The sequence below is a fragment of the Cenococcum geophilum genome (assembly GCF_001692895.1).
Source record: "Cenococcum geophilum 1.58 unplaced genomic scaffold K441scaffold_71, whole genome shotgun sequence".
In the NCBI taxonomy this organism is placed as follows: Eukaryota; Fungi; Ascomycota; class Dothideomycetes; order Gloniales; family Gloniaceae; genus Cenococcum; species Cenococcum geophilum.
Window position 1 is genome coordinate 539637 of NW_027137629.1, and position 66280 is coordinate 605916.

Consider the following 66280-nt stretch of genomic DNA (forward strand, 5'->3'; position numbering starts at 1 on the left):
CACAGTAGTAGGTAAAGCAGCTGTAGGACCCTTAAATACTTTAGACGAAGAAACAATTAACGTTTTAACCCCCTAGGCGGAGCTTATAGCTACTAATACTAAAATTAAATGATTACGAGAGCTGCTTAAAGTTAGAGATACCCCTATATCTAATAATAAGTTATTATTAGACAACTAAAGACTTACTATAGTCCTTTAGGCCCTATCCTAGCGCCTTAGTGGATCTACTAAGGCCTATATAGTACTAAAGCGGTCAGTAAAGGTCGCGAACCCCCTACTACTTATAGACGGAACCGACCCTATATTTAATAATTAGAAGCTCTAATTACGGGATAAGCTTAAAGTTAATATAGACTACTTCCCTAACGCCTAAGCCAGAATGGCNTANGTCTTNNGCCGTACTGGTNGAGANNCTTAGACGCATTTACGCCNGNNATANACTAAAGACTTAGCANACCCCTTTATCTNTAAAGAAGAAATAATTAAATACTTATCTTTTATTTATAAGGACCCTTTTAAAGTATAAAACGCCCGCCTTAGTTATAAAAGCCTAAATATAAAAATAATAGAGACCTTTTCGGCCTTCTAAACCCACTTTCTATACCTAGCCGGATAGGCCTAGATCCCCTAGGAAGACCTACTACCAGACCTCTTTAACAAGCTTACCCTAGACCTATAGCGGGCCGTATTACTAGCTTATACTACAGTATAGACGTTAAAGAAACTTATGGACTATTACCTAGCTATTAACTAAGGCCTTTATTAAATTAAGGCACGCGCCAACTAGCTAAAAACTAGAAACCTTATAAACTAGGCTATAAGTACTATAAGTATAGCCTATAGTGCCCTAGTACAATCGGCAACTCCTATAGCTAACCTGGCAGCTAGCTGTATAGCTACCCCTACTACGGGCCCGGTATATACCTAGCCTATATATAGCGACCCCTATATATAGGCCCTTAGCGATTAAGGAGCTTACTTCTTATATAGTTAAATAGGCCACCCTATAAGGAACTACTTAATAAAGGTAAGGATAAATAAGGTCTTGTTAATTTAGGAGGATAGTACGGAGCTAGAAAAAGAGGAACCCTAGAGGAAGACTCCTCTTTAGGGTTAAAAGGGATTAATATGTTATATATCAATCTAGGTTAGCTAGTTAGTAGAAAAAGCTGTACTATCCCTTATACTTTATTTCGTAATAGATATTAAGTTTTAACCTCTACTTTAGCTAACTTAGGAGTAAATGCCTTTACCTTAATTAATATAAAGTGCGCTGCAAAACTGGCTAACTTTTTAAATATACCCCTTAAAGAACTACCTAAACTAATCCCTATTTGTGGTTATAATGGACAGATAGGGCTACCTATTATAACTATTTTGTGGATTTACCTCCGCGTTAATGGACGAAGGCAGTATAATATCCCCTTTCTTATTACGGACTTAGAAAGCCACAATATAATCTTAAAAAGAAAATGGCTAGCCTATTTAGGCTTACAGCTTAAAGTACGGAGTAGACGGCTTATCTAGCCTAAAACTCTACCCCTAACCCCTTCCTTTATAAAAGAAATTAGTATTATAATAGAAAACCTTATACGGCCCTAGATTAATACTATTTACTAGGCTAATGCTATACGCAGAGACCAGGCCTTTAAGAAGGATGTATAGCTTAACCCGCAACGGATCCGTATACTACGCCGCCCCTAGACTACCTATATTACGCCACCTACACTAAAGACCTAAGAAGTCGGTAGTAACCTAGCTAAGTTCCCTATAGAGAACCCTATAAAGCTATAAAGGAAAGCTAGGGATATTGGACGCTATACTAAACTAATAGATAGGAAGGATAATTTATGGAAAATGGAACGTAAGCTAAGGAAGACTATAAACCCTATACCGTAAACCACAGCTTAATGGACGCTAAAGAAACCTACGGACCTCCTACTAGTTAATATCTACTGTATTAGCGCTATAGGATTTTACTAGAACCTAGTTTAGCCTAATACCGTTGCCTTTACGACTAGCCTATATAAAATTAACCGAATAATTAAGGAAAAGAAAAGTAAGTTTAGTGGATAGGAAAGCGGGCTTATGGATAAAGAACTAGTGGAGTAAAAACTACCCAATTAACACCGGAAATTTAAGGACGTATTCTCTAAGGCAGCGTCTAATATGCTTCTATTTTACTAACTGTATAACTATAAGATTAAGATTAAGCAAGATAAGGGAAGCACCCTTAGCTTTAGCCCTCTCTACCTATAGTCTATTGCCAAATTATAGGCTATAAAGTAGTACCTTATTGATAACCTAAATAAGGGCTTTATTAAGCCTAGCTAAGCCCCTTTTAACTTACCTATTCTCTTTATTAAAAAGCTAAATAGAGGACTACGCTTCTATATTAACTACCGTAAGCTAAATAATATAACCTATAAGGACTGCTACCCGCTACCCTTACTTGATAAGACTCTTACCTAAATAAGTAGAGCTAAGGTTTTTATAAAGCTTAATATCCGCTAGGCCTTTTACTGAATTAGGATAGACCCTAGGTTTAAAAATCTTACTATATTCTGGACCCGTTATAGGACGTATAAATATAAAGTACTTCCTTTTAGACTAACTAACGGACTAGCTATATACTAGCGGTATATAAATAATATACTCTTTAACTACCTTAATGACTTCTATACGGCCTATCTAGATAATATTATAATCTATTTAGAGAACGAACTGGAATATAAGGAGCACGTCTATAAAGTCCTATAACGACTCCACGAAGCTGGCCTCTAGGCCGATATTAAGAAGTTAGAATTTAGTGTTAAGCGTATAAAGTACCTAGGTTTTATTATTAGCACGGACGGAATTAAGGCCAACCTAGAGAAAACGACCGTAATTAACTAGTAGACGCCCCCTTGGACCATAAAGGGGGTATAATTATTTTTAGGTTTCTATAACTTCTACCAATGCTTTATTAAGAACTATAGTAGAATTACCTAGCCTCTTAACCGCCTTACTAGGAAAGACCAGCCCTTTTACTTTAACGCTATATATATGTAGGCCTTTAATAAGCTTAAAAAACGGCTAGTATCGGCCCCCCTACTTACCTACTTTAACCCAAAACGGCCCTTAATGCTAGAAACTAATGCCTTAAATAGCGCAATAGCTGGTGTTTTTTCCTAAAAGTAACCGGACGGAGAATAGTACCCTATTATATACTATTTAAAGACTATAATAGATACTAAACTAAACTACTATATCTATAATAAAGAAATGCTGGCTATTATCTCTAGCTTTTAGCACTAGCGTATATAGCTAGAGGGGACCCCTAAACCTATTAAAGTAGTATTAGATTATAAGGCCCTAGAATACTTTATAATAATTAAGGCCCTTATAGCCCGGTAGGTACGCTAGGCGGACGTCCTATTTTAGTTTAACTTCTTAATTATATATAGACTAGGCGCTGCAAACTATGCGGATGCTTTTACTAGGCGTAAATAAGACCTAGGTAACTATACGGCTGTAAAGATCTTATTACGGACTTAGACGCTACTATAACTAAAGCACCTTAACCCCTAAATATAGGCAGAACTAAGTATAAACCCCTTAGGCGCTAAGATATATCCTATTAACCCTTTAGGACTTAACTTAATTAACGAATTGCTATAGATAAACCGTACGGCCCCTTCTCTACAGGAGTACCGTAAAAAGGCAAAGAACATTACTAGCCTATAGTCCCTCGAAAATGGATTACTTAAGCATTAGAAACGGCTAGTAGTGGTAAAGAAATAGAACTTATGGACTTAGCTTATTACTAAAGCATATACCTAGGTCTTTATAGTCCACCCTAGAAAGAATAAGACCCATAGGATTATTGGCGATTGCTACTACTAGCCCGGAATAGTTATAGATATTAACCGCTATATACGGAACTGTAACAACTACCGTAGGTCTATAATCCTATAAGATAAGACCCTAGGACTATTAAAACCCCTCCTAATACCTAACCGCCCCTAGTAATATATCTTTATAGACTTTTATAAGCTACTTCTAGACCATAACGGATATAATATGGTTATAATCCTGGTTAACCGCTTCGGTAAGCGCCCGTTCTTAATTCCCTGTTATAAAAATATTAATGCTAAAGAGGCAGCCTAACTATATATCCACTACGTCTACTAAATTTATAGACTACTAGACACTATTATATCTAACTATAGGCCGTAGTTTATATTAGCCTTTTAGAATAAGTTTACCTAAATCCTAGGCATTAAGCTAAAGCTTTTTACGGCATATTACCCCCAGATAGACGGTTAAATAGAGATTATAAATTAATACTTAGACTAGAGACTCTAGCCTTTTGTTAACTACTTTTAGAATAACTAGGCCGAACTGTTACCCTTAATAAACTACGCCTAAGCGACCCTACCCTACGACTCTACCGGATTTGCCCCTATTTAACTAAAAATGGGTTACCTACCCTGCATAAGCTTTAACTGGGAAAGACTAAAAGGGCCCTAGATTATATGCGAAAAACTATCTTATAAGGAAGCCTAGCAGTACGCTAAGCGCTTAGAAGAAGCCTAAAAAGTAGCCTATACAAACCTAGAAAAGGCCTAGAAATTAATAAAATAGTAGGTAAATAAGTATAGGCGCGAGCCTAACTTTACTATAGGCGATATAGTTTAGGTTATAATAAAGAACTAAAAGATAGAACGGCCTAGCCGTAAGCTAAACTATAAAATGGCAGGACCGTATAAGATTCTTAATAAAGTAGGCAACTTATATAAGGTTAAGCTCCCAGACTTAATTAAAGTCCACCCTATCTTCTTACCGGATAAGCTACGGAAAGCTATAAATAACCTACTACCCAAATAAAAGAATAAACCTCCCCTACTAATTTAAGTTAACGATAATAATAAATGGGAAATTAAAGAAATACTAGCCTATAAACTTGTAAAGGGAACGTTAAAGTATTATATTAGTTGGAAAGGATATAACTTAAACCCTACTTAGTACCCTATATAGAACTTTATAGGTAGCCCCTATAAGCTTTAGGAGTTTTATAACTGTTACCCTAATAAACCTAGACCGCTAAAATACCTAGATAAGTAGATAGAGTGCTAGTATAATAAAAATAATAAGCTACTAGAAGAACATAAGAATAAAAACGCCTTAGAAATTTCTTAGTTATATAAGGTGTTAAGATATTTAGGAACTTTAACCGGCGGTTAAAGTTATCTAATTAGTTAGATTCTCTTGCTAAGACTTTTAGTAGTAAAGCCTAAGGGCAGGCTTTTTTAGAGGGGGGGGTAATGTTATAGCACTGGCAGAACTTGGCAGAACTACGCACTAGTAAGTTGCCACAAATTGCCGCATATTGCGGTTATGTGACGCGAAGATTGTATATAGCTTCGAGCGGCGCTCCCCTTCTTCTCCTTTCCTTTCTTTAGCTTTAGATTCTCGTTTATAGACAATCCAATCGTATAGGCTTGCGCGACTATTTTGCCGTACTTATGTCTCGATTGACTGAGTCGCTAATAATGTACTAACTTATAGATTTGATATAGCAGCTGCAATTAAATTAACGGTCTAGAAGATTCTATAACTGGAGTAGTTACCCCTAGTTTTATGCACTGATTTAAAGTCCCTTTACAACTGCCTAGTTAAACTAGGTATGACATAAGAGAAAAGGCTTATAGTCGACCTAATATGCTTACGTTAGGCCTATAAACAACATAAGATTACGGAGGTTAAATGGATTAGCAGCGGAGATAACCTAGCGGACGCCATAATTAAGGCAAAGCCGTGTTAAGCCCTTAAAACCCTAATTAATACGAATAAGCTTAACCTAAAAGTCATAGAATGGGTAGAACGGGACTAACGGAGCACCTATAGTACGTCTACGGCCCGTTAAAAGGCCGTACGGCTCGTTATACGGTATAGGTAGAAAACAGTGGAAAGCTACGGTGGAACTTGGTAGACTCACGTGACCTGCCAAATTTTGCAGAGTGGTTGAATTAACCAATTACGATTTTCCATCCCTGGGATGGAAAATCGCCATTGGCTCGCTTAGCACTAGCGCCTTGGCGGCCCTCAAAATCTAACTTACGGCTCGTCTACTGCCCGTTGAAAGGCCGTACGGTTTATTTTACGGACCGTAAGCAGGACTTACGGCCAGCTTAGGGCACCGTTTGGAAGGCAGCCCAGAAGGCACCTCGGGAGGAGTTTCCTATGTATTTTCTTATGTGTTTTATAGTTCTATTAAGGCAATTACGGAGGCTGTACACAAGTGGTTTTATTTTCCAAGTACCGCTAGTGTATAATTACAGCACCTAGTATACGAACGCGTATTTACGCGTTCGTGCACCAACTACCTACGTGCTGACTAATTAGGGGGGAGGCGCGTCAGTATATAGACCGCGTAGTCTACCTTAATAGAATCGACAGTCACCATCTAAACAAGCATACGATACTACATGTATTTCGTGCCCGTGGATACGACTCACTTGTGCTATTAAGTTAGTACGAACAAAAGCATTTATCCTTCATTACATAAAGCTTGTTCCACCTTAACCTATCTTTTACTTACCTATAACTTTTATCCTATACTGTTAATTAGATAATTATATATTTCGGTTAAACTGGCCTCTTATAACTATCTAGGTAGGGACTATAGTCCTTTAAATACACAACGCAATACACAATGCTACGCCTAAGAAATGTACTAAGTACGTTAGTGTATTAGTACATTAGTATATCCTACATTCCTACGTTCCCATATTTCTATATTCTAAACTTATAACGTAACTAGTCACGTAATTCGGCTACTCCTTATTTTATAGCTCGATTGGTTTTAGCGCCTCCTATATACTATTTTAACTAACCCATTTATATCTCTTCTTAGTAGTTATACTACTACTAATATAAGGTCTGTAATAAATTAATTAGAAATTAATAAGTAAGATATAGAACTTAATAAACTAATAGAGTATAAATATAAGAATAACCCCTAAATAGTAGATATAATAAAAGCGATTTAAATAAAAAAACGGCAATATAAGGATATTATACTTACTAAATATAAAATCTGTAGTAATCTAGTAAAATAGGCTGTTTTAAAAATGCGCTTATACGGGGACTTTTAACGAGGGACTATAGCTACCCCTTATCCTATAGTTTAACTAGTTTTAGCGCCTCTTGCCCTTCTACTACTAGTTTGTTTATACCCTTGTTAGGAAATTTTTTACCTGCATTTAGCCTGCATTTTACTATATCTCGCTGCATTTTACCGCATTAAAAAAGACTATAGGCCTTAAGCAGTATATAGGCAGCTATATTTATATATTTTAAAAGAAAAAATTATTTTTAGATAGTAAATTAGATATAGTATATTACATAATAATTTCTTTTATAAATTACTTATAAATTACACAAGTTATTCTACTTCTAAAAAAAGTTTTTCTTTTTTTCTTTTTTTTTAACTCTTTTTTAGAAGTAGAATAACTTATATAATGTATAAGTAATTTATAAAAGAAATTATTATATAATATACTATATCCAATTTACTATCTAAAAAAAATAATTTATAATATATAAATATAGCTGCCTATATGCTGCTTTAGGCCTATAGTCTTTTTTAATGCTATAAAATATAGTAAGATGCAGCGAAATGCAGGCTAAATGCTGGTAAATTTTTTCCTAACGCTCTCTAAGTAGTTATACTACTACTAATATAAGGTCTATAATAAGAAATGCCTCTTAGTATAATATAATTAGTTTAGAACTTTATAGGACTTAACAGGACTAGGGTATAGTAATTTAATTAGCTCAGGAGTTTGCAGGAGTCCATAAACGTGGCACTGGATCCTTGGCGTCACGCCGTGGCGGGATTTCTCCCCGGGACTAATTTATGAAATAAAAGTCAAACGAGCTTTATCGATAAGGAAGCCCCAAAAATTATTGTGACAGGGCTGGACATGACTCTTCCATAACTTTGTCCCAGTCACTCCATGTTTAACTTCGCTATTTTCTCCATTAATGTTTGAAAGTCTAATGTTTCCTAGGTGGCATACATACATAATGGCTGCCGCGCTCTCTCCAGGAGAGCAGCACCAATTTTTCATCAAATGGGCAAATAAGCAAGGAATTGAAATGAATGGCGTGGCTCCTGCAAAATTTGTTGGCAGAGGTATAGGAATAATTGCTGCTCGAGATCTTGAAGTCAGTCAGGTTTTAGAGACCTTTAACTAATAAAGCTAAATCCACAAGAAAGGAGAAAAAATCGTTTTCGTGCCCGCATCAGCCTTGATATCAATTGATTCTAAACCGATCAGGAGCCGTAACTTCCCGAAGAGCTTTTCAATCCATGGGCGACTTGCGGCGCATTTGGCTCTTACACACAGTGATGTAGAGTCTAGCCATAAGCCCTGGCAGGATATTTGGCCAAGTGAAGAGGACTTTAAAACCATTCTCCCTTTGAATTGGCCAGATAATCTTCAGAGTCTTCTGCCCGCGGCTGCACAGGGTAAGTAAACCCATTCCATTTCTCGCCTTTCAAAGTATTGAGACAGGTGTTATGATGCACAGCATAAGTAAGCTAACACTGAAATAATAGACTTGCTAGCTGCTCAACAGAAAAAACTGGAGAAGGATTGGAAAGATCTTCAACCTTTCCTGCCTCCAGATTCTAAAGATCTCTTCTCCTATACGTGGACGATCGTCAACACTCGATGCTTCTATTGGGATTATCCGGACTTACCACCCTCAAGACTTCCAAAGAAGAGACAGAGTCTCACTGCAGATGACTGTTATGCAATGTGCCCTTTCCTTGATTACTTCAACCATGCAGATGAAGGGGTACGTCGAGACTCCTTTCCAGTCACTCTTCTAAATGTAAAGCTAAGAATCGAAGTGTGAACCATTGTACGATATCCTGGGTTACACCGTAACATGTAATCGAGACTATAGTATTTTTGCATTCTCATGGCATCTATCTTCTGAAAAAATATCTCGCATCGTGGAACAGCAACTAATTTGTTCTGTACAGAGGCTGGAGAGGAAGTCTACGTCTCATATGGTTCCCATAACAATGATTTTCTCCTAGTGGAATGTAAGAATGTGCCCACCATCTCGAAATGCCCTACTCCGACTGATATCTCATGCAATATCCCGTAACAAAACTGAAAAATCCAGATGGTTTCATCCTCGAGCAGAATAATTGCGATACCACGCAGGTCGATCATCTTATCCTTCCTAAGCTTACCCAAGCAGAGATTGAGACTCTAAAAGAAGATAGTTTTTATGGGTACGTTTCTATGCCCTGTCCATAACAGTCTAGTTTCCTTGCGTACTATTTCCAACCGACTGCCTCCATCTTGACGTTGCCAGTGTTATTTCACTCCTGCTTGCCGATCCGTCAATAGCTCACGCAATATTTCATTATACATTTGCTATTGCACAGCCATCCGATTCACTGCTTATCGGCATATTCTCAAGTACTCCCTCCTCGCCATGATCTTCTCATCTCTTGTTTGTGCTGCATTCTCTTTTCCATCTTACTTAATTTCCATCCAATACCAACAGCCACTAGCAACTACACTGTCACAAACCATTCAGTCTGTCATCGCACGCAGGCTGCTCTGCGTCTGCAAACCCTTCCCGCGCGTCGCTACTGCGTCTTTGTGTCAGGCGCCGACGACGGGTCGTCGGATCAAAAGCGCATTGACATAAAATGCAGACAACTCCTCGATGAGTATGCGCGGGAAATTATTCATACAGAGGATGCCATTGACGGTCTAGACGTAAAGGATGGGTTTGAGATCGGGGTGGATAAGGCGGGGTCGGCGAAGGAGACGATGGAGGAGGGTAGTGTGAAGGCGGAGCGGAAGGATATTCTAGCGAAACGCTGGACGCAAGTGAGGAATATTGTGAATGAGTGTTCGAGGCAGCTGAGTAACGGCGGAAAGACAGACTGAGACTCGATTCTAGATAGAGTCTGTTTTAGTGAGCGACTAGAACGTGGTTACCCATGGTGAACCTACTGGAAAATGCGCTCTTCGTACCAGTCTCTGGAACGAACAGTTAGAATCCAGAACGTGTCAACAGTATAACAAATATCCGAGAAAATAATCAAAGCGACTAGCCCACAGAGTTCTCAGAAACGGACCGTTATGGGAACGTTCACGCTACTAACAGCCTCGCCTACCGAGTGTACTGTTGGGGTGGAGATAGGGGGCATGGGGCTTGCATGATGAAGATCTGCCCCGAATTGCGTGCTCGCCTTCAGCAAGGAACTGAGAGATTAGCGTTCATGCAAATCATCGCACGACTCCTGCAACATGCAAGGCATCTGTGACTCGCAGGGTTGAATCGCATAGACAATTGCTTTTCCGGGCCCGTAGCCCGGAAGGAATATGCACGATCTAGCGTAAGCTCTAACTGAACTTCATTGAACTCCGTCTATCCAATTCCCGTCTGCCATTCTACTCATCTTTTCGAACCAAACCTAGGAAATACTGTGTACAACCAAAAAGAAGTCTTGTGCTTCCCATCGCCTCCTGTCCGCTCTAAATAACCGCCTATAGTTGATCAAGCAGACCGCTAGCCTCTAGCATTAGTACGATCTGATGCACGATCGTTCGGACGTTGCTTGTGCTCAAATCAACCGTCAAATCCGCCTTGGTCGGTGTTTCATAAGGGTCATCCACGCCGGTGAATCCCTTGATTTCTCCATTGCGTGCTTTCTTATAGATACCTCGCTTGTCTGTCGCTTCACAGTACTCAAGTGGCGTAGCAACATGAACGAGGAAAAAACTGCCGTACTTCTCTACAATTTCGCGGGCCTGGTGGCGAGGTCCCTCGAATGGCGCGATTGGCGCTGCAATGACGGCGGTGCCAGCTTTCGTTAGTTCGGATGCAACAAAAGCGATACGGGCGATATTCTTGTCGCGGTCAGAGCGCGAGAAGCCGAGTTCAGAGGATAGCTCAGAGCGAACGGTGTCACCAAGAAGGAGTGTGACGCTGCGGCCACCTTGTTGATTTAACGTAACGTTAAGAGCGCGCGCAATAGCGTCCTTGCCACAGTTTTGATAACCGGTAAGCAAGACAGTAAAGCCTTGCTTTGAGCGAGGAGGATGCGACTCGCGAAGAACACGGACAACTTCAGGGTAAGAGAACCATTCGGGGATATCAGCGCCTGTGCGTAGGCGCTTGCGAAGTTCTGAGAAGACGCAGGGCGGTTAGTAAGTAAACCGGACACAAGAAGAAAAATTCGTACCAGTTCCGCTGATATCCAGTGTCCTCACGCCTGGGGGTACCTCATCCTTCGGCTTGTACTCATCGGTATCGGGGAGATATGTCATCTGCTGGAACGGCACGACCTCAATTCCCAGTTCATTCCTGTACTTCTCCACAATGTGCTGCGCATCATAGGGCCCGTAAAAATCAACTCCTCTGGAGTTTTTGCCTGGTCCGGCATGGTCACGGCCAACAATAAAATGAGTAGCACCGTGGTTCTTGCGGATAATCGCATGCCATAGAGCTTCACGAGGACCACCCATGCGCATGGCAAGAGGAAGGAGGCCAAGAACAGCCATGCCATTGGGGTAGCGAGGGAGGAGTGCTTGGTAAACGCGGACGCGGGTAAAGTGGTCGATATCACCCGGCTTGGTGAGGCCAACGACTGGGTGGATGAGGACATTCGCCTGGCGGGCGCGAGCAGCGCGGACAGTTAGCTCCCGGTGGGCGCGGTGCATAGGATTTCTATGAGTTATAGATTAGCGGCTGTCATATTTTTATTGCTGTAGCCATAAATGATATCTCACCTCGTCTGGAAAGCAACGACCCTAGACCAACCAAGCTTGTCAAAATGCAGGCGGAGTTCAGCCGGGGAATCTTCGCAATCCGTTAGCACAATTTGAAGTCCCTACAGCTGGGAAAAACCATACATCGAAGACCGACATAATCGTAATGCATCAGCCTGTCAATGGCCTCGATCTTGCCTCCAACGTAGAAGTCCTGAGCAGTGTAATACAGATACTTGATAGCGGGGTGCTCCTCATCACCTCCAAAGACCTCCTTAGCCTCCCTCTGTCTGGTAGAGAGTTAGCACTGCAATCGGATGCGTCCTGCCAGCAGTATCTTACTTGTCTGGCCTGTAAACATCCTCAACTGTAATTATAGCCAAATTACGGTCATCTCGGAAGTCGCGTAGGGCAATGCGTGCTCCAGGCATCACGCCAGCCTCTCCTATCGTTTCCTTCGAAAGATCGAGGCAAATGGGTATACTGAAGAGGTTCCCGTCCACAAGACGGCAGTCCGAGACAACGCTGTGAAGTCCGTTAGTTCAGCTCCCCAGGAAGTCGGCGGTTCCGTAACACATACCCATTGTAGTCTTTCTCAGTCATAAAACCTGAAGTGTGACCCTGTTAGCCATTATGTGCGCCGATAATGCAGCAAAATACGTATTTCGTGTCTAAACGCGAACTCGAGAGGTATAGTGTCAAAGCGTCGTGCAAACGCGGCAAAACAGCGGGGTGATAGGGGAAGCCGCATACCTTCCAATGGCGAAAAGCCTCCATTCATAATCAGCTCCAAGTCGCAAAGTTGCCTCTCGGTGAGGACAATGGCTGGGAGCTGCTCAGCCTCATCGTAGAGCTCCTTGCGACGAGGCGCATCGCGTGCGATGAGGTCCTTCAGGATACCGCCTAGATTCCCTTTGTCAGCCGGACTTTGTTGTGCTCGGCTCGCCAAGTCCGTCGCAAAGCGGTCTTACCATGAGGTGGGTTCGCCATTTCTTGTGGATGATGGTGAGAGGGGGTGCAGAGAGGGAAGCAGATGATGTCTTAAGAGTGTCGGGCGTGGAAATGAGGGTCAATGGCTCGAGTAACAAATATGGTGCGTTGCGTTGTGAACTCTTGTACAGCGTCAACAGTGGTTCAAGCTTTCGGCATAAACGTCGTACGCCAGGGGCAGAGAACAGATTGCAGCTACTAAAGAGAGAAGAGCGGAGGGGAGGAGTTGTCTTTTGTATGTTTAGTAGGGGAAGCAAAAGAAATGGTGGGCATCTTTACCAAATATTTTATTTTACATCGGCGGCTTAACGGATGCCCACAGCAAACAAGGCCTGGGTAAGCCGCAAAGGTTCGCCGCGGGGTTTTAGTGAGGTAGACATGGGAGTTCCAACACGGCATGTAACGATGATCGGCATTTCTTGGACTTATTGCGTGATTTAGCATGTTCTCCGAGCCTACATCCAGCACAAAGCACGAAGTCCGGGTGTTAGCGAAACCTCCGACAGTGTCTTGGCCTGGCGAAGAGCACCTCATAACAAAATTAAAGGCGACAATAGTCCGAGGCGTATGCTCACAAGCACGCGTCCCTTGCGCCGAGAGCACGGAGATGCTAATAAAAGTATACAAACGGAGCTGACAGGAATACTCTCTGCCGGCCCCTTCAATCCTCCTGACAATTTCTTAGTATTTCCTTCTATTTACTACCCTTTTCTACCATTTCTCACCAATCTCCACTATCTTCGTATCTCAATTCAGAGAGCACCGGCCTCCAGAAGGTCAATTGAAGCCACCAGCTTATTCAAAACGCCACAATATGAATACCAACGCCGATGCTAAGATGCTTCAAAACAAAAAAATCAAGAGCAGATATCCCCCCATAGCTCTCGCTGTTCCGATTCCACTTTTACATTCTGAAGGGCCTGGCTAAGCTCCTCCTCCTGCCTCTTCAACTCTTGCTGCCTTAGGAATTGGGCGTACTTCGACTTAGGGTTATGTATTCCGCACTCCGTCTTCGCACGACCTTTCCATCGCCCAGATCGCTCGTCCTCTCCTTCTACGATTGGCTGTGTCGAGTGCCAGTCGCCTACGCTCTTGTATCCGTTGTTGAGCAGTTCATTGTAGGGCACATTTTTTGTCTTGATGTAGTCCTGCACCTGCCTGAAAGACCAATTGGCAAGAGGGTTGACCTTGGTCAGGCCTGCTTCGTCGACCTCAATGATATCGAGATCACCGCGCTTTCCGCCTTGGCTTCTCCTCCGGCCCGTAAGAACAGCCTTTACCTGCAACTCTGAATAGGCGCGTTGAGCCGGTTCAACTTTGGCAACGTAGTCGTACAGCTCCTCGTTCTTCTCCCATAACCGCTCGCCGTGCTTCGTGGAGAAATCCTCGGCGGTTCCACAGTCTGCAGGCTTGTAGACGTGGATGTTCACGCCGGAATACCGTCTTCGAACGCGCTCAACCAGGGCTAGTGTCTCGTCGAAGTGGTGAAGCGTGTCAAGAAAGATGAGATCGACGTTGAGCTTGATTGGACCCGAGAGCTTGGATAGCATGTCAAGCGCGGCAAGACCTGTCAGGCCGAATGCGGTTGTCTGATATAACCCAGGCAATGACGTGATGCACCATTGGAGAATATCTGGTAATTTAGTCGGTATATGGAGAGATATTGGGCAGAAGTGGATTTCTTAGGACCGACCTTGGGGTTCTAGTTTTTGTAACTGTGAGTTAAGGAACTTAAGGTGTGGCTTGCTGAAATAAACATCAGGAAGGCCAGGCTCGCTGGAAGCACCACTGGCGTAACCAGACTCGACGTCTCTGGTGGCCAGAGGCCCGTCGTATACTGGTGACGACATGTTCTAGACGGAAAATTTACCTTTCGAGGGGTCCTCGGGTGTGCACGTGCGGCAAATGAAGTGGATACGAGGGTTTATATTCGCTTTGCTTTTTCTACAAGCACGAAAAGCAAAAGGGCAAAACAGATAGTTGGGTATTTGGAGCAGGACTTGAGGGCTGGATGGAGAGAAGGAAAGGTTCATGCAAGCCAGCGTATATATTCACGCCGACAACGGCTCGGTCTTTGAAATCATTGTGGAAGGCATCATAGCTTTTCTCAAGCACGCAATTTTAGCGCACTCTCCAGGTTGCTTAACAAAGATCTCACATGGCCCACACCCCATGAAATGACGCAGAAAGAGGATCGAGCAGTTAAACTTCTCCCGGCCTGAGCCTCCGCCCGGCAGCGTGCCACTGTGCCTGAGCATCAGTTTGACGTGCTGCTGACTAAAGCCCAGGGCCCTACGAGTGACGTGCTTCTAGAAAGGAAAGACGACGAGACGATAATCGCACTCTGATCTTGCCGAGCTGGCCTTCGCGCCTCCGAGGAGCTGCCCTACGCTTATCTGTCCGTTGAAGATTATAATGCTAGACCTCTCGTTGGTCGGTTATGGCGTGCTTTTTCTTTATCCCTTGCGCGAAGTCGGACTGTCCAGCGTTTCATGCAACCGCATGTTACAAATTCTAGCTCGCTGAGATTGATTTGGTCATATTGGGACGTAAATACAACGGTATTTGTCTCACTGTCGCTGTGTCGTTGTCCGAGGTTGAAGGTGAGGGGTGCGACCATGTCAGCCCTATATTAACATGCCCGAGGGAAGAACAAGCCACGCGGGGCCAAAATATTGACTTTTTTCTACCACAATGCAGCGCCCAACTACGCCTGAAAATAGCTCAAATTATACTCCTAATACCGAACACTCTGCCCCTGCTCGTACAAAAGTTAACGCTGTTGTTGCATTCAATGACGCGCATAAGATTCCTTACTACAAGGAAGATGTCTTTTGATATTTTTGGCGACGAACGCACCTCCGCATATGCGGATATTGATCAAATTCTTAAGCCTCATGTTAAGCCTCTTCTCGACGCCAGTGAATGATTCGTTTTGGAGGAAGACAGCGACTCGGGCCATGGCTCTGCAGACAATAATAACATGGTACGACGCTGGAAGGAGAAGTATGGCTTGGAGTACTTCTTCAACGTTACAAAGTCTCCAGGTATAGCTTGCATAGAGAACTGTTGGCAGCTTCTCAAGCCAAATCTATTAGAGGGGCCTTATTCGACAGGTGACGATATTATGGCGCTTGCAAACTATATTCGGGACACGAAGGTATTGCAATCGTTTATTGACGGGATGGTAGAGAAGCATATAGATCACCAAAATACCTCAAAAGTCTAGACAAGCCTTGATATTGCTCAAATCTTAAGCTACAGTAGTAGTATATGAGTATCCTCATAGTAAAATATAGGGCGTGACTCACGCTGAAAGTTGAGTTTAATATCACGCAGCCCTTTCGCTACTACACCCGATGCGACTTCCTGGCCCGTCCTATCACAACCCTACGGCCCCTATTACCCTGCCGTCGCCAGGAGTTTCATCTCCTCCTGGTCCTCCGCCGTCAACTTTCCCGCCTTTACCGCGTCCTTCCAGCCCTCCACGTGTTCGTATCCCTTCGAGCCTAACCTTCCTTTCAGCAGCTTCATCAGTTTGGGCGCCAATTTGCCCGTGGCATATACAATGCCATCTTGTTGATTGGCCAATAGAACCATTATCAATGTTAAGAACAGGCGAGCTCCATCTGTATCTTTCTGCATGCCTCGAACCAATTCCTTGACCTGCGCAGATTTCCATTCAGCCAAGTTGGTGGCATCTGACCGTTCTATGCTCTGCTGCTTCGTGAATTTCTCCAGCGCGGCGTTAACGTGCCGAAGGTATGGGCCCGCGTTCCCCCCACTGGCCGATGTATTCAACGCTGTGCTGAGCTTTTGAGTATGGCGTCTGGTCTTTCTACTTCGAAGTAATCCTTTGGATTGGGCACGAGCTATTGTCTCTGGAATGAGCTCTTTGACAGTGTAGGATACTAAGAGTTCGAGAAGCTGAGTCTGAAGCTTAACATCTTCTATCGCTTCGGCGCCGGACTTGTAGACCTGGAATCGTGAAGCCACACGTTCAATCCATAGAGCTGAGAAATCCGCCTCGTTTTCTGCTTCGAGTCTAGAAATCTCCTCCGTAAATGCAGCTTCCGTATCGAATTCGATTTCTTGAAATATGGCTTTGAAAACCGGTAGATGGAGCAGGTTATCTGGATCCTTCCGTAGAAAATCGTCGTACATCTCGGATTCCTTGAGAATGCAATCCTGCTGTCCGACCTGGCCAAGCTTTTCCCATTGGATCTCGGCTTGATTCCGAGACACCTGCTTAATGAAAGCAGAAATATCATCTCTATAGTTGGTTTGTATTACATACTCGTTGACGGTATGTACGGCTACTGAGCTTGAGGAATCTCTTTGTGAATCAAGAAATTGATTTTTTTGTAAACTAACGACCTCTGAGAGGACTTCGTCTGGGAAGAACTCTATGAGAGTAGCCTTTCTTAATTAGCTTAGGGATCCAACAGGGCTTTTATCTGCTAATAAAACGAACAAAACATACAGACAAATTTGTATATCCAACCTTGGCTAGTTCGCGTCGCTTTATGATGAGGTCGTTGTCCAGCCATGTTCTAGAAATGGCGTATCCTGAATAGAAAACTATGTTATTTGAGCTACAGCTTTGTATATATGTTTCGGCATCCTTCAAGCTGGGGTAAATATTGGGGAGCTCTTCTGTGAACCAGCTTAGATCAACATATGAAACATTGCCAGCCAGCAAGTTGCTAAGAATCTCATCTCTTAAGCGAAGGAAGAGCGATTGTGGTTTGAACAGTAACTGGCTTTCACCACAGGTTTCAATTTTTCCGCTGAGCTCATTTGCGGTATCGCCCAGAGCATCTTTTACCACCTTTAAAATGTAGCAGAGTGGCGGTATCCCGGAGAATGACTGTGCCGTCAGAAATGAGGGCTTAGCTTCGCTATATGCAGTTTCCAACACGTCCCTAATGCTGTGGTCTAAGGCACTTCGGTAGCTCAAACTATAAAGAAATGGTCCTTTCGATCCGTCGGTAGGGTGATCCAGTTCGAACAAAGTGTTATCCTCCGCGTTAGTATCGTTATAAGATTTCGTACATTTGGACAATACGTAAACACTTTCTAAAGATATGTTGTTGTCATGGGAGAAATCTGATATGGAGAGGAAATTTTGAGAACATGTGTACCGCAGTTTGTCCCACAGCAGATCTCTTTCACTCCTGTAACCATCATCTCAGTAAGAACCAAATACGCCCTGGATATTAATTTTTAGGAAATTAATGCATGTCATACTTGGTAAGAATCTCTTTTTTGTCTCCGCTAAGAATTGTGTCGTAACGAGACTGGTTCACAAGGCCAAGCACTACGTCTGCACCGATATCGAGTTGATGAGAGAGCAAGGGTATAGGAACTCGTTCGTTTTCTGCCAAAGCAACTTGAGTCAATAGGTCCCGAAGTCTCGTGAATGGAAGTTTCTCACCTCTGCTAACTATTTCGCGGAACTTCTTAAGCAGGTGGCTTGAAATAAGAAAACCGTCTCCAGAATAGCTCGGTAGCAAAAATGGCGACGCAAAAGTGCGAGAAGCTTTCAACCCTGGGTCATTCTGGAAGATCTCTAGGGGAAATAAGCCGATGAGATCATGCACGTCGTCTGAAGAAAATGTGAGAGTCATAGCTGTGGAGTGGACCGTATATTGAAAAGCGGATGGGAGAATCTAACTCCCATAAATGGCCAGATGTAGATGCTTCACAGGTTTGAGAAAGCTTGGTCAAAAGATTACTCTAATACCGATCTTAATTTGAGGGTCTAATGAATGGCTGGATGATGGAGATCAATGAAAGGAGCTTTTGTAATGCAGTCACCTATCCCTCATGTGCCGAGTGGCAAAATAGATATCGTGCTCTCCAGAGTTATTTCCATGAACGATTAACTACCTCATACGCGATAGCTCGATGCGAACTGATATGGGAGTTCTCCAGTTTCCGACCGAAACCGTGCCTGCTTCCTAAGATAACGCAAACCGCCCCCTAACAATTCAAATCTTATATCGGAGACATGCAACGGAAAGGGAAGTTGACCCTCACGACGCACCTTGAAATCTCCCATAGCTTTCACAATGTCGCAATTCCGAGCGAAGAAGCTAGACATTGGCTGTTTTGTCAATGCGCGCAACATCCGAGATCACACGAAGCGCAAAGTCTTCGCACAATATGAGCCTGAGAGGTAATACATACTCTTCCATCGACAGGAACAACTCCCAATTGAAGGCATACATATATATGGACTCTTGAAACAAAATTTCTTTAGCTAACAGTCAATTGAAATATAGGCAAGCGCTTCGATACCTAATTCGCAATACTGGCCTGCCGCAACGCGTTCGCGCTCAAGCCCAGCTTCAACTCTCGCAGATGCACTGCTATACAAGATTCACTCAGATCAAGAATCGATGTATCATGGGTGGGAAAGGAAGGGGTATATTTAGTGATTTTAGGTTATCAAGGGTAAGTGACAATGTCTGTGTGCTGCTTATTTGCACTAAAAGCGCAATAAATGAACGATGATCGTTTGCTCAACCATGCACATGCAATGGATCCTCTGCTAATAACGTGGTTCTTGTAGTTTCAATTTCGAATGAATGCCTTGTCTGGGAATTTACCTGGCGTGAAGAAAGCGAGTTGGTAGGTGTTGGAATGGCAGCGTATGAATCTCGACCGCTGGGCTCTTTTCTGGCGTGGGACATGTATATCAGGAACCGGGAGGCTCAGCATTAGACGGCGTTGGCGATCGGAAATGCAAAGTATTGGAGTATGAGGCTACCATAATCCAGGGAATGTTGCAGCTCCTCGCGCTGCGCACAATATTCGAACACTCGGCTAAGGTACGAAATGTATCGTAGGAAAGTTTCATCTGCTGGTGAATATGGCCGTTAGACTACATTCGAGTGCGCCGGGTAACGTCTAGTCACTTTTTGCATTCGTGGACCTGCAATCCTGTACGTGGGATTCCGTATATTGGGGTTCACAAACGCAGCTTCCCTCACTCATCAAGTAGTTATTACTACCCGCTCATCATCCAACATCAACCTTCTCTCACTCCATTCCACAGATCTAACCCTAGACATATCCATCTGATACTAGGACACCGCAGATCCTGTCGATTTTTCAACAACACTCTCGAGCCCGAAACAATAGGAAAAAATCCAACACCACAGTGAGATCGGCATCCACCTGCACGGCGAGCCTGATGAGCCTCATTGATAAATCTGCTTCGCCTCTTTACTACAAACCTTGAAAAGCACAATGTTCCGACGCAAGGTAGAGTCCCTCCCAAAGGACCCTGAATTCTCAACCAATCTCGATGATCTTGGGTACGTGTCAGGCTTGAACGGATCACGAAAGGTATAGTCCTCGCCAGTTAGCTTACTTCTTCATTTAGGTACTTCATCAACGATACCGGGCATATTCGAAAGATTGAAAATCCCGACGAAAGCTTCCAGTTCTTTATCACTAACAATGAGCGGTTCAACGAGGTGCACAGGGAGGCTATGCACAGTAGGCGACCGAATCTTCCAATAATATTAAAGGCCAACAAGAACTGACAAGCTTTTCGCGCAGAATGCATTCGGAGGGAAGTAATCAGCCGCATGGCCGCTCTAGGCATCCCGCTTTTTTACCTCCCCAGGCTCACGGCAGTTAAACCGGAGAGCTCCCCTCACATTCCCATACTCGCGACTCCTGCCGACATTCTTAAGACTCGCAAACGTGTCATTGTTTTGATCAATGACAATACACAAGATTTGGGTATACTAGCATATAGGGTGCTCTCTAAAGAGCTGGGAATAGACGGTGGATCAGTAGTTAATTTCACCAAGGAAATAATCCGGCGCTCGATCAAACCTACCAACGTACTACGGCCAGATAGCTCGGGAAGTTCATCCAGCGATGACCAAAGTAGCATCACCAGCCCGGAGCTGCATATTGAGGCAAAGAAGAATCTTGCCCGGCATGAGTTTGAAGAGGAGTACAAGAAACGACATTATTCTAAGTCTACCCACGACGGCGAAGAGCTCACCGAAGAGACCAGGAAGTCCATCAAGATCGCTAAAGAGTTAGCTGAAATCGAGGACAAGAATGCTCCCGGTCTAATCATATTGAACCCCGGGCAGACATACTACTCACATCGGTTCAACGAAGCAATGACGATCGTGGCGTGGCAGGCTCAACCGCGTAAATCACTGCTTCACGATCCGATCAAGATTGACAAGGACGAAAACACGGTCGAGAGAAATAGGAATTCTGCGGAGCACGTCAAGTTTGTCTTCGAGAATGTCATTAACAACCCCAAGTTTGTCGCCCCGGATGCGGAGATCTATGTTATTGCAATCGAGAGTGGAGTAGCAGATGTTGTGAAGCTTCTCAATGAAAAGTGTAAGTTTTTCCTATTCAGAGTCCGGGTTGCTCAATGATTGAGCAGCATGCAAGGCGTATCCAAACCAAACCCTCTACCCCAGCTAGGTTTCAAGGGTACTAGAGCAACAGTGTTCTTTCCAACTGACAAAGCTATTTACAGGGCACCGCTATAATCGTGCCATCACTGCCATGGCATTAATCCAGCCATTCACCACTGCCGACGAGATTACGAATCCTGGCCTTGCATCTTTCCTCCAGCACAGAGGCCGCTCCTGGGTCGTTTCTCCCGGTGAAACACCGAATATCCCAATCGCAACGCCTTTTTCATTCAGGCCAGTTAGATCTGGTGGGACAGAAATTGATGAATCCCCTGTGGAGAAGAATGATGAACCCTCACTATCGCCAAAAGAAAAGGACAACAGGGTAGACTGGCTAGAGGACATGAGGGAGGAGAACAAGCATCTGGATCGCCCTAGTCTTCTGAGCGAGAGGGCCCAATGGCAGGTGGGAATGATCAAGGCAAAGGTCAAAGCCGTCCAAGGCAAAGACGTGGAAGTAGTTGTGGACAACATTGAGCACACAATGACGGTTATTGAGAAAGTGCCAGCAAGCTCCTGCGCTGTGTCTTCGGGCTCAGAAGAGGATTTCGACAGGGCACAACGGTCTGCATCGCCCTCGCCAGAAATCCACCAGGCTACCAGCAGCACTTCCAAAGGTAAAGACAAAGCTAAGGTCATCGTCTCCGAATCCAAATCTCCGGAGAGTCTTGAACGTACCCCTACGAAATCCGAAGGTGGAGCTGGAATTGCGAACTCAAACCCAACGCCAGGAGAACCTGACCAATCACAGCCGGTACTGGACAGGCCATCATTCGCGGGTGCTGCGGAATCTGCCGGACTTCATGCCCTCAACTCTAGAGAACAATTGCTGTGCCCAACTTTCTCAGGTGGCAGAGCCCCTTTCCCTGAGTGTATCTTCCCTAATATCTACGAATTGGTGCTGGATTTCTTCGAAGAAGTCGCAAGAGACCCTTTTAACTACTCAAATCCGGAATTTGTAGTTCTAGATGCTGCAAGGGGAGATGCGGCGCCCACATTCCCGGACGACCTAGAACCATTGGGGGAAGAAATAATTGGTGACGAGGACCCAGAGTCTGCGGGTGCAGCAGAAGGAAAGGGGAAGTGGAAGCGAATAGGCACAGGACCGAAGATCAAGTTTGCAGGTTCTATGGTTGATGCAGAATTGGTTAAGGGCGCAGGACTAGGGAAGACGACAGATGAGGAGCTGAAAAAATTGGAAGATTTCTTGGAAGGCTCTGACGGTGAAGAGGAGAGGTGCGGCAGAAAAAAAAAAGAGCGAGGCTGGTGATGAGAACTCCGAAATGGAGGGCGGGGGGGCTGGGGAGGCAGTCAAGGACTTGGCTGGAGAGGATTTGAGGAAGGGCTCAATTCTCAAACCGAGAAAGTAAGACGTAAACAAGTAGTAACAAGGCAGGTGTGCGGATACAACTAAATGAGCTAGAAACCCCATATTGGTCAATTGGGCACTTAACGGCATGTCTGGTATCGCTTATACCTTAAGGAGATGTACTCCCCCGCTCAACTGATGAAAGGTATACTTAGGTGGACTCCGGAAAGCTTCGTCGTGGGTAACTGGACAGAACGATGCGGCAGGACACAGACTACTTGGGCTTTTTTAGATGTGGTTATTGATGGCAGCCAGAGTTATCCAACAGCTGTAACGTACCACTATAGAATAGAAAATCATAGATGCTAGATTCAGGCTATTTTGAAAATCTACTAGTGATTGATTCGATCCAAGCAATAATCAGAGTCCCCAGTAGCTAGTTTTTGGGTTCTGTACCTGGTATGCCTTGAGAAATGTGAACATTTTAAAAAAAAGCCGTAGCTTTAGTACCACCCAAACGCCTCCCAATGCGCAAACCTCCTTCGAGTCCCCTCTCAAAGTATAGACTCAGTACACAATTACATCCACCTATCCATGGGCCCGGTTCCTTAAGCTGTGTGTTTCTGTCACCCTCTCCTAAACCTCACACAAGAGCCAGATTCCTAGACATCGTTAAGTAGGTCGTCCAAATCGTCATCATCATCCCACCCGCCTCCTTTCCTTCTCGTCACGACAATGCGCTCCTCCTCCTTCTGCTGCTGCTCGGACACGGCGCCTAGCAGCTCCTTGAGCTGTTCTTCGGTGACTTTCTGGCGCAGCTGGCCGGATCGTGCGAGCGTTATCAGGCGGTTCTCGACGTCGGTGGCGCGTGACTCTTTGACGAGGCGGATTCGACCGAGACGATCCGCAGCTGGGGGCGTGAGGATTTGGGCGAGCAGAGAATTACGTGCTTCAGCTGTGCGGAGAGGCTGTTAGCATAGAGGGCCCGAAATGGTGAGATGGTGCGCGCGTGTCAGCTGTGGGACTAGGACAGGGGAAAGTGGGATGGCAGTCGGCGGGCGTCAGAATCGGTGGCCGAGAGTTGGGGGCCTTGGGGGTTTGGAGTAGGATTTTTGTTCTTGAAGGAATAGGTGCGTACCTTCGCGTTGTCTGTGAGAGAGGATGTTAGCTAACACGCTCGCAATGGTTTGGCAGACTAATGCACCTCTGCTGGTCTTCCTGTCCGCCTTCGCCGCCGCTGGGGCTCCCTTGCTGCTGGCGGAGCTGCTGTAGGCGCGCGCGCCGGATCTTGAGGCTATGTTAGCGATACGGTGAAGGAGAGGTTAAAGGAGAGGTATTGAGGCATACTTCTTCGAGATCTGTCTCAGACATGGTGATGTCCGGAGAGGTAGTAGTATGGAGGGGTATTCTGGGGGAAATATCACGATGCCGGTTTGGCGGGGTGTCTTGCAGAAAACAGTCTCCGTAGAGCCTTGGGTTCTACGGTGACCGGAGACTGCTGAGACCGAGGCACGGCGCTTTCCCATGCTGTTGTGCGCTCGTGAAAGGGTCATGCGTCCAGCAGAGCGTGCGAGGTGTTGCGGTAGAACATGCAAAGGCGTCCTCAAAAGGACTATCCAGATACCTAAGCCACTGAGTATTTTGGCATTGGAACTGCCTCGAATGCTCGTCCTAGACATGTTCTTTTGTTGTGGCACAAACTAAACAAAACGGCATACCCAACCAACAGGGCACGGCGCAGCTCAAGCTTTGGGGGCGAAAGCTGGTGGCGAATCGGGGCCTGTCAAAACCGATTTGTCTCCGTGTATACCTGCTTAGTACAAGCCGAGTGCTCGCACAGCAGTACATAGTGCGGCACGCATTCCATTGTAGTCAATATATCGGCATCCCTTGGTATCTATTGGTATCTATCGGTATTTATTGATCACCGTGGAATCAGAAGCACAAGACCCGAGACTTGGTCGGAGTGGCTGATGTCGATCGACTGAGGATTTATTGATAACTGGTCGGGTTCCTTGGATGGGGCGTGGAATGGGGCATGAAATGGGGCGTGCATTGACAGCGAGCGTGAACGGGCCTCACAGGGAAACGAAGCCCTGGAGGTACCTAGTAGTTATCTCTGTTCCTTTCTCTCAAGCTCCAAAACTGACCAGGCCTTGCACGCGCGCTTGCAGGGCTTCTTCCAAAGACATCATCAGCATCCTTCCCGTCCGTCATCTCCACCTTCCTCTGCCTTCCCTTCCCATCAATCTCGCGTCCCGGAAGAGTTTCTACTCTTTGATCGTCCTTCGCAATGTTTCTATTCTGTTATTGATCATTTATTTTCCCTGACCTACGAGTCCCTCCTTTGTGTCCCCTTCCCCAACCCTGTACCTAGCCGTCCAAGCCTCGCAATCCGTCAAGCTGGCTGAGTACGTTCTTTTTTAATTAACCATCGTCCCACAACACAGCCCGTCCCCATACTTAGAATTGACTCCGAATCGTCGCACTAACTTCTGCATCTTGTTATATAGATACCTGTACACCGGCCCGTGGATTCACGCAGGTGGCCTGACCACGCCTTCACGTTCACAATCCCAAATACGCTCCTTAACTCCAACCCCAAAGGTCGCAGGGCTCAAGCAAGTCACCAAGTCGACGTCCACACCACAGCTGGGCAAGATGGCCGCCGTCATGGCTCCTCCAAACCCGTCATCCCTCTTCCGGACCGACTCGGAAGTCATGAACACCATCCCAGATCCACGTGCTCCGAGCCCTGCTTCTGCCCCGTCGAGGTCTGGTTCCACCGATTCCGGTCATCACCCAGACCTAAACAACGAGGTTGCAACCCTGAGTACCAAGCTCATCAATGCCATCAACTATCAGACCAGTCTGGACGATTCCTTACAAGCTACGCGCCATGAATTGGAGGCTGCACGAGAGCGATTAGTGCAGTTGGAAACGGCTGCAAAGGAGCATGCAGAGATGATTGGGAAGGGCTTGTTGGTGAAAAGGGACGATTATGATAACATGGAGAGCGAGTTGAGGAAGGAGCTTGCCGAGGAAAGGAGACAAAAAGGCGTTGTAGAAAGAGAAAAGAGAAGAATAGAGTCGGAGTTGGAGAATTTAACAACTGCCCTTTTTGAAGAGGCTAATACGGTATGCATCCCAATCCATAGTTCCGCTTCCATTGAGACAGCCGCTGATCCTCCATAGATGGTAGCGGCGGCAAGGAAGGAGAGAGAGGCTTCTGAGAAGAGGAATGAGCAGTTAAAAAATCAGCTCAACGATACAGAGCTGCTTCTAGCCTCTCACCAAGAGCAATTACAAGACCTTAAGGCTGTAATGCAACAGATGAGCTCGGACCGAGATGAGAACGAAAACAATACACATATTTCCACTGCACCCTCTACACCTGGGGTTGTGCCGCAAGATAAGTTGAGCAGGATATTTGAGGCGGCGAACCTTACTCCAAATACACCCGGATCAGATGACATACCGCCGGATCAGCCGCTACGATTCTCTCATCTGATACACCCTGTGCTGCGATCAGATCTTCAGTCTTACAAGGAATTCCAGGAAATGCTGAAGGTCTCTCGGGCCTCAGCACCTACAAGCCGAGCGGCAAGCGGCAACTACGGTGGCATTAATGTTATGGGTCTTGGTGCTCTTAGCTCCATGAGCCAAGCCAATGGCTCCTCAACCTCCCTTCCATCCGCCCACAACTCTCCTAATCGGCAGAACGGAAACGGTTCTCCACGTGACTCCGCTTCCTCTCTCCCTCCACTTAAAGAAAACAAGTTCTACAAGCGTGCCTTGGCTGAAGACATCGAGCCAACGCTTCGTCTTGACATTGCACCCGGTCTTTCATGGCTCGCCCGCCGCACAGTCCTCAACAGTATGACAGCTGGTGGCCTTGTTGTCGAGCCGCACCCGCTTATCCCTAAATTTCATGGCCCGGTCTTCGCATGCTCGCTCTGCGGTGAAAATCGCAAAGGGGAACTCTACACTCGGAAGCACCGCTTTCGAACAAGTGAAAGTGACGATGCGCAGCGGTACCCACTTTGCGATTACTGCGTTGGGAGAGTTCGAGCAACTTGCGATTATATCGGGTTTTTGAGGATGGTAAGGGATGGGCACTGGCGCGCAGAGACAGAGGATGAGAGGAAAAGCGCGTGGGAAGAGAGCGTGAGGTTACGTGAGCGCATGTTTTGGGCTAGGTTGGGTGGAGGTGTCGTGCCTGCATTTGTGCCCCTTCGGGAGAGCCCGCGAAGCCCGACGTTCGCGACTAGGGGCGGCGTGAAGGTGGAGAGGAAGAGCGAGGAGTCGAGCATCAATGGTGCTATTGACTCTGCGGTTGACATGCGTGATCCCAAGAAACTGGAGCCGCAGGAGTACGACCCGTTCCGTTCTGATGGCAAAGAAAAGAGGGTGAGCATTGGGAAGACGGTCATTTCCCCCCGAGTTGCGACCCCCGAGAAGCTTAATTCGGATGAAGAGAAGAGGGTTGAGAAGGCTGCGGAGGAGCAGCTGCAGAACGAAGTCAAGAAGTCGATGCACTCTCTCTCTCTCGATGACTCAACAGTAAAACTCGACGGTGCAGAGACGCCTTTACAGAAAGGAAAAGATAAGGAGCAAAGGCTATCGATTACCATTCCTGGGGCTTTCGAATGAACGGGCTAGCCTTCTCGCCTCATCCAAACATTTTAGGTCATTTCATCCTATCTACTTCTCTTCTCAATCCTGCGGCACTGGATATGCACATTTACCTACCGCTGCCTGCAGTAAAGCGATCCCTGTTTCTATCAATGTCACACTACCAGTGTCTTTGGAAAGGGGTCAAATGGGCGGCTTCGCATTCTTATACGTGTGCTCATTTCGCCCTTTCCGGTTAATTGGTGAGAGCTTTAGGGCCTAGTAATTAATGTATTGCACTAAAAAGGGGCTTAGCGCTATTCCGTTAATCCGTTAGGATCTTGAGGCTTCCAGGACAGAGGCCTGGAAGGAGGAAGACAGATTTTTGTACGATAGATGAAAGTATGGGCTATGAACCTGCAATGGGGCGCATACTTGTTTTAGGTGTGCTGTAGAAGATTGGAGGCGTCTCCGACGGGCGCAGTCGGTGAATGTGGATGGGATTGATCATCAATTACATCTACATGGGGTGACATTACACAAATATAGACATCCTTTGCCCGTGAACTCTTCACGTAGGGTTTTGCATAGGTTACTAATTCATCTACACAACCTCTTCATCTCATCTTTTACCTTTTCAACTCTTACAGTCCCTGTCGGTCCCACTCGAATCCAAACCAACAAGCGGCACGTCCTCTCCCAACTCCCACTGCACCATCCCCTGCTTCCCCTTCACCAGCTCCTTGATCATGAAATTCACGACACACCGTACCCCCATCTCCTCGCCCCTCCGCACCACCCACCCGTTCATATACTCGACCTCAGTCCGCCGCCCAGCCCTAACATCCGCCAACATGCTGCTGACATTCTCGCGCGTCTTACTCGCCACACCCACGACGAGCGTCTCCAGCCGGCCCGGATCGAAGCGGTGCACGACGCCGGGGATGTGCTGCAGCTCGGGCAGCGCGCGCAGCACGAGGCTGGTCTCGGCCAGCAGCAGGCGCATGACCCGCGTCAGCGCGTAGTTGTACAGCACGGCGCCGTTGCGCGCGTCTAGTAGTACCGTCAGCGGGTTGATGATCGAGTTCACGGCCAGCTTCTCCAGCCGCAGCATCAGCAGGTCCGGCGGCGAGAAGCTGGTTGCGCATAGCACGGGCGTGCGCAGGAGTGTGCGGAGGAGGTAGCGCGATAGCGCGGTCCAGGGGAACTCGGGCGAGCCGGGCGCCGGATCCGAGGATGTGGCTGGGGCCGGGTGTTTGGGTGGTGAGGGCGGGGCGCCGGGCGGGTTGCTGGGTAGGGTGGGGCGGAATTTGGAGCGTGGTGCGTAGGGGGCCTGGGGTTGGTAGTGGGTGTGTGGGAGCAGGCCGAGGGAGAGGGTGCCCTGGCCGGCGTGGGTTGCGGCGAATAGGTCGTTGGGCTGGCTGTTTACGCCGTGCGAGTTTATGCCGAGCATGTAGAAGGGTCGTTTGGAGGGGTCAGGGAAGATGTGTTCGTTAACTTCGTCGATGGTGCCCATGCCGTTTTGGAGGAAGAGGACCACGGAGTGAGGCGTGATGCGGTGGCGGACGCTTGAGAGAGCGGAGAGCGCCTGCGTGGTCTTCACGCATAGGATCAGCGCATGGATTGGTTCTGTGGATTCACCCTGCGGAACTTGCTGTTTTGGTGATTGTGAGGATTCATCTGAGGCCGTTTTGGAGGGGTGTAGTGTATCCTCATCCTCAAATGTTACTTCTTGGCCGTGAAAGCGTGGGCGTAGCATAGCGAGCTCGGCCTCGAAACCCGACCTAGCTTCTACGGCATCATGTGTCTTTATGCGAATCTCTTGCAGCCCCTCATTCCATTGTTTAAGTGTCTGAGGCTTGTGGAATATCAGTGTTACGGGTGGAGGGTTAGGTATTCCACGCAGTGCATGTGCCATGAACCGTCCGACGTTCCCCATGCCCATGACATGGATGCGTCTATCAAAGACTGGCATTGTACGGTAGAATTCGGCAACGTTCCGAAACTGATGACGGGTAGGTTGTTCGTCAATCGCTCCAGGGCTGTGAAGCTGTCAGCTTTTGTTGTACATGGTTGGATATGCCCAATCTACCTTTCGCTGTGCTTGGGTCCACTGACTTTCACGCCATCAATGGCAGCTTCACTCCACCATGATTTCCCGGGCGATCTAGATTGGAATAAGGCCACTCGGCCCAGGCGATTGCTACCTGGGCTGCATCGGATGAAACTGTGAGCTATTCGAGGCCGCAGCCTGGGAAGAGGGTAGGAGAGAATTGGGGAAGACAGGTTGAAGTAGGGGAACTATTGAGGGCTAATTCAAGTGATAAACCCGGCAATATAAATTCGCAGGCGTAGGGGAGTGAAATACAGTATAAATGGTCATGGAGGAGCATCGAAGCGTCTATCTTGTCTTAATGTCGGCGTTGAATGGAGATGATTGGCTTCAGAAGCACAGACCAGAAGGCTTGAAAGAAAGTGGAAGGCATTCCCATCACCGCAGTATTATCGACATCTCTTTTATACTTCTGTCTCCTCCTGCACTTCTAAAATCTACAGAACACTTCAGTACTGGCTGCTCGTACTCAGTGCTAATTATGGATACCGTGGATCTACATCCACTGCTTGAGCATCTAGAGGGAAACATTGATGACCTCGAAGAAGCTCTTGCGCCCCTCTTGAACGCTCCACTGTCCGACGTTGCTAGCAAGCTACCTCTTCTCGACAAAGCGAAGCTCCATGTCATGATCACCTATGCAATTGAATCTATTCTATTCTGTACGTTTCACCGTCACTCAAGGCAGATACAGTATTCTAACGATGCCCCAAGCATACCTTCTATTAAATGGCGAGAACGCAAAAGAACATGCCGTCTTCACCGAGCTCACCCGCCTCAGGCAGTACTTCGAAAAGATTAAGAAAGCAGAAGCAGGCCCACTCAAGAGAGATCTCAGCCTAGATAAGCAAGCCGCCGGAAGGTTCATCAAGCATGCCTTGGTACGGTTGAAAGATTGGAATATTTGTACGTACAATACTTACGCACATACAGTCTGGAAATGGGAGGTATGACCTCGAGCGTTCCGAGCGACAGGCCAGGGAGGAGGCCAACGCACACATCAAATTCGACGAGCACTCCGAGCGTATCAAGCAAGAAGAGATATCGAAAAAGCGAAAGGCTAGTGCGGTAGAAGGCTTGTCTGGGGATGAGGAGGGCGAGAGTAGCTCTGAGGACTCACGAGACTCCGAATCCCCGTCTGCACTGGACAAAGGCGTTGAGGCAAATGCCCTCCGGGGGAAGGGTAAAGGCGGCAGGCGCACAAAGAAGGAGAGGAGGGAGAAAAAGAAGGAGAAAAGAAATAAAAAGAGCAATAAGCAACGTAAGCTCGAGGTCGAACCTCGCAATCTAGTCCAAGATCAACGAGCAGGACCCCTTCCTCCTCGGAGGCCCAAGTCGAACCTCCCACCTAGAGGACACAGTGCAGCATTCCAAGCATTACTCAAGGGCCCTCTACCCAAGAAAGAATCCGATAGCCGGATAACGGCAAACCGGGATACAAATACGAATGGCTGAGCTCTTGGGCGAGGTCTCATTTCTGATACTGCACATATCCTAATGCTCTCCTAGGAGAGGTGTATGACCACAGGCATCCTGGGTTGCCGATATTTGATAGGTATCCACCCGCACCGAGGGTTTCGGTGCGTCGGTTTGTTCGCCGGCGACTTCGTGCTGGATGATGCAAGTCAAAGTGAAATCCGTGTTGCGGCATACAGATGTGATACACGATCGCGGATTGAGAGTTTGTCGAGAGGAACAGTTTATTAGCGTTTGCTTTGAAGGTATATACACTCAGCAAAGCCTTTTATGCATGTATATAATTCCACGCGAGAATCTCTAATGTACTCAAAGCGGCCTACCGTAGCAAATATGAATCAAAATTATAGCCGTAGCAAAGGCATTTCCCAATGAATATAGTGCATGGGTCTCAAATCCAATAGTTCCGGCCCGTGCACAGTTCTTCCTCGGTCCCTGCGCCGAAGCGAAGATCCGATCCTTCTCGAATGCTTGAAACTCTTCGCCATCCGCATCTGAACCGCCGCCTCCAACAACACCAATTCCTTCCATCAACACAATCCTTAGACCTCCGTCCAAACCTCGTCGAAAATGCCTCGTCAATCCCGCAGTTCCAGCGCCCCACGCCGTCCTACGGCTACCCCAGCTCGCCAGCCGGTTACTCCTCCTGGCCCTGCCCCAGCCCGTCCCGCTACAACTGCTGCTCACCCACCGGCTACTTCTCAGCAGCAACATCCTCCAGCACAGGCTGCTCCCCAGCAGAGTGCTGGACCAGGTTTATTCGGCCAAATGGCGAGCACTGCTGCGTAAGTACCAGTATTCTGTACTGCACCGCACAAACGCCTCCACGCCATATAACCATCTATTACTGCTCTGTACTGCTTCTTTCCAAACATCGGCATTAATCCTCGTATATTCCAAAAGATCTACGCTAACTAATACCTTTCAACAGCGGTGTAGCAGTTGGCTCATCTATCGGCCATGCCATTGGCGGCTTCTTCGGCGGTGGCTCCTCCGCACCCGCTGAATCCCAATCCGCACAAACCGCACCCGCAGAGCAGCAGTACGCCAATAGCTCCTCAAGCACCTATCAGTCTGGTGTGTGCCAAACTGACGTCAACAACTTCCGCAAGTGCATGGACGAGAATCAGGGCTCCTTAACAATTTGTGGGTGGTATTTGGATCAGCTGGTTTGTGGTGCACACTCAAACAATCGGTAGCGAATTTTCATGCTAACATATATGCTCGTTCAACAGAAAGCCTGTCAGCAGGCCGCAAGCCAGTATTAGTTTCTCTACTCGGTTGATCAAAATCGTCGGTTGGTCATCAGTCGAACAGTCTACGGCAACTATTTCATGACCAAGTGATTGGGCCCGGTTCAACATGCAAGCCCTGGAATATCATAAGAACGCATGTAGCATTGTCTGGGAGTTTTCGGTAGCGCTATATTGTAAATTAAGAGAATAACATCCAGCAAGCATCACCATTACATTCTCCCTAGCGCCTCATGTTGATAGCACCAAATACAGTAAATCGAAGTTTAGCATTAAACCCTTTTACCAGACGATCCTGACCAAATTTTGACTTTCCTACTAGCTGTAAAGCAAAGGTACGCTAGATTTTAAGCTTAGTATTAGAACTCTTGAACTCCAATAACCGACTTCATTGTGAGTTACCGCCTCGTCCGACTTGCGAGTCCTATGTATTTCCCATATATCAATCTTTCTATCCCAGCTTCAAATTAGAACTTGGACTTAAAGCTTTTCTTCAAGTTTAAATTCTATTAAGTCTCGCACTTCCACTAATTTAGACAGTTTTCCAAACCCTCTCAAGCTGCACGCCCCGGACTTTGGGTTTTCCTAATAATTGTACACCTTCAGCTACGTCACATCTTCAGGAGACGGCCAGTATAGCAAACATCGAAATCCTACCACAAAGCACTGCCAAGTTTTATAGATAACATGGCGCGCCACGGCAAATCCATATTCGTACCCTTTATAGTCAGCATATCTCCTCTCCTATTTCCACACTAGCCCGCGCCAGTACCGCCACGGTAAACTTCTCCTCTATATCTGCAGAACTCTTTTAAACAGAGATGGACGGCCAACCCAAACGTTGGGCCCCTTATAAGGCTGACACAGTGGGTGTCCTTAGAGGGGATCGCGGGACCTGGAATTTGGACATGACGCCCTATGCGAGTCCGCATAGTGGCTGGAAAAGGATGCAGCAGGGAGAGATTGTTGGTGATGAGACTGTTGTCAGAGGGGATTCTGACGGTGCGTAATAAGGAGTCTACATCTACGAAAGACATCCGGATGGCAAGAAATATTTCGAGGGAGGACAATAGAGAAGAAGAGATAAACTATAACATGAAGGATCTGAATCACGAAGTTCCTTCCGCAGTCCAAACAGTCTTTTAAACAACCCCCAAGATACCAAATCCACCACCGATCATTTCTCCCTATGATCCTTTTCATCCACACACCGGGTACCTAGGCCACTGTTCCCCGCGGGAGCTTTGAAGAGACAAAAAACTACAGGAACGCCAATTCAGGACTTCCTTACAATGCCACTTATCGAAGAGCAATACGTAGCGCACGGATTGCCAGTGCTACAAATATTTGCAGGGGAAGTGCAGCGGAAAGAGAACGCGAAGGCTGATGTGCTTCGGAGGGTTTGTTGATGTTCGGGGGTTGTGTTCAAGGAAAGGAGTGAAAATGCAAACGGTTACAGATGGGGAGCTTTGATGAGCTATCAATAGTGATTATTGCTATGCATGATAATCGTTCTTTATGCGGGTATCATCTGTTTCGCCTATCGTACAGTGTATCATAAACTATTTTTCATTCTCATCCTCATTGGGCTCGAAGTTAAGCTGTTGCAGTGTTAGTGGAGCTAAATTGGTCGAATTGGGATTGATGAAGGCATACCTGATTTCCATTGTAGAATTGCCGAGAATTTGGATCACGCTCGAGGTCCCGCTGCTCTTTAACTCTCTGATCCGCTAATGTTCGTACCCTGATACTTGATCCGGCCGAAGACCCTGGTTCCGACCCCACTGACCTACCTTCTCCCGGGTCTGCACTTCCTTCCTGATCAGGCTGCGCACCGTATCCTGTTACGGACTTAAGTGCACCCCCCAGTAACCCTACACTGCTAGAGACAAGGCCTACTGCTCCAGAAACCACGCCAATGACCCCGCCATACAAGGTGCCTAAGATGCCACCGCCCGCGTTGCTGTATGCTTCAGTGAAACCTTGGACGGGGACAAGGACTAGAGTTGCACCAGGAGCTAAGTCGATGTATTCAAGGGATGCAGCTTCGTCGGATACGGAGAGGGTACGGCTGGGAAGTGGGGCGAGGATGTGTTTAAAGGTATAGGGGGGTGGAGAATTGGAAGGTAGTTCCGTACGAGAAGCGAGTTCCTCATCAACCCATAACCGTACATCATCCTGCAGCGTTGAAGTGCGTGGAAAGTATGCACGAATTGTACTACCATCAAATAGCCGAATATTGAGATGCACGTTCTTCGAGCCCACCGCAACATTCTTCGCCTTTGTGGCCTGCGCCTCTACCTCCACTAGCGCAGCTTGCTCCAGGCATCGTCGTTCTGCGTCCTCAGCCGCTGCTGCTCTCTGTGCATCCTCTCGCGCCTTCCGTTCCCGCTTGTCGGCCTCGATACGTGCTTGTATACGCTTGAGTTCCTCCCGATCCTCTTGCTTCTTCTTCCGAGCTTGTGCTGCAGCGCTAAGCTGCCGTGACTTTGTGGAAGATCCGCTGGCAGCTTCAAGCTCCTCCTCGACGGCCTTCTGCTTCCCTTTAGCTTTGGCAGACCGCGCTGACTTTTCGGCCTCTTCCTTAAGTTGTTTGTCAGCTTCGAGACGGCGCGCACGATCGGCTAACAAGGCTTGAACTCTTGTTGGTGGTGTCGCTGACGGTTCGGTTGCTGACGGGATTGGCGTGTTACTATCGGAGTGGGGCGCTGAAGGACCTTCCGTATCTTCTGGGATTCCGGCAGGCACTGGGTCCAATGTCTCAGGTGAGGTAGAGGCTAATGTTTGCGTTGTGTTCTTGGTTGCATCTCCTCCTAGAACAAGGTGTAGGCGACTCGTAAATTCCTCCTGGCTGATACCGCTAACAAGATGCTCACGGAGCTGACCATTACTAGAAAGGTATAAGTGGAAGCAATCAAAAGGCTAGGGTTTATTAGCACTCACCGTATAACCACTAATGCTGGGACTTTTGAAATAGGGCAGAAGGCTGACAGGAAACCAGCCTCTAGGGAGCGGGCCTGGATACGTAGCAGAACTACGGTTTGAACTAGGAGACTGGAAAGCTGCAGTTTTCAGCACCCTGTAAGAGATATGTACGTTTAGAGGAACAAACCTGATCGGTTTGAAGCCATTCATTTTCCCATGTTAAACTTTCGGGGCCATCGTCTTCCTTGGTGCACCATGGTTAGCATTCATTAAGACTCCAGATGTATTGGCAGTTTACTCACCCCGAACAAAGCAAGCAACCAGTTTTGCTTGTTGGATCGCAAGGGCGATGCCGCTTTGAAGGTCTCCTTGGTGGAACATGGCTGGGTGATTGGGTGTTGGTGTGGTCGCGAGGTGAGGTTGAGCCTCGACAGCTCCGAGATGCAAATCCCTGTCACTGCGAGCGTTGGCAGGGTACAACCGGCACCGCTTTTCTCTAGTCGGGGTTTAATATACAGCCAAAAATTCTTCCGTGTTAAATAATTTGAGGAGAGTCTCCAGCTTGGGCCACTTGAATTTGATCAACGGACATCATTTTGGTAACATCTCGTTTTATAAACCAGAAGGTCTATTATAAAGCTGAAGCGCAAAGTAATTATCCAGAGAAAGCAATGATCCCGCCCGACAGAAAACATAGAAATAGACCCGGGATGATTGCTCCACACTATCTACATTCAATTGAGAGAAGAAATGCTGGCCAGCGCTAAGCACATGGATAAGTGAAAAAGGTACTAGGCAGCGTAAAAACCGAGTCCAAAGGACAATGCTCCACACCATGGTTGCCCGTTGCCCTGAATTGAAGATTCGTCGCTGAACTAATCATTCCGGCAATTCTCAGGCTTTCCTGGCCGGTCGGCTGCGATGCATCTCCAATCCCGTACGAAAACGCCATTCTAACTTGTCCACAACACCAAGGTATTTAAGCAACATCGGATGTATTTTGTTGCACCAAACTGCGTCGCACTCTTGTCGCGTCACTTGTATCGTGCATCCGCTTCATAGGATGACACACTTTCCGCTCTTTTTCGTTTTTGGTGGAGGCCGGGGGCTCAGTACAGCTCTACCAAAGGGTTAGAAGAATCCCGTACACTTCCCACGTCTACTAGATAGAACCGACCTGATAGCCTCATCAAACACGCTTTTGAGATTTCGCTGTGTCAATGCGGAGCATTCCAGATATTTCTGCGCCTTAATCTCCTTCGCAACCATAACTGCCTGCTCGTATTGTATGGGGGCCATTTTCATCTGCCGAAGTCTCTCCCTAGTCGCCTCATCGTCCCTCAAATCTAGCTTCGTGCCTACAAGTATGATTGGGACGCCAGGTGCATGGTGGTCGATTTCAGGGTACCACTGAAGTTGTCAGACGGTGAACAACGGGGTAGGGAGTTATAATACCTTGGCCTTGACGTTGTCGAAGGACGGGGGGCTAACAATCGAAAAGCAGATCAGGAACACGTCTGTTTGTGGGTATGACAGCGGCCGAAGGCGGTCGTAATCTTCCTGTCCGGCGGTATCCCATAATCCGAGACTTATCGGCTTCCCGTCAACCATGACATTTGCAGAATAGTTATCGAAGCTTAAAATCTATGAGCTTTTATATGTAAAACAATTGAAGGACGGGGCCTACACTGTAGGAATGTATTCTCCGGGGAAGGCATTCGTCGTATATGAAATGAGTAAGCATGTCTAGCAAACGTCGTCAGTCAAATCCGGTTTTGAAATATAAGATGATCTAATTCGCGTTGACCTACCTTTCCAACAGCACCATCTCCAGTAACCACACACTAAAGTAGCTAGCAATTAGTCTATCTATTAGCTTATCAAACTTCTATAGGAGCTCTAACCTTCAAGGACTGGGTAGCAGGAGCAGCAGCCATTATTAAGCGCTGCTTACTCTGAGCTTTAGGCTAGATATCTTGACCCAGACAGGCAGGGAACGAGGTGATAAGATGGAATGGTGAGCTTGTGTCAGTAGTCTGCATGAGGGCAAGCATTAGAATCCAGACGGCTTCACAAGGTGGCACAGAAGATATCTTACCGATAATATCACTTTTTATGGAAGATTGCGTTATGTGCGGCAAGGAAGGGAGGCGTTTATCACATTAATAGGGACAATGTGAGGCTGTATAACCGAAGCCTAGGTGCCTCGCTCGCTCAAGGGCGAAGACAGTCGACAGTCTCAACAACGAGCTCTTCGCAGCAGAGTGATGTAAAACCCTTCGAAGGCGCCCAGCGCGGATTGTTCGAACGATCGTTGGGGGGTCGCTGGCACAGCAGAGGACGGATGCGTATGCCGTCTATGAAACGGTGTTGAGGCAGGTAGGGGTGGGTTGAACATGGCTACAGCTTGGTAGCCAAGCCACAGCGGGCCACTCACCAACGCCATCACAGTCAGCAACGAAACACCAACAACTGCTCTACAGCTCTGATATATGATAGGTAGCGCTATAGTAAAACTGCCATCCTTCACCCTCACTGCCCTATTGTGCGAGCTACTCCGCCACAGCTGTTGTTGTTGCTGCTGAGTTGTGAAAAGCATTTAACAGATGACATCAGACGCATTCCGCATTCCGCCTCGAGTCCCTCTGCTATCTCCTGGCTTCCTTAGGTTCAATCTACTGTCGCTCCCTCAAAACTCACTCGGGCCGAGGAGCAGTCGAGCAATCTTACCGTCTAGAATGCCATTTGAAATATCTCCGCTTTATGCCCGATGCCCTACTCTATTAAACCCTGCTTCTGTATTCATCTACTTGTCTAGCTGCGATCCTTTCCATCCGTTCGCGCCTCTCAAGCAGCTCCCCCAAGTCTTGTTAAGGTATTCCCCATCCTTTCCCCATGCGCTAAAAACGCCGGCGACACTCCTTGGCTCGCAATTAGTGGGGATACGTATGTCTGTAGCACCATTGCATCGAAAAAGTGAATCCGAATTTGTAACAGAGTATTCAAGCAAACATGCGGATCGTTGGTACCCCCCCAACGAAAATTTTGACCCGAGTTGATAAGTAATAAGCCAATAAATTAACCCAAAGCTTTAATTTAGAGCTTTATTATATAGACTTTAATTAATATATATAGAGATGAGGTTTTCCAAGGGGAGACCCCCTTGGACCCCCTTATATAGAGCTTTTGCTTAATTTAGAAGTAGTAGTAAGATTAAGGTGCTTTAGTTACCGCTAGATAAAGATCTACTATAGTAACTAAGGCGCTTTACTTAAGCTAGGCTTAAAGATTATATTAGTTACGGATCTAGTATATATTTAGACTATAGAGCTTTAATATAGTATATTTTAATTCTAATTTAAAGCTTTATATACTAAATATTTTTAATACCTAATAACTACATTGCTATATAGCTAGTGTTACAGACCTTATAGCGGCAGTAGTAGCACAACTAAAAAGAGATATAAATAGGTTAGTTAAGATAGTATAGGAGGCACTAGAACTTATTAAGCTATATAATAAGGGGTAGCTAAGTTATATAGCTAGTTACGTTATAGATTTAGAATATAGAAATATAGGAACGTAGAAATATAAGGGACGTACTAGTATACTATAAGGGGACTTTATAAATAGGGGGCTATAAGGCACAATTATAGGAATAGGATAGATTGGTAAGAGAGACAAATCCTTAAGGAGGTAAGGCCTTTAGGATTGTAGAGACTATATACTATGGGCATGTACCTCTAGTACGTAACTGGCGACTATTTAAGGGGCATCCGGGGGTTGTCCTAAGGGCAACCCAAGGTATCCGCAATAATATCCCTTATATTACCCCCCTCCCCTTTCTTATAGTCGGCCCCTAATCGCTATTACCTTATAGTAGAAGGAGATTATAAGGGCTTATCCCAGAAGGGGTTTAGAGAGATATTAGTATACTACTATATATTATCTATCTATCTAACTCCTACTTCAAACCTCTAAAAAACCTTAATAAGGAAAAAATATAACTAGAGAAAAGATATAAGGATTGCTAGGAAACCTATTAAAAGCCTATTAGAAGTATATTAGTAACTACTTAGGCTAATATAGGGATTTTTATATAACTCTACTTTTAAGCCTTTATACTAGTCTGTGATTAATTATAAGTATTATAGGTAATTTAGTGTTCTAGAATAGTTCTATAAAACCTTTTAGTATAGGATTTAATGTATAAAGCCTTGGCTTACCATTGTCTTTAACTATTAAAATATAGTCTACAATTCTTTCTTATAATCCTTTTTTATAATTCTCTACGTTACTAATATATCATTCCTATATTTGCCTTTAGGCTATTAAATATAGTTAAGGTATTAATTAGTTAATTAAAGAGACTTATCTTTTAAGATTTAGTGTATATACTTTTAAATATAGTAGTTCTATACTATATATTTAGCGTATCTCTACTATCTAGTAAATAGGGACACTTTATAATAGTAACTGTAGCTATTATATAATTATTAAGAACGTCTATAACGTTAATCATTAATACTATAATATTATTTAGGTATAATTTAACCTATATACGTCTTTAATTTAACGTCTTAATTACCTTCCCCTGGCCGCGTTATTAGTTTTTATAAGTAATAGCTAAATAGCTTATACGCGTATTTCCTTTCATTTAAATAGCGCTATTATAACAGAGTTATATTGGTAAGGTTGCGGCTATTTACGAAAAGGGTATTAGAAGGTAAAGTATAAAGACACCTTACTTATTAAGCTTAATCCTTTTCCTTAATACCTTACTTCCTATTATTAACCTTTATCTAATTTAGATGTATCTTTAATATATTATTAAGATTTTTTTAAATTATTAAATTAATATACCTCTTTAATCTCCTACTAACTGCTCTTCTAAGAAAATTCTATAGCGTATTTTGGCCCTACCTTTATATATAGAACCCTAACCCCTACTAACCCATAACTTATAACGATATTACTAGCTTAGGCTCTTAACTTAAGAGTAACCAAGTACTTTACTAGTGACTAATTAGACCTAGCATATTTAAAGAGATAGAATATACCTTAATAGGTTCGTACTACAAATAGGATTGTTATCCCTGTTATAGGCTATAGCCAAATTCAAATCGGTAGCCTAAAGCTAAAAGATGTCTGGCTCGTACCTTTATTTAAGACAATTAAGCTAATCTTAGTAAGGACTCTTACTTAGAAAGGCTACTCGATTATATTTAACCTAGACAATTAAGCTACTAGTAAGCATAAATTAGGTATAACGTTTAAGGCCACTATAAGGAATAACCTCTATATACTATAAGAGCATTAAGAAGCACTTAATACGATAGCAGAAGTATACGATTTATAACCAAGCCTTAATAAAACAGATGCTAAACTATAGTATTATTAAACTAGATATACAAATTACAGCGACCTATTTAAGCTATAGCACTCCTTACTAGGTATAAAGCTTAAGAAGAAGGTAGTACTAGTTAGTAAAAGTACGTGCGAAGCTTATCTAGCTAGGAAGATACGAGAAATACTAAGTAAGAAGATAACTAAGCGCGAGAAGACACCTAGTTAAGGGCTATATTTTAATACTACAGGACGAATCGGTATATCAATTAGAGCCTATAACTACTACCTACTAGCCCTAAATAACGCCACACGCTACACTTAAGTTATCCCTCTTAAGACCCTCCAAACTAAAGAGGTACTACTATATATTAAAGAGATTATTATAAGGGCAGAGAGGTTTACAGGGACTAAAGCTGCATAGATTCGAGCGGACAATAGAAAGGGGGAGTTTAGCCGCAGATTTTAAGACAAATTAATACCCTAGGGTATTAATTTTGAACCTTGCCCGCATACAAGTACTTATACAATAGCGCGATCAAGCGTGCGATCTATATAGTCAACTGCGAGACAAGGTCACTTCTATTTCGAGGAAATATACTAGTTAAACTCTAGTGCTACACAGTCAAACACGCTGTTTAGATTAAGAATCGAGTACTAACCTTAGCTCTTCCATTTAATAATAAGTATAGTGGTGCTATTATACCCTACGAGGCATATACTTAATAAGTCCCTAACCTTAAGAATCTAGTTATCTTTAGGTATTATACTAACCCAATTAATATGCTTAAGAAATACCTTAGAGAGTATAATTTAAGAATAAAGCCTAACTACGTTTTTATAGAATTAAAAGGGAGTAGTTAATTTAAGATAATAAACCTATATACGCAAGTAATTAAGCTTTATAGAAATACTAAAGTAAATAAGTACAGGTTCCCTTATAGAGTACGTTAGGTATAGGCTACGAGCTAAGCTATAAACTAACCTAAACCTCCCCCTATTACCTTAAACGGGCCGATAAAGACTCTAGTTGCGAGAACTAAGAGTAGGCCAGATAGTGACCGAGTAGGCCGCTTAAGCCAAGTGGGAAGCCTAGGTTAAGACTAAGTAGGCCGATTAAATTAAGTAGGAAGCCTAGGTTAAGATTAAATAGGACGCTTAAATCTATAAGGTAATGCTAAGGGTAGGACGCCTATATAAAGCACATTAATACGCATTCCTTATACGCAGAGAATAAGGTCTAAAAGGTTACTAAATATAAAGGTTTTTAATAATACGGTGGTTTAGTTAGTAATAGCTATAAAAGCTATCCACCTAAAAGCTAAGAATACTACCTCCTTAGGAGCACCTATAGCACCATTTAACGCTATTAAGCTAGATTAGGCCTTAAGGGAGGACGCTCCTAGCTAAATAAAAGCTATCTTTAACAAATTTCTCTTTCTTAAGAGAATGCACACCTATACTATTATAAGGGGGACAATACCAGAAGGAAGGTCGTTACTCCTAAGCAAGCTAGTTCTAAAGCATAAGTACAACGCTAAGGGAGAAGTAATTTATAAGAAGGTAAGACTATATATCTAGGGAGACAAGCAGACCCCTAATATTAACTATTTTAAGACATTTACGTCTATTATATAATATAACACCTTTAGGTTTCTAATAGTAAAGGTAGCAGCTAAAGACCTTAAGCTTAACTATATTAACGTCAAAACTATATTCTTAAACCCGCTATTGCAAGAATAGATTTATATATAGATTTCTAACCTATTAAGAGACTTTAAACCTAATCTTAAGGGGGTAAAAGACGCCTACTTAAAGCTAAATAAGTCACTATACGGCCTAAAGCAGGCACTAAGAGATAGTTAAGAAGTTCTTTAATAGTATAGGTTTAAAATTAGCTAAAGCTAACCCTAACCTCTTTATAGGAAATAAAGTATATATCTTATTATTCGTTAACAATATACTAATTACAGAAAAGCGCCGATACCTCAATATTATAAAGATAAGAATTTTAAGAGAATAGAGATACAAAGACCTAGGCTTCTAAATTAATTAAGATCGTATAAAACGAACCCTTAAGCTATATTAGATAATATATACTAAAAAGCTACTTAAACGGCTGAAAATGGACAACTATAATCTAGTTAAGTTACTAATACTAACAGGTACTATTCTGAAGCCTAATATTGAAAGTCTCCTTAAGTATAATAACGCGACGGTATACTAATAGATTATTAGCTCTATAATCTACCTATTAAACTGCATACGTCCTAATATTAGCTATGCTATTAGTTAGCTAGCTAGGTTCATAGCAGCACTAAAAAAATCGCATTACCGCTTAAGTAAGCAGCTACTACAATATCTAAACAGCACTCTTGAAATTAGAATTACCTACTTAAATTAAATAATTTACCTACCTCTATGCGAGCTTACATTACCTACCGGCTATAATATCTTTACCGACGCTATATAGGGAACAGAACACAATTGGATATCTTTCTAAGGTATAGCAGTTATACGCTATAGGGGAGCCGTAATTTAGATAGCTTAAAGGCAGAAGTTAATAGCATTAAGCTCAATGGAAGCAGAGATTATAGCAGCGTTAGAAGAAGCAAGGTTAGCAGTATAGCTTAAGAAGCTGACGAGAGATCTAGGGGAAAGAGACAACGACAACCCTTTTATCCCTACGCTCTACTATAACAATAAGGGTACGGTCGACCTTTTATACGACATAAAACACCACCAGAAAGCCAAGCATATTGAGACTTAATACCTCTTCGAACGAAACAACATAGTTTAGTAAGATTAACTTAAAGTGGTATATATACCAAGTAAAAATTAACCTAAAGACATACTTATAAAATAGCTACCAATTAACCAATTTACAAAGCACTGTATAACGCTAGGAATCGGTAACTAACGGAGTAAGTAACAGAGGTTTTTCGCCTACTAGGTTTTCCCTCTGTATGTAGGCCGAATAGCACTTATAAGGTATTTAGGAATAGCTCTATAATTACCTATTTAGGACAGATAAGGAGAGCGTCGTTAGCATAGGGGAGTGTTAGAATTAAGTGAGAGGTGCTAACTAAGCTCTAAACACATTATGAGGACGAAGTCCGCATGCAATCTATATAGATATTAACCGCATCTACTGCATCACGAATCAATTAATATTCATTATCTGCGTCATCTCTATTATCAATTAGATCCTTAAGATAGCTCCGCTATAACCCTATAACCTTATAATTCTAACAGGCCCAAGCACCTTCTAAAGCTATATTAATAACGCCTTATAGAACTACCTTAATAACTTCTACTCTGCGTACCTAGATAATATACTTATTTATAATAATAACCCTTTTAAGTATACCGAGCACGTTTAAAAGTCCTAGAGCGCCTTAGGGATATAGGACTTTATATTAATTTAAAGAAGTATAAATTCTTAGTTATAGAAGTAAAATACCTTAAACTAATTATTACTACTAAGGGTGTCTATATAGACCCTAAGAAAGTATATATAATTACTAAATAGTAAGCCCCTAACTATATTAAGGATATATAAGCCTTCCTTAGTTTTACTAACTTCTATTAGAAATTTATATACAACTTCTTAGGCGTAGTAGTATTACTTATAGTAATAATATAAACGAAGGGCCTTTTTATAAAAGGAAAAAAAACGTACCTATATTTTACCTAGATACCTAAATAAAGAAGGCGTTCTAAAACCTTAAAAACGCTTTTACTAAAGCACTTATCCTAGCTTACTTTACACTAAGATAATAACTCTACCTTAAAATCAACTCCTTAGATTATGTTAACGTAGGCGTCCTTTTTTAAATAGGTAATAACGGCCTTCTCTACCTAGTCGTATTTTACTTATCTAAGCTTATACTATAAGAGTATAACTATAAGATCTATAATAAGGAACTTCTTATAATTATATAAGCGTTTAAGGAATTCTAATTAAAACTCTCCTTAGTAGAACCTAATTAGCTAACTAAAGTCCTTACGGACTATTGCAAATTTAAATACTTTATAACTATAAAGTAGCTAAATTAACGCTAAGTACACTAAAACAAGTTTCTCTTTAGTTTAAACTTTAAAATTATATATAGACTAGAAATATAAAGTACTAAACCTAATAGCCTAATACGCCGCTTATAAGACCTTCCTTAGTCTAAAAATAACCTTTATAATTAGTTCTAATAATAAATAATCCTAAAAATATAAATTTTGGCCCTAGGTATACTACCTATAATAGAGCTAACTATATCTTAGCTTTATACTATAGAACTAAAGTTACCTCTTAAAATTAATAAGCTTATTACTACGGTATATAAAACCTTTATTAACCTATTACTGTATTAACTTATTACCGTAAAGACCGCTAGCGCCTATACGCTACCTACTAGCCTTTAAAGCTTAAGCTGGATTAATATAGCAGCCTTGGGAGTAAAAGAGAATAGGCTCTATTATAAAGGCCGCCTATTTACCCCTAACTTAGAAAATTTATAACAGCAACTAATCTAAATGGCCTACGACCTCTAATTAAGCAGCTACTTAGGTAAAGAAGGAACCTATAAGCTTCTTAGCTAATATTACTTCTAGCTAAAAATAATAGACTTAGTTAAACACTTTATAGGCGCCTACTATAGTTATAAGCGCGCTAAGGCCTTTAATATAAAGTACTAAGGACTACTGCACCCTCTACTAGTACTTGTATAATAATAGGTAGATATTACTATAGATTTCGTTATTAACCTACTACCCTATAAATGACATAGCTATACCTATAAGAATATTCTTATAATAATATACCGACTTATAAAAGAGCGCCACTATGTCTTAACTAAAGGCGTAGCCGTTAACAACGTTACTAACGCCTTTCTTTACGAAGTTTACCGACTATATAGGTTACCTAACTTAATTACGTCCGACTAAGATATATAATTTAACTCTAATATATAGAGACAAATCTGCTAACGCCTTAGCATCTCTATTAAGATATCTATATCCTTTTACTATAAAACTGCTAGGTAACTAAAAAACGCTAATACCAGCATAAAAGCGTGCCTACGATAGGTAGTTGCCTATAGTTAGGATAACTAGGTAGATTACCTCCTACTAGGTAAATTTATAGCAAATAACTATATCTTAACCACTATAGGACTTACCCCATTCTTTGTAAATAAGGTTATTACCCCTAATTTAGTATAGAGCCACTAGAACCTATTAATAAGAAACTGCTATATAAAAAACGCCTTAAAATACTACTTGCCGACTAGTATATAGACTATATAAAAAATCTGCTTAACTACTATAAGGGAGAAATGGCTTAGGCTTAAGCAAAGTAGGCCTACTTTATTAACTATTATAGAACGCCACTACCGGAGATATGTGTTGGTGACTAGGTATAGCTAGATATACGTAATATCTCTATATAGAGGCTTATAAAGTCACTTAATTATAAGAACCTTAGCCCTTATTTAATTAAACGAGTTATTAATAGGGGATTTATATATAAGCTAAAACTCCTACTTACCCTAGCCACCCGCGGGATATAGCCTATATTTTACCTATGGCTACTATACCTCTATTAGCCTAACCCCTTACTAGGGTAAATATAGCCTAAACCTCTACTAGTACTAATTTAAGATAAGAATAAAGATAAGAACTATAAGGAGTGGACTATTAAACAAATTATTAACTCTAAATACTTTAGTAAAGGTAGAGGACAACGGCTCTACTATAGAGCTATATATATAGGATTCGATATAAATTAGCTAGAATGGCAACTATAGGAAGACTTTAAAAATGCAAAGGATCTAATTAGCGACTTTTACTATATAAACCTACATAAACCGGGCCTAAGTAGAGATTTTATACCTAATTCTCTATAGAAGCCCTTATAGAGTTAAACCGTTATATATTACTATATAAGGGTAAATTGCCGTTAAATTGCGGTAAAGTATAATTATGTGACCGGAATATCGTTAAGATGTCTAGGAACTTTAACTAGCAGTTAAAGTTATCTAATTAGTTGGATTTTTAGATGCTAAGCCCTATTATATAATATTATTTTAAGCCTTTAATAATACCTCCTTTCTTCTTTTCTATACCTTAAGTGTCCCTTTTATATATATATATAGTAACTATAACGTTGCTAGAGCTCCGCCTTTATAGGAAGGGGGGTAGTGTTATAAAACCCCACCATAGGGGCCTCTATAGGAGAGCCCCGTGCTCTTATATATACCTTACGTATAGCTTATATTAGCTACGCGTAGGTATATTACCTCCTTACGCCCTTAACCCTTATAATCGATTGCGTAACATTTTATAGACTCCTTAAATACATACGCTCTATAGCCACTACCCCCGTTCTATAACACTACCCCTCTAAAAAAGCCTGCCCTTAGGCTTTATACGTCCGTATTATGTCTATAGGGTATTTTTATCTTTATACTTAATAGGCAGCTTATTGTCTTCGCTATTCTAGCACTCTATTTACTTATTAAGGTACTTTAGGGGTTTGGGTTCGTTAGGGTAATAATTATAAAACTACTAAAGCTTATAGGGACTACCTATAAGGTTTTATATAGGGTACTAAGTAGGGTCTAGGTTGTACCCCTTCTAACTAATATAATATTTTAACGTTCCTCTTATAAGCTTATAAGCTAGTATTTTTTTTAATTTCCTATTTATTGTCGCCATTAACTTAGATTGGCAGGGGAGGTTTATTCTTTTATTTAGGTAATGGTGTGGGAGGGTACGACCTCTCTAAGATAGGAAAGTCACAGTGCTATTAGTCAGCCTGTCGGTCGGTCTGTCGGTCGGTCACAATTAGTTAGAATTAAGCAGTAAGAAGAGAAAGAAAAGAGTGTATTTAAGGAAAGTTATATATCTATCGGTGTCGCCTAAGTTATTAAAGACTCTAAGGGCTCTAGACCAATCTATATAACTTATAGAAGGCCTAGGCTCTCCCGAAGCTATGCCTAATCTAGATATTAAATCTAGAGGCTAAATTATATCATTATATACCTCCCCCACCTAAGTCGTTATCCCCTAATAACTTCCGAAACTTTAAAACTCCTTATCTTCGAAATAAAGGCGCGGTAGGTAATTGTATACGTTCCTTACCCTTACTACAAACTTAAGATAGTAAATAAGGAGACTCCGTTCTGGTTGAATAAGACCGTTCTTATCTACTTGGCTAAGCAGCAAGAGAGACCTTAGACTAGCGGCTCTTAGATAATATAGCTCTTTCACGCCCTTTTATTTACTTAGTTCTGTCCTATAATTCTTTAGGCAACTCTATATAACTCTGTCCTTCTATAATAACTAGGGGCACTCTACTTAGATCTACCGTAACAGCTAAAGGATTAATTCTATTATTAATGCAGTAGAAGTAAGAGTGGCTATTAAAGCGTTCTATTTTAGTTGCATATATTAGCCTAAATATATCTTTATAATTCTCAACGGCCCTAAGATAGTAGGAATGCATCTATTTCCCAACTTCGTTCCTATTGCTATTAAGAAGAAGGTTACAATCTTAAATTACTACTAGAGAATCCTATTGTCGTTTACCGAGAAGGGCGTTAGATAGAGCGCTGGTAGCTATAAGCTTAACTACTATAGGGAAGCAATATAGAATCGCGCTATAGAGATTGGTATATTCAGACGGCGTATAGGGCGGCGCTCTTAAGTCTTGGTGCGTATCTATTAACTCTACCTAAGTACCTCCTTTAGTAACCTCGAGGTTATTATAATCGTCCTAAATACTAATAAACTATAGTAGTATTGTTTGCTGGGTTCCAGTTAAAGGTCCTTTCGCTCTATAAGGAAGATAAGGCATAGTTATATATATATCTCCTTTCTTATATAGCTAAGCTACTTAGTCGGTCGCATACTTTTCTACGTCTTTAGTGGTCTAGTCTTAGTTAGAGATCTTATAAATAAATCCGTCGCCCTTAGTTAATCCTTACGCCTTAAAATCCTCCTACTATAATTCTAGGTAGTAATATATGCCGGGTAGGATAATTATGCAATTATCCTTAGTCTTATTATCCAGAGAAACGCTCCCTTAGATTATGTCGGCATTATATCTACTTTTAAGGAGTAAGGGAATATTAACGTTAATATAACGGAAAGCTGTAGAGTCTCCTTTAACCGCGAATTTCGTATAATAAGGGTAGGAAATAAGTTGCTACTAGCTGTTAGGCCTAAGAGCGCAATAGAGACAATAATACTAAGGGTTTTATCTTATTAGCTATTAGCAGAGACCGTAAACCATTATTCTTAACTAGCCATAATTTAGCCGCCTATTAATTAGACGCTAATGGTGGCGGTATATATATATTTCCTTATTAATCATCGCCGAGATACTAGAATCCTACCACTATCTAAATACGTTCAAAATTATAGATCCTTCTCGCTGCTATACTTCTTAGTCTTCTAGTAATATTATCCAATTAAGCAAAGCCTCTCTGTTATATAAAAACCTTAATACTAAGTTATAAATAAACTTATATAGTCCTAAGGAATTAGATAGAACTGGAGGTTTATAAGCTTTTCTAAACTAAGAGTATGTGATGGGATTGGTCTTTATAGTGCTAAGGTGGTTATAAGCGTAATATATTAAATAGAGTCTGTAATATAATGCGGTATAGTTTAAACCCTTTATCGCTAAACCTATACGTCCTCCTATAGCTTGCGTATATATCTAGCAGACCTTATATATCTCTGGATTAGAACTAGCTGCCCTATACTAACTACGCAAGAGCTTTATAACCTTAGTTGGTTCGATTTTAGTAGTTTGGTTTAGGAACGCCTTAAGATAAGCGGGTATATCATTCTTATAGTCACACCCTCATTTTATATGGAGTACCGCCACAGCATCTATAGCCTCCTTAATATACTCCTTATTATCTCCTAGCTTAATAACGTTCTTATTAAATATTAATACTACCCCTAGCCCTCCTACTTCTAGGTAAGCAATTATTAGCCCTCTTTTTAAATTCCTTCTTAATGAAGATACTAGTAGCCGCGGGGGCGAGCTAATAGGCGTTCCAGCCGCAAGAATGCTCTCGTTTATGGATAATAATAGCGAGTTAACTAATATAGGTAATCCTTGTTAGGACGGGCTTGGTATAATACTAACGCCTTCTCCTTAAATAGGTGTTGATGGCTAAAAAGCTAAGGGATTTATTACGTTAGAAGTATATTATAAATGTGTTTGCAGTATAAGAGCTAAGCTCTCTCCTGCTTATTTAATTCCGATATTAGTAACCTCTAGTCCTACGGTAGTTAGTCTCCTACTTCTTAGCGGTAGGTCCTTGTTTAGAATAAGGAAACTAGTTAAGTGTCTTTCTAAGCTATAATTATTTACTACCTAGTCTAATACCGCCCTTCCTAGTATCTTCGGCGCGAGCGCGAAATCGGTCGGCTGTAGTTAAGTAGTGTTTTTAATACCGCGTCCTAGATGTTCAAGCCTGTCGATTAGGGCCTTATTAACTCGTGCCGTCACTTTATAAAGTGGGTAGACGGTAAGCTTTTAGGCGGTAGAAAGGAAGTGGTAAAAGACCGCGTATTTAAGTAGACCGTTAAGAATACCTTATCCCTAGGACTTTTAGATAGTTTCTTTAGCTTTATTATACTAATTTCTTTAATCTTTTGCCATCTTACTAACGTTAGAGATATTCTTAAAGATTAATAAGAACGCGTCCCTTCCTAGAGATGCTTATAGCCCGTTATCCTAGTTAACGAAATTAACTACTATACTAGCAGCATCTGCGTAGTTTTCTTAAGAGAGTAGAATCTTATTGTAGATTTAAAGGAGCACTACCTAATGCTAATTAACTGCGAAGCCTCTAACTTCTATAAGGACGTTACTAATTTATTACTTAGCTCCTTTATATAGTACTAGAGGTCTGCTAGATAAAGATATAGTAAATATACTATTGTTAATTCTGTTTAATTTATAACTTTAACTAATCGCGGCTGTGTTTAAGGTTTATTAAGAGCGAAAAGGTAAAGTTCTAAATAGGGTTTCCTAATTTAAATAGTCTACTAAATCTAGGTAGCGGTGTGGAGTTCTACTAGCTCTAATTATTAAATAGACTAATTATGATTTTCTATCCCCGGGATAGAAAATCGCTATTAGCTTAGTGAAGGCGGTGAGTAGAACTGATATCTTTGCAGTAAATAATACTAGATAGTTATACGTAAATATTCTTCTATCCTTACCTTATTGCCACCACGTATTAGATTCCTGTAACTAAAAAAAGCAAATAAGAAAGTATAATAGAAAGAGCTTTAGGAAATACGGTAAATAAACGGATGGATTATACAGCTGTTATCTATATCCCCTTCCCTACCTTAGAACTTAACTGTCCCCTAGTTAAATGTTTTATACTTAGTTCTATTAAATAATCTTTCTAAAACGCGCACTTCTTAAACTATACGGCGTTGCAATACTGGTGGATTTTATATAACATCCTCCTTAGGTTCTAGCTCTGCTGTTATTTCTTATAGTATAGTTCCGCCTAACTAGTTAAGCTAGTCTTCCTAGTGGACCTTAGACATCCGTTGTTAATAGAACTTCTTTAATCTATTTCCTAGAGTTTGATTACAGAACGGTATACCGTTAAGATCCTTAATTAAGTACCATCCTTTATAAGGGTAACTCTTATATATACAGAATGGGCCTAGCTATTTTAGATCTAACTTATAACTACTAGAATAGTCTTACTTAAGCTGCGTGTTATAAAGTATAACTATATCTCCAACCTTAAATCCGTCCTGGTAAATATAGTAGGTGTCATTAAAGTACTCCTTATTTACTACCCTTAGTCGTCTTATACGCGCGATAGCCTCTTTTATATCTACGTCTCTTTGGTTAAACTACTTTATACAAAGTACTAGTAGCTCTATAGTAGTCCGGACTGTTTACTAAGGCAGCGTCTGCCAAGTAGGTATATAGAGTTTAATAGAAAGGACATGCTTATATCCGTATATAACTTTTACTAGTATTATTCCCATAGGCCGCTTAACAGTTATCCTATCTGCCTATAAAATAGTATAAAGATTGTCTAGCTATAAGCCATCTATCTTTGCTAAAGCGTCTATTATAGGTCTATGGCCTCGCTCTATAAAGCCTTACGCCTAAGCGTGGTAAGCGGAAGCTATAACCCTCTTAATATTATAGAGCTCTGCGAGCGCAGCGGTAATATTAGTATTCTCTCCTCTACTATCTATAGAGAGCTGTCTAAATGCTCCCTATTGGCAGATAATATCTTTATAGAGGAACTTCGCTATGCTTTTTATATCCTTATTTTAAAGGGCCCGAGCCTCTACCTATCTAGATATATATTCTTAAGCAATAGCCAGGTACCGGAATCCGAGACGGCTTAGAGGTATAAACGTAATATCCACTACTACTCGTTGCCATAAGGTGGACTCTTACGTAGGGTATATTACTTCTTCTTCCTGTCCTAGCTGTCGCTCCTAGTATTATAGATATAACTTAATATGCTATAATATCTAATCCTATAGCCCTGGCCACTAATATTAATTTAAGACCCTTTAATACGTTCCCTCTTATCTATAATGTCCGCTTTAATTATAAAGGCTTTTAATAATCTTCTGCTAAGCGTCCTTATTATTAACTACCCTTTACATTAGTATATTTTTTAACTGCTAGCGAAAGAGCTGTTAATNACGCACNAGGAACTTTAGNGTATATNATTTNAACTTTTTAAACTCCTTAGTATTTATCTCTTCCGGACGTTATAAGGTTACTAGCCACTTTATAATCTTTTAAGATTCCTTTAAATATAAGTCTTTTAATGGCAGACCCGCTTCCATTTTAAGACGGGCAGCTATATATTCTAAGGCACTCAGTTTACAGTTAATAAACTCTTTAATATTCTCAGTTGGCTTATTAGGTTGTTTACCATTAGGTAGTCGTTACGAAAGTCCATTAGCTAGGCTATTCTTTTTCCCCGGTATATATCTGATATTAAAGTCCTATAGCTGAATCTATACTAGCCATCTTATCATTAAGGCTCCGGGTAAATTAGTAGCGGTATAATTTAATTATATAACTAGGGTGTTTGCGTCCATCTCTACTATAAAGTAAACGCTATATAGGTATACGCAATACTTCTTTAACGTATGCAACAATGCCCGATATTTAAGCTTTCTTAAGTTATATTTCTGCTCCGCCTAAGACTAGATACCGCTTTTATATTAACACGGGTAATAATGATTTTATACGTCTAGTTGCATAAGGCCGCACCCCTATTTATTCTTGCATCTGTTAATGGCGAGAATAATTAGCCTAGCCCCTTTACTATAATCCAGCTAAACTAATACGGGTATAGTAGTAACTGCATACTTTAGAGTTTTTATAGCGGCTATTTGCTCTATACCCTATACGAACGGAACGTTTATTTATAGTAGTTAGAAGATTGGCTCTACCTTAATTGCGAAGTCTTCTACCTATATTTGGTAATATACGACAACTCCTAAGAACGCTTAGGCCGACGTAACGTCTTTATAGTCTTTCTAGTAAATAATCTTTATAACCTTTGACTCTTCTAGATATCGTCCTTTTCCATTATAGTAGTAGCTAACTACTATAATCTCGTCTTTATAGAAATAAGACTTTGCGCCTAAGATTGTACACCTAGCTTATTTTAAATCTGTAAGTACCCCGTCTAGCTATATAATATATTCCAAAATGTATCTACGCACACTTAGAAGGCCCTCCTCCCTATTATATACTATCTATGGGCCTTTTACTATAATGTTATCTAGAAATGGTAGGGTATAGTATGGGATATATTGTTTTAAGATCTTAGTAATCGTCCGTATAAACTAGGCTACGGAATTCGTACCTTTTATAGGTACCGTTGTTTATTATAGAAGTCCTAGAGGTATTATAAAAGCCGTTAGGTTCTGGCTTTCTATATTTAGCTCCAATTAGTTATAGCCTGAAAAGAAGTCTACTAGAGATATAACCTTACACCCCACAAACTCTTTGGAAAATTCATTGGCATATAGCGGCAGATTTGCGTCCCTAATAGTTACTTAGTTAATATTTATCGCCGCGTTAATTAGTTGGTACTTATTGCGTTTCTTCTTACTTATAAGAAACTATGGATTTCTATATAGGCTTTTATAATATTCTAGAGTCCCTTAAGCTAGTCGTTTTTATAATATATTTATTACTTCTCCTTATAGGGCCCTAGGTAATAGAAAGTTTGGTACTTACTATACTTTATACGGCACGGTTTTAATCTTTAGTAGTAAAGTTATGTCTCTACTAACGCGACCTATTTTAGAGAACTCCTATACTAAAGCCTCTTCTTAATTAAATAACATGGCCTTAAGGATCTCTCGTTCTCTTAGCTAAATATCTCCTATAATTATACGCTCCAATTATTCTAGCTTTAGTCGTGCACTGTGGGCCAGCTTAGTATATTACGGCTTAAGAAAATAATTATATGGTCTAAGAGGCAATCCTTAGATAGACGCCTTCTGTCAATATAAGGCCACCTCTCGCTATTCCACTATGCCTTCCATTACTGTTCTATCTAGTGCCAATAAATTAACTAGGTGGACCTTATCTGCCTTCCGTTTATATACAGTTGCTACATTTATAGCACTTAGTTAGGCCTTACTCTAGCAGCTTTCTATTTACATTATAAATAGATCTATTATCTTTAATATTTAATATATAAGGGATTTAGCTTTTACTTTAAATACTAGCTTCCAATTCTTCCTTAAGTATTTCTTTAGAACTTCCTTTAACGTTTTACTGTCAAGCTTTCTCTATCTAATGTTATGCTTCTCTTCCTACTAATAGCTCTGTCTAGTAGATATCCAAAACGGTATATATCCGTATTAGAGCCGTATCTTATTTCCCTTCTTTTTATTCTTAATATCCTCCTTGTCCTAATGCGCCGGGTTATAAGTAACCCCGGATATAATCCTAGCGGTTATACCAGCTATATATTTCCTAAACTGTTTTCTATACTAATACCTTTATCTAGTTTAAAGAATATTACATTTTTATAGGACGTTAAGAACCTTATTTTAACTCTGCTATCTTCTAATTAAATAATATAAGATACCTAACCTATTGCGGTTCGTTTTATTACTAGTTTAACCCTTACCGACCATAGCTTACTAAGTATTATCTTATATAACATTTCCCCTATAGCAATAAATGTTATAGATATTAAGACGTTATCTATTACTATAGGGACCGTATATACTAGCCCAATGAACTTAGACTAAGTTCTATTTATAGACGTTAGACGCGCGCCTTATAACTATAAAGGCAGACTTAATATTAGTAGGCTGTGTCATAGGGCTACGCTTTCCTTAATTAGGTTAAGCCTAGCTCTAAAGTTAATTAGGCATTTAGCCCTTCTATCTCCTATCTACGCTTCTACCTTTAGGCACCGCCTTTAAAACCGGATAAATCCTACTTCTCGTTTAATCTGGTCCACTTCGGCAGTTATTAGGCCGGCTTAATTAGTATAAAACGTTAGGTATGCTAATAACACAGATGCCTTAACGTCCTTCTACTTCTGTTAGTAAGGCTCCATAAGGGGTAGTAGAAGAGGCTTAAAGAATAGCCTTGCGACTTTAGGTATATACATAAGGCAGTTACTAATAGTAACTTTAATAGTTTTTAATAAGATCTTGTCCGCTATTATAGTTGGGCTTAGGACGTTTCCTTTTAGTATATCTATTATCCTGACTAGCTTTAGTCGTAATGCTTTAACTATTATTATTATATCTACTATTTACTCCGTCTGTCCTAGCTATTCGGTATAATTTATTTTATTACCCCTATTACTACTTAATAGTAGTAGAGGAGCCTACTGCTAGGGGCGTGGTATAATTTAGACATATCCTCCTGGTTATACATTTTAAACCGTTGCCAGTCGCGGACCAGATGGTTTTAGAGGCTATTTCGTCACCTTTACTTCCCCTTACGGTCTCCTAAGATTATATACCCGCGGCGTAGGCTATAACTAGGTTGCGGCCCCTACCAAATTAACGTATATTAACTCTACTTAGTATATATCTTCTTAGGACTTACTAAGTTCCTCTTTACTTTTAGTATTACTACCCTTTATAAGCTCTACAGAAGTTACCTTTAGTTAAACACCTATCGCTAGCGTATTAGGATTAATATTCGCGTTCTACCTTAGCTAGTCTTTAAGGAACTAGATTTAATTATCGCTTGGTAAATACGGAATTGTATTTCCTAGGCGCTTACGTATTCTAGCGCATATTCGGTTATTTTTATTTATATATAGAAAACTATAATAAACTAACTCTTTAAGCTCTAGACACTGATCGATAAAATGGTAGGTACCCCTATATCTATAACACGTCTAATTTTATATCTAGTATATGCTAAAGTTCCCTAGCCCTCTATACCTTTCTAGGCCCGGCTTATATCATTCTTATAGCGCTCCCTTATAGGGCGGCTGCGGTTTGTTATTACCTAGTGCTAATTACGGGTCCATTTGTTCTTAACGCATTAACGCCCTATTTAGGAGCTATATATACTATATTAGATCCTAGTGAATCCTATTTAGAAACGGCATTAAAAATATAACGCCTGCTAATTTAACCGTTCTAAGATTAAGCTTCTGGAGTTAATTAGTGAGTTTCTCTAGTTTGGGGTCTATTTCCTAAGTTGTTTAACAGGTATTTGCCGACTCGCTTAGCTAAGAAACTATAGGTAGTTAAAGGGTAGTATCTCTTTAGTTTGTTATAGCTAGTTACTAATTATAGAATTGTCTAACTAGCTAACGAAGGCCTTATTCCTTAGGATTTATTATTAATAACTAATTAGCGCCTTTATACAAATTAAGCCTGTCTTCTACAGCTCTCCTTAGTAGGTAGAAGTTAAAAGACTCTCGCCTATTAGCGTCGGCTCCTATTTTAGTTATTATATATCTTTAGTATTTAAATAGGAGTCCTCTTACAAACCAGTATCCTTATTCACAGTTTTCTAAATTACTAGCCTTAGTAACCTTCTAGGAGATTAACGTGAACTGCTTATAGTATTCGCGTATACTGCTAGGTAGATTATTCCTATACTATAGTATATAAGCTTCTAAGAATTCTACCGTTTCAACTTATCGAAAATAGTTACTTCCTTAGTAGTCTGTTTTAAGCTTTCCTATAAGTTCTATCTAGTTACTAATAGCAAACTTAGGCAGACTTTAGATCTATATCCCTATCTAATAGTCACAATACTCCGGAAGTCCTTAATACTTTTTATTATCCGTAACACGGTGCTAGATATATAGCCGCTTATACTGCTTAATAAATTACGATACGTTTTATCCCGTAAAGTAAGGGGTCCTAGGGGTTCCCGGAGCCGGCATAGGCTAGGCCATAATATACACCTTATTTCGTTCCATTAGTAGTCTGGTAAAAGGTAGTAAACCTATAGTTTCTTTAGGGACAGGCAGGTAGACCTTATAACCCTTATCCTCTATTTATTAAGGGTTATCGGTCCCTAACGTTACGGAAGTTAGGGTTAGTATCGCATGCCCTAGTTTAGAAGAGCTTTACGGTTTAACAGGCTGCTTGCTTTCCTCTCCCTTTTTAGCGCCCTCACTATTATTATAGAATAGGCCTAGCATTCCTAACAATCCCTTTACTAGTACTATCGCTATTATTATAAATTTAAAGGTAGCTCCAATAAATGCGAGAATAATAGTATAGACTATTGCAAATATAGTAAACAAAATATAAAAAAAAATTCTCTACCGTTTCTGGTGTGCCATAGTCCTTCCTTTTATCCTTTGTCTTACTACCCTTTGCGAAAGTATTGCGAAAATCAAAATTAAGCGAGCCTCCCCCCGCAGACGTTTGTTTTACAATAATACCTTTATAACAACCAAAAATAAGTCTTATTTTATAAAATTAGTAAATAAAACTATAAAATAGATACTGCCCCGTAACCCTAAACGTATAGCAGCTTAGCAAGTAGTGTAGTTGTGGAAATTTAGGTGGTAGAGAGTCGGGCTAAGCATACCCTCTCTATTAAAACAATATACCCCCTATAGCCCCACTAATACAGCTCTATATTTTATAAGTAGAGTTATATTTTATAGCCCTATATTAGGGCTATAAAATAAGCCCTTATTTGTATAATTTAGGGCTGTTTTAGTAGAGTTATAGGGGGTGCTTATTTTTAGGGTAGATAGGTCAGGTTAGTTAGCGCAGAGCCTCATTTTAAGTTTTGCGGCCATTCTAAAATACCCCACATAGTTCCACTAATATTAGTCTAATTTATATAAATAAGGGCTTATTTTATAGCCCTAATATAGGGCTATAAAATATAACTTTATTTATAAAATATAGAGCTGTATTAGTGGGGCTATAGGGGGTATATTGTTTTGATAGAGAGGGTATACTTAGCCCGACTCTTTACCACCTAAATTTCTACAACCACACTATTTACTAAGCTGCTATATATTTAAAAATATGAATTAGTATCTATTTTATAGTTCTATTTACTAATTTTATAAAATAAGACTTATTTTTAGTAGTTGTATAAGCATTATTATAAAACGAACGTCTGCGGGAGGGAGGCTCGCTTAATTTTAATTTTCGCAATACTTTCGCAAAGGGTAGTACTATACTACGTACCCGCCTTCTTGTTACTGCTTACCGACCACTATTCCCGTATAGAGAACTTGGCAAGTATTATCAGTTTATTCTTTATGGCGGTGGCTGCGTATAGGTCGCTGATATACCCGTGCTTCTTTATCTTAGTCATTCTATTACAGTTCTAGATCATTTCTATACGTCTCCTGTATATAGAGCACCAGACTTCTAATCTAAAGAGCTTACCGTCGTCCCTATATAGAATGCCATAAAATATATAGGAGGGTATAACCTCTCTAAGATAGGAAAGTCACAGTGCTATTAGTCAGTCTGTCGGTCAGTCTGTCGGTTAGTTATAATTAGTCAGAATTAAGCAGTAAGAAGAGAAAGAAAAGAGTGTATTTAAGGAAAGTTGTGTATCTGTTAGTGTCGCCTGAGTTATTAAAGACTCTAAGGGCTTTAAACCGATCTATATAACTTATAGAAGGCCTAGGCTCTCCCAAAGCTATACTTAATCTAGATGTTAAATCTAGGGGCTAAATCACACCACTATAATAGGTTGTTTATAGCTTTCCGTAGTTTATCCGGAGAGAAAATAGGGTAAACTTTAATTAAATCTGGGAGCTTTACTTTATACGCGTTGCCTATCTTTTTAAGAACTTTATACAGTCTTACTATTTAATAGTCTAGCTTATAGCTAGGTCGTTTTATCTTTTAGTTCTTTATTATAACCTAGACTATATCTCCTACAGTAAAGTTAGGCTCTTGCCTATACTTATTCGCCTATTATTATATTAATTTTTAGGCCTTTTCTAGATTTGTATAGGCTACCGCCTAGGCTTCCTTTAAGCGTTTAATGTACTGCCGTGCTTCCTTATAAGATGGTTTTTTATATATAGTCTAGGGTCCTTCTGGTCTTTCCTTATTAAAGCTTATATAGGGTAAGTAACCTATTTCCAGTTAAATAGGGGCAAATCCTGTAGAGTTATAAGGTAGGGTTACTTAGGTATAGTCTATTAGAGGTAGCAGTTTAGCCTTATTATCTTAAAAGTAGTTAATAAAAGGCCGAAGTCTCTAATCTAAGTATTGATTTATAATTTCCGTCTAACTATCTATCTAGGGGTAGTATACGGTAGAAAGCTTTAACTTAATGCCTAAAATCTAGGTAAACTTATTCTAGAAAGCTTATATAAACTACGGCCTATAATTAGATATAATAGTATCTAATAGTTTATAGATTTAGTAGACGTAGTAAATATATAATTAGGCCGCTTTTTTAGTGTTAATATTATAGGAGAGTACGGTGTCTTTTAGATAGAAAGTTAACAGTGCTATTAGGCTGTTAGTTAGTTAGAATTAGTTAGAATTAAGTAGTAAGAAGATAAAGAAAAGAGTATATTAAAGGAAAATTATATATCTATTGGTGTTACCTAAGTTATTAAAGACTCTAAGGGCTCTAAACCGACCTATATAACTATAGAAGGCCTAGGCTCTCCTAAAGCTACGCCTAATCTAGATATTAAATCTAGGGGGCTAAATTACACTACTATATACCTCTCCTATTTAAGTTATTATCCCCTAACGACTTCTAAAGCTCTAAAACTCCTTATCTTTAAAATAAAGGCGTAGTAGGTAATTATATACGTTCCTTACTCTTACTATAAACCCGAGATAGTAAATAAGGAAACTCTATTCTAGTTAAACGAGACCATTCTTATCTGCCTGGCTAAGTAGTATAAGAGGTATTAGACTAGCGGCTCTTAGATAATATAGCTCTTTTACGTCCTTCTACTTGCTTAGTTCTGTCCTATAATTCTTTAGGCAACTTTATATAACTCTATCCTTCTATAATAATTAGGGGTACTCTACTTAGATTTACCGTAACCGTTAAAGGATTAATTCTATTATTAACGTAGTAGAAGTATAAGCGGCTATTAAAGCGCCCTATTTTAGTTGTATATATAAGCTAAAACGCATCCTTATAGTTCTTAACGTCCTTTAGACAATAGAAATGCATCTATTTCGCGACTTCGTTCCTATTACCGGTAAGAAAAAGATTATAATCTTAGATTACTACTAGAGAATCCCATCACCGTTTACTAAAAAGGGCGTTAGATAGAGCGCTGGCAGTTATAAGCTTAACTGCTATAGGGAAGCGATATAAAATTATGCCGTAGAGATTAGTATGTCTAGACGGCGTATAGGGCGGCGCTTTTAAGTCTTAGTACGCATCTACCAACTCTACCTAAGTACCTCCTTTAGTAACCTTAAGGTTATTATAATCGTCCTAAATACTAATAAACTATAGTAGTATTATTCGCCGAGTTCTAGTTAAAGGTCCTTTCGCTCTATAAGGAAGGTAAGGCATAGTTATACGTATATCTCCTTTCTTATATAGCTAAGCCACCTAGTTAGTCGCATACTTTTCTACGTCTTTAGTAATCTGGTCTTAGTTAGAGATCTTATAAATAAATCTATTACCCTTAGTTAATCCTTACGCCTTTAAATATTCCTATTATAGTTCTAGGTGGTAATATATACTAGGTAGAATAATTATATAGTTATCCTTAGTCTTATTATCCAGAGAAACACTTTCTTAGATTATATTAGTACTATATTCACTTTTAAAAAGCGAGGGAATATTAACGTTAATATAGTAAAAAGCTGTAGAGTCTCCTTTAACCGCAAATTTTATATAATAAGGTAAGGAAATAAGTTGCTACTAGCTATTAGGTCTAAGAGCGTAATAAAGATAATAATACTAAGGGTCTTATCTTATTAGCTATTAGTAAAGACTATAAACTATTATTTTTAACTAGCTATAATTTAGTCGCTTATTAATTAGATGCTAATAGTGGCGGTATATACGCATTTCCTTATTAATTATTGCTAAGATACTAGAATCCTACTACTATTTAAATATATTTAAAATTACAGATCCTTTTTACTACTATACTTTTTAGTCTTTTAGTAATATTATCTAATTAAGCAAAGCCTCTCTATTGTATAAAAACCTTAGCGCTAAGTTATAAATAAACTTATATGGTTTTAAGGAATTAAATAAAACTAGAGGTCTATAAGCCTTTCTAAACTAAGAGTACGTAATAGGATTAGTCTTTATAGTGTTAAGGTAGTTATAAGCGTAATATATTAAACGGAGTCTATAATATAGTGTGGTATAGTTTAAACCCTTTATTACTAAACTTATATATCCTCCTATAGCTTACGTATATATTTAGCAGACCTTATATATCTCTAGATTAGAACTAGCTGCCCTATACTAACTACGCAAGAGCTTTATAACCTTAGTTAGTTTAATCTTAGTAGTTTAGTTTAGGGACGCCTTAAGATAAGCGGGTATGTCAGCCTTACAGTTATATCCTTATTTTACGCGGAGTATTACTATAGTATTTACGGCCTCCTTAATATACTCCTTATTATCTCCTAGCTTAATAACGTTCTTATTAAATATTAATACTACCCCTAGCCCTCCTACTTCCGGGTAAGTAATTATTAGCCCTTTTCTTGGATTTCTTTTTAATAGGGGTACTAGTAGTGGCGGGGGTGAGCTAATAGGCGTTTTAGCTGCAAGAATGCTCTTATTTATAGATAATAAAGGCAAGTTAACTAATATAGGCGATCCCTATTAGGATGGGCTTGGTATAATACTAACGCCTCCTCCTTAAATAGGTGTTAACGGCTAAAAAGCTAAAGAATTTATTACGTTAGAAGCATGTTATAAATATATTCGCAGTATAAGAGCTAAGCTCTCTCTTACCTATCTAATTCTAACATTAGTAGCCTCTAGTCCTCCTATAGTTAGCCTTTTACTTCTTAGTAATAGGTCCTTATTTAAAACAAGGAAGCTAGTTAAGCATCTCTCTAAACTATACTTATTTACCACCTAGTCTAATATTACTCTTCCTAACATTTTAGGCGCGAGCGTAAAGTCGGTTGGCTGTAGTTAAGTAATATTCTTAATACCGCGTCCTAAATAATTAAGCCTCTTAACTAGGGCTTTATTAACTCGCGTTATTACTTTATAAAGTAGGTAAATGGTAAGCTTTTAGGCGGTAGAAAGGAAGTAGTAGAAAACTATATATTTTAGCGGTCCGTTAAGAATATCCTATCCCTAAGCTTTTTAGATAGTTTCTCTAGCTTTATTATACTAATTCCTTTAATCTTTTACTATCTTACTAACGTTAGAGATATCCTTAAAGATTATTAAGAACGCGTCCTTTCCTAAAGATGCTTATAGCCTATTACTATAATTAAGAAAATTAACTACTACACTAGCAGCATCTATATAATTCTCTCTCTTAAGTAGAATATTATTATAGATTTAGATAAGTATTACGCGACGCTAATTAACCGCGAAGCCTCTAACTTCTATAAGGACATCGCTAATTTATTACTTAACTCCTTTATATAATACTAGTAGTCTACTAAATAAAGATATAATAAAAGTGCTATTATTAATTCTACTTAGTTTGTACTTTAACTAATTTACGGTTATCTTTAAGGTTTATTAAGAGCAAAAAGGTAAAGTTTTAAATAGGGTTTTCTAATCTAAATAGTCTACTAAATTTAGGTAGCGGTATAGAGTTCTACTAGCTCTAATCGTTAAATAGACTAAGTATAATTTTCTATCCCCAGGATAGAAAATCGCTATTAGCTTAATAAAGGCGGTAAGCGGAACTAATATCTTTACAGTAAATAATACTAGCTAGCTATACGTAAAAATTCTTCTATTCTTACCTTACTATTAACACGTATTAGATTCCTATAACTAAAAAAAGTAAATAAGAAAGCGTAATAGAAAGAGCTTTAGGAAATACGGTAAATAAACGGATAGATTATATAGCTATTATCTATATCCCCTCCCCTACCTTAGAACTTAACTATCCCCTAGTTAAATATTTCGTACTTAGTTTTATTAAACAATCTTTCTAAAATATACACTTTTTAAACTACGCGGCGTTATAATACTAGTAGATTTTATATAGCATCTTCCTTAGGTTCTAGCTCTACTGTTACTTCTTATAGTATAGTTTTACCTAATTAGTTAAGCTAATCTTCCTAATAGACCTTAGATATCTATTATTAATAAAACTTCTTTAATTTATTCCCTAGAGTTTAATTACGAAATAGCATACTATTAAGATCCTTAATTAAGTACCACCCTTTATAAGGGTAACTTTTATATATATAAAACGGGCCTAGCCATTTTAGATCTAACTTACAACTACTAGAATAATCTTACTTAAGCTATATATTATAAAGCATAACTATATCTCTAACCTTAAATCCGTCCTAGTAAATATAATAAGTATTATTAAAATACTCCTTATTTACTACCCTTAGTCATCTTATATACATAACAGCCTCTTATATATTTGCGTTTTTTTAATTAAACTATTTTATATAAAGTGCTAATAGCTTTATAGTAGTCCGGACTATTTACTAAGGCAGCGTTTACTAGGTAGGTATATAAAGTTTAATAAAAAGAATATACTTATACTCGCATATAACTCTTACTAGTATTATTCCTATAAACCGCTTAATAGTTATTCTATCTACCTATAAAATAGTATAAAGATTATCCAGCTATAAGCTATCTATCTTCACTAAAGCATTTATTATAGGTTTATAGCCTCGCTCTATAAAGCCTTACGCCTAAGCGTAGTAGGTAGAAGCTATAACCCTCTTAATATTATAGAGCTCTATAAGCATAGCGGTAACATTAGTATTTTCTCCTTTACTATTTATAGAGAGCTATCTAAATGCTCCCTATTAGCAGATAACATCTTTATAGAGGAACTTTACTATACTTTTTATATCCTTATTTTAAAGGGCCCGAGCTTTTACCTATTTAGATATATATTTTTAAGTAATAGCCAGGTACTAAAATCTAAGACGGGTTAAAGGCATAAATATAATATCTACTACTACTTATTACTATAAGGTAGACTCCTATATAGAGTATATTACTTCTTCTTCCTATCCTAGCTATTGCTCCTAGTATTATAAATACAACTTAATATGCTATAATATCTAACCCTATAGCCCTAGCCACTAATATTAATTTAAGACCCTCTAATACGTTCCCTCTTATCTATGATATCCACTTTAATTATAAAGGCTTTTAATAATCTCCTACTAAGCGTCATTATTAATTACACTTCGTATTAGTATATATTTTTTAACTACTAGCGGAAGAGCTGTTAATTACGTACTAGGAACTTTAGCGTATATTATTTAAACTTTTTAAACTCCTTAGCATTTATCTCTTTTAAACATTATATAGTTACTAGCTACTTTATAATCTTCTAAATTCCTCTAAATATAAGTCTTTTAATAGTAAACCCACTTCTATTTTAAGAGGGGCAGCTATATATTCTAAGGCACTTAGTTTATAGTTAATAAACTCTTTAATATCCTTAGTCGGCTTATTAGATTGTTTACCTTTAAATAGCTATCGCAAAAGTCCATTAGCTAGGCTATTCTTCTTCCCCAGCATATATCTAATATTAAAGTCCTATAGCTAGATCTATACTAGCCATCTTATTATTAAGGCTCTAGGTAAATTAGTGGCGGTATAATTTAGTTATATAACTAGGGTGTTCGCGTTTATCTCCACTATAAAGCGAACGCCGTATAGATATACGCGATACTTTTTTAACGCATATAGCAACGCCTAATATTTAAGCTTTCCTAAGTTATATTTCTGCTCCGCCTAAGACTAGATACCACTTTTATATTAATATAGGTAATAATAACCGTATATATCTAGTTATATAAGGCTGTACCCTTATCTATTCTTATATCTATTAATAGCAAGAATAATTAGCCTAGCCCCTTTACTATAATCTAGCTAAACTAATACGGGTATAGTAGTAACTGTATACTTTAGAGTCTTTATAGCGGCTATTTACTTTATACCCTATATAAACGGAACGTTTACTTATAGTAGTCGGAAGATTAGCGTTACCTTAATTGCGAAGTCTTTTACCTATATTTAGTAATATATAACAACTCCTAGGAACACTTAGGCCGATATAACATCTTCGCAGTCTTTTTAGTAAATAATCTTTATAACCTTTAACTTTTCTAGATATCGTCCTTTTTTATTATAGTGGTAGCTAACTACTATAATCTTATCTTTGTAGAAATAAGACTTTACGCCTAAAATTATACACCTAGCTTATTTTAAATCTGCAAGCACTCTATCTAGCCATATAATATATTTTAGAATATATCTATATATACCTAAAAGGCTCTCCTCCCCATTATATACTGTCTGTAGGCCTTTTACTATAATATTATTTAGAAATAGTAGGGTATAGTATAGGATGTATCGTTCTAAGATTTTAGTAATTGTCTACACAAACTAGGCTATAGAATTTATACCTCCTATAGATACCGTTATTTATTATAGAAGTCCTAAAGGTATTATAAAAGCTATTAGGTTTTAGCTTTTTATATCTAGCTCTAATTAGTTATAGCTAGAGAAGAAGTCCACTAAAGACATAACCTTACACCCTATAAATTCTTTGGAAAATTCATTAGTATATAGCAGCAGATTTACATCCCTAATAGTTACTCAGTTAATATTTATTACTATATTAATTAGTCGGTACTTTTTATATTCCTTCTTGCTTATAAAAAACCATAGGTTCCTATATAAGCTTTTATAATATTTTAGAGTCTCTTAAGCTAGTCACTCTTATAATATATTTATTACTTCTCCTTATAGGGCCCTTAGTATAGGAAAGTTTAGTACTTACTATACTTTATACAGCATGGTCTTAATCTTTAGTAATAGAGTTATATCCCTACTAATATAACCTATTTTAGAAAACTCCTATACTAAAGCCTCTTCTTAGTTAAATAGTATAGCCTTAAAGATCTCCCTTTCTCTTAGCTAAATGTCTCCTATAATTATATACTCTAATTATTCTAGCTTTAGTCGCGCCCTATAGGCTAGCTTAGTATATTACGGCTCTAGAAAATAGTTATACGGACTAAGAGGCAATCCTTAAATAAACGCCTTCTATTAATATAAGGCTACCTTTTACTATTTTATTATGCCTTCTATAACTATTCCATCTAGTGCTAATAAATTAACTAGGTAGACTTTATCTGCCTTCCGCTTATACACAGTTACTATATTTATAGTATTTTATTAGGCTTTACTCTAATAGCTTTCTATTCGCATTATAAATAGATCTATTATCTTTAATATTTAATATATAAGAGACCCAACCTTTACTTTAAATACTAGCTTCCAATCCTTTCTTAAATGTCTTTTTAGGACTTCCCTTAATATTTTACTATTAAGCTCT

General features: G+C 40.9%; 14 protein-coding genes across 14 annotated transcripts; 7 read left to right on the forward strand and 7 right to left on the reverse strand.

Annotated features, from left to right (window-relative positions):
* Window positions 1-7983: 7983 nt before the first annotated feature.
* Window positions 7984-10200, forward strand: K441DRAFT_700689 (SET domain-containing protein). Its single transcript, XM_067653273.1, has 7 exons — window positions 7984-8214; window positions 8263-8518; window positions 8609-8850; window positions 8906-8960; window positions 9041-9103; window positions 9187-9298; window positions 9584-10200. The coding sequence occupies exons 1-7, from the start codon at window positions 8032-8034 to the stop codon at window positions 9966-9968; spliced, it is 1296 nt and encodes a 431-aa protein (XP_067497692.1). The 5' UTR covers window positions 7984-8031; the 3' UTR covers window positions 9969-10200.
* Window positions 10201-10350: 150 nt separating this feature from the next.
* Window positions 10351-13115, reverse strand: K441DRAFT_669466 (ATP-sulfurylase). The gene is made up of 9 exons (XM_067650142.1): window positions 13065-13115; window positions 12767-13015; window positions 12549-12698; window positions 12376-12403; window positions 12138-12320; window positions 11940-12085; window positions 11817-11886; window positions 11270-11754; window positions 10351-11212 (listed from the first exon to the last, which is right to left on the reverse strand). The coding sequence occupies exons 2-9, from the start codon at window positions 12783-12785 to the stop codon at window positions 10572-10574; spliced, it is 1722 nt and encodes a 573-aa protein (XP_067497693.1). The 5' UTR covers window positions 12786-13015; window positions 13065-13115; the 3' UTR covers window positions 10351-10571.
* Window positions 13116-13393: 278 nt separating this feature from the next.
* Window positions 13394-14781, reverse strand: K441DRAFT_669468 (phosphoadenosine phosphosulfate reductase). Its single transcript, XM_067650143.1, has 2 exons — window positions 14479-14781; window positions 13394-14418 (listed from the first exon to the last, which is right to left on the reverse strand). Exons 1-2 carry the CDS (start codon window positions 14633-14635, stop codon window positions 13643-13645), a joined length of 933 nt encoding a protein of 310 aa, XP_067497694.1. The 5' UTR covers window positions 14636-14781; the 3' UTR covers window positions 13394-13642.
* Window positions 14782-16100: 1319 nt separating this feature from the next.
* On the reverse strand, window positions 16101-18534 carry K441DRAFT_325258 (uncharacterized protein). Its single transcript, XM_067641197.1, has 4 exons — window positions 18223-18534; window positions 18036-18165; window positions 17269-17962; window positions 16101-17204 (listed from the first exon to the last, which is right to left on the reverse strand). The coding sequence occupies exons 1-4, from the start codon at window positions 18413-18415 to the stop codon at window positions 16188-16190; spliced, it is 2034 nt and encodes a 677-aa protein (XP_067497695.1). The 5' UTR covers window positions 18416-18534; the 3' UTR covers window positions 16101-16187.
* Window positions 18535-18839: 305 nt separating this feature from the next.
* On the forward strand, window positions 18840-19723 carry K441DRAFT_669470 (glucocorticoid receptor-like (DNA-binding domain)). Its single transcript, XM_067650144.1, has 3 exons — window positions 18840-18966; window positions 19073-19244; window positions 19363-19723. The coding sequence occupies exons 1-3, from the start codon at window positions 18860-18862 to the stop codon at window positions 19423-19425; spliced, it is 342 nt and encodes a 113-aa protein (XP_067497696.1). The 5' UTR covers window positions 18840-18859; the 3' UTR covers window positions 19426-19723.
* A 201-nt stretch (window positions 19724-19924) lies between these two features.
* K441DRAFT_325350 (uncharacterized protein) lies at window positions 19925-22628 on the forward strand. Its single transcript, XM_067641198.1, has 4 exons — window positions 19925-20110; window positions 20179-20294; window positions 20358-21170; window positions 21313-22628. The coding sequence occupies exons 1-4, from the start codon at window positions 20043-20045 to the stop codon at window positions 22518-22520; spliced, it is 2205 nt and encodes a 734-aa protein (XP_067497697.1). The 5' UTR covers window positions 19925-20042; the 3' UTR covers window positions 22521-22628.
* Window positions 22629-23221: 593 nt separating this feature from the next.
* K441DRAFT_708939 (uncharacterized protein) lies at window positions 23222-24407 on the reverse strand (the record flags this gene model as incomplete). Its single annotated transcript, XM_067653817.1, has 2 exons — window positions 23222-23508; window positions 24398-24407. The coding sequence occupies 2 exons, from the start codon at window positions 24405-24407 to the stop codon at window positions 23222-23224; spliced, it is 297 nt and encodes a 98-aa protein (XP_067497698.1).
* An 825-nt stretch (window positions 24408-25232) lies between these two features.
* On the forward strand, window positions 25233-27212 carry K441DRAFT_682016 (Sec2p-domain-containing protein; the record flags this gene model as incomplete). The annotated part of the gene is made up of 2 exons (XM_067651526.1): window positions 25233-25697; window positions 25755-27212. 2 exons carry the CDS (start codon window positions 25233-25235, stop codon window positions 27210-27212), a joined length of 1923 nt encoding a protein of 640 aa, XP_067497699.1.
* A 398-nt stretch (window positions 27213-27610) lies between these two features.
* K441DRAFT_621639 (6-phosphogluconate dehydrogenase C-terminal domain-like protein) lies at window positions 27611-29524 on the reverse strand. Its single transcript, XM_067645972.1, has 2 exons — window positions 29266-29524; window positions 27611-29215 (listed from the first exon to the last, which is right to left on the reverse strand). The coding sequence occupies exon 2, from the start codon at window positions 29146-29148 to the stop codon at window positions 27811-27813; it is 1338 nt and encodes a 445-aa protein (XP_067497700.1). The 5' UTR covers window positions 29149-29215; window positions 29266-29524; the 3' UTR covers window positions 27611-27810.
* Window positions 29525-29748: 224 nt separating this feature from the next.
* K441DRAFT_669474 (uncharacterized protein) lies at window positions 29749-31118 on the forward strand. The gene is made up of 3 exons (XM_067650145.1): window positions 29749-29948; window positions 30001-30167; window positions 30220-31118. The coding sequence occupies exons 1-3, from the start codon at window positions 29768-29770 to the stop codon at window positions 30739-30741; spliced, it is 870 nt and encodes a 289-aa protein (XP_067497701.1). The 5' UTR covers window positions 29749-29767; the 3' UTR covers window positions 30742-31118.
* Window positions 31119-31260: 142 nt separating this feature from the next.
* Window positions 31261-32289, forward strand: K441DRAFT_669475 (uncharacterized protein). The gene is made up of 3 exons (XM_067650146.1): window positions 31261-31547; window positions 31694-31931; window positions 31998-32289. Exons 1-3 carry the CDS (start codon window positions 31333-31335, stop codon window positions 32028-32030), a joined length of 486 nt encoding a protein of 161 aa, XP_067497702.1. The 5' UTR covers window positions 31261-31332; the 3' UTR covers window positions 32031-32289.
* Window positions 32290-33577: 1288 nt separating this feature from the next.
* K441DRAFT_590013 (uncharacterized protein) lies at window positions 33578-35321 on the reverse strand (the record flags this gene model as incomplete). The annotated part of the gene is made up of 5 exons (XM_067644788.1): window positions 33578-33616; window positions 33672-34905; window positions 34959-35077; window positions 35128-35180; window positions 35243-35321. 5 exons carry the CDS (start codon window positions 35319-35321, stop codon window positions 33578-33580), a joined length of 1524 nt encoding a protein of 507 aa, XP_067497703.1.
* Window positions 35322-35538: 217 nt separating this feature from the next.
* Window positions 35539-37260, reverse strand: K441DRAFT_669478 (cell division control protein 42 precursor). Its single transcript, XM_067650147.1, has 7 exons — window positions 37039-37260; window positions 36845-36976; window positions 36752-36784; window positions 36628-36686; window positions 36396-36576; window positions 36118-36350; window positions 35539-36060 (listed from the first exon to the last, which is right to left on the reverse strand). The coding sequence occupies exons 2-7, from the start codon at window positions 36875-36877 to the stop codon at window positions 35997-35999; spliced, it is 603 nt and encodes a 200-aa protein (XP_067497704.1). The 5' UTR covers window positions 36878-36976; window positions 37039-37260; the 3' UTR covers window positions 35539-35996.
* A 155-nt stretch (window positions 37261-37415) lies between these two features.
* On the forward strand, window positions 37416-38152 carry K441DRAFT_325524 (uncharacterized protein). Its single transcript, XM_067641199.1, has one exon. It carries the CDS (start codon window positions 37547-37549, stop codon window positions 37997-37999), a length of 453 nt encoding a protein of 150 aa, XP_067497705.1. The 5' UTR covers window positions 37416-37546; the 3' UTR covers window positions 38000-38152.
* The last annotated feature ends 28128 nt before the right edge of the window (window positions 38153-66280 follow it).

Excerpts from the sequence above, each read along its gene's own strand:
- K441DRAFT_669470 (XM_067650144.1), top strand. The coding sequence starts at position 18,860 with ATGTCGCAATTCCGAGCGAAGAAGCTAGACATTGGCTGTTTTGTCAAT. Across the intron at positions 18,967-19,072 it reads GCACAATATGAGCCTGAGAG|GCAAGCGCTTCGATACCTAA; the intron begins GTAATACATACT and ends ATTGAAATATAG. Across the intron at positions 19,245-19,362 it reads GTGATTTTAGGTTATCAAGG|TTTCAATTTCGAATGAATGC; the intron begins GTAAGTGACAAT and ends TGGTTCTTGTAG.
- K441DRAFT_669468 (XM_067650143.1), bottom strand. The coding sequence starts at position 14,635 with ATGTCGTCACCAGTATACGACGGGCCTCTGGCCACCAGAGACGTCGAG. Across the intron at positions 14,419-14,478 it reads ACAAAAACTAGAACCCCAAG|ATATTCTCCAATGGTGCATC; the intron begins GTCGGTCCTAAG and ends CTAAATTACCAG.
- K441DRAFT_669466 (XM_067650142.1), bottom strand. Across the intron at positions 12,404-12,548 it reads AGGCTTTTCGCCATTGGAAG|GTTTTATGACTGAGAAAGAC; the intron begins GTATGCGGCTTC and ends GTCACACTTCAG. Across the intron at positions 11,887-11,939 it reads CGATTATGTCGGTCTTCGAT|ATTCCCCGGCTGAACTCCGC; the intron begins GTATGGTTTTTC and ends CGGATTGCGAAG.
- K441DRAFT_669475 (XM_067650146.1), top strand. The coding sequence starts at position 31,333 with ATGCCTCGTCAATCCCGCAGTTCCAGCGCCCCACGCCGTCCTACGGCT. Across the intron at positions 31,548-31,693 it reads CAAATGGCGAGCACTGCTGC|CGGTGTAGCAGTTGGCTCAT; the intron begins GTAAGTACCAGT and ends ACCTTTCAACAG. Across the intron at positions 31,932-31,997 it reads GGTGGTATTTGGATCAGCTG|AAAGCCTGTCAGCAGGCCGC; the intron begins GTTTGTGGTGCA and ends CTCGTTCAACAG.
- K441DRAFT_669478 (XM_067650147.1), bottom strand. The coding sequence starts at position 36,877 with ATGGCTGCTGCTCCTGCTACCCAGTCCTTGAAG. Across the intron at positions 36,785-36,844 it reads CTGCTACCCAGTCCTTGAAG|TGTGTGGTTACTGGAGATGG; the intron begins GTTAGAGCTCCT and ends TAGCTACTTTAG. Across the intron at positions 36,061-36,117 it reads GTGTTTGATGAGGCTATCAG|AGCTGTACTGAGCCCCCGGC; the intron begins GTCGGTTCTATC and ends ACCCTTTGGTAG.
- K441DRAFT_700689 (XM_067653273.1), top strand. The coding sequence starts at position 8,032 with ATGTTTGAAAGTCTAATGTTTCCTAGGTGGCATACATACATAATGGCT. Across the intron at positions 8,519-8,608 it reads TCTGCCCGCGGCTGCACAGG|ACTTGCTAGCTGCTCAACAG; the intron begins GTAAGTAAACCC and ends CTGAAATAATAG. Across the intron at positions 9,299-9,583 it reads AAAGAAGATAGTTTTTATGG|CAACTACACTGTCACAAACC; the intron begins GTACGTTTCTAT and ends AACAGCCACTAG.
- K441DRAFT_325524 (XM_067641199.1), top strand. The coding sequence starts at position 37,547 with ATGACATCAGACGCATTCCGCATTCCGCCTCGAGTCCCTCTGCTATCT.
- K441DRAFT_669474 (XM_067650145.1), top strand. The coding sequence starts at position 29,768 with ATGGATACCGTGGATCTACATCCACTGCTTGAGCATCTAGAGGGAAAC. Across the intron at positions 29,949-30,000 it reads AATTGAATCTATTCTATTCT|CATACCTTCTATTAAATGGC; the intron begins GTACGTTTCACC and ends CGATGCCCCAAG. Across the intron at positions 30,168-30,219 it reads GGTTCATCAAGCATGCCTTG|TCTGGAAATGGGAGGTATGA; the intron begins GTACGGTTGAAA and ends ACGCACATACAG.
- K441DRAFT_325258 (XM_067641197.1), bottom strand. The coding sequence starts at position 18,415 with ATGACTCTCACATTTTCTTCAGACGACGTGCATGATCTCATCGGCTTA. Across the intron at positions 18,166-18,222 it reads CCGCGAAATAGTTAGCAGAG|AAAACGAACGAGTTCCTATA; the intron begins GTGAGAAACTTC and ends TTGCTTTGGCAG. Across the intron at positions 17,205-17,268 it reads TTGGATATACAAATTTGTCT|GCTACTCTCATAGAGTTCTT; the intron begins GTATGTTTTGTT and ends TAATTAAGAAAG.
- K441DRAFT_325350 (XM_067641198.1), top strand. The coding sequence starts at position 20,043 with ATGTTCCGACGCAAGGTAGAGTCCCTCCCAAAGGACCCTGAATTCTCA. Across the intron at positions 20,111-20,178 it reads ACCAATCTCGATGATCTTGG|GTACTTCATCAACGATACCG; the intron begins GTACGTGTCAGG and ends TTCTTCATTTAG. Across the intron at positions 21,171-21,312 it reads GAAGCTTCTCAATGAAAAGT|GGCACCGCTATAATCGTGCC; the intron begins GTAAGTTTTTCC and ends AGCTATTTACAG.
- K441DRAFT_621639 (XM_067645972.1), bottom strand. The coding sequence starts at position 29,148 with ATGCCAGTCTTTGATAGACGCATCCATGTCATGGGCATGGGGAACGTC.